This window comes from Pinus tabuliformis, chromosome Q (assembly GCF_031772625.1).
Source record: "Pinus tabuliformis cultivar Carrire ecotype Pingquan chromosome Q, CPIR1, whole genome shotgun sequence".
Lineage (NCBI taxonomy): Eukaryota > Viridiplantae > Streptophyta > Pinopsida > Pinales > Pinaceae > Pinus > Pinus tabuliformis.
This window is the reverse complement of record NC_142296.1, coordinates 343,552,559-343,624,647: the sequence shown is the minus strand read 5'-3', so window position 1 is coordinate 343,624,647 and position 72,089 is coordinate 343,552,559.

Here is a 72,089-nt window from a genome sequence, read left to right as displayed (position 1 = left end):
GGTTTAGGGTTTAGTTGTTTAGGGGATGGGGTGTAGGGTTTAGTGTTTATAGTTTATCATACTTTGGTAAATGCTTTTAATAAAAGCTTAAATAAATGTTACAAAAGGCTTTTTAAAATGTTATAAAATGCTTCACATTTAGGTTTTACAGTTTATGGTTTAGGTTTTGGGGTTTAGGGTTTAGGGTTTATGGTTTATAAGACTTTAGTAAATGATTTAATAAACAGTTAAATAAAATTTACGAAACACATTTTAAAATGATGTCAAATGATTAGGGTTTAGGGTTTTAGGTTTAGGGTTTACGTTTTAGGATTTAGGGTTTAAGGTTTAGGGTTTATAACACTTTAGTAAAATCTTTTAATAAACACTTAAATAAAGGTTACAAAACACTTTTTAAAATGTTATAAAATGCTTAGGATTTAGGGTTTAGAGTTTACGGTTTAGGATTAAGGGTTTATAACACTCTAGGAAATCCCTTCAATAAACACTTAAATAAAAGTTACAAAACTCTTTTTGAAATTTTATAAAATACTTATATTTTAGGGTTTAGGGTGTTGAATTTAGTGTTTAGGGTTTAAGTTTTACAACAATTTAGTGAATGCTTTCAATAAACACTTAAATAAAAGTTAGAAAACGCTTATTAAAATGATATAAAATACTTAGGGTTTAGGGTTTAGTGTTTGGGGCTTAGGGTTTATGGTTTATAATACTTTCGTAAATGCTTTTAATAAACACTTGAATATTTAAAGCTACCAAGTTCTTTTTAAAATGTTATAAAGTGATTAAGGTTTAGGGTTTAGGGTTTAGGGTTCGGGGTTTAGGGTTTCGGTTTTAGTGTTTAGGGTTTATAAAACTTTAGTAATTTATTTTAATAAACACTTAAAAAAAGGTTGCAAAACATTATTTAAAATTTTATAAAATTCTTAGGTTTTAGGGTTTAAGGTTTCAAGTTTAGGGTTTAGTGTTTAGGGTTTATATTAGTTTAGTATATTATTTTAATAAACAATTAAATAAAAGATACAAAACACATTTGAAATGTTATAAAATTATTAGGGTTTAGCGTTCAGGGTTTATAATACATTAGAAAATTATTTTAATAAATAATTAAACAAAAGTTAGAAAAATCTTATTAAAATGTTATTAAATGCTTAGTGTTTAGGGTTTAGAGTATAGGGTTTAGAGCTTAGGGTTTGGGTTTTAAGGTTTAGGGTTTACGGTTTAGGGTTTGGGGTTTGAGATTTATGGTTTAGGGTTTATAACACCTTATTAATTCTTTTAATAAACACTTAAATAAAAGTTACAAAATATTTTGTAAAATGTTATAAAATGCTTAGGGTTTAGTGTTTAGGGATTAAGGTTTGGGGTTTGGGGTTTAGGGTTTGGGATTTAGGGTTTAGGGTTTAGGGTTTACGGTTTAAGGTTTATAACACCTTAGTAAGTGTTTTTAATAAACACTTAAATAAAAGTTATAAAACACTTTTTAAAATGTTATAAAATTCTTAGGGTTTAGGGTCTTCGCTAAAGGGTTAAGGGTTTAGTGTGTATAATGTTTCAGTAAAAAAATTAATAAAAAATTAAATAAAAAGTTACAAAATGGTTTCTAAAATGATATAAAATGCTTAGTGTTTAGGGTTTAGGGTTTGGGGATTAGGGCTTAGGGTTTCAGGTTGAGGGTTTAAGGTTTGGGGATTAGGGTTTAGGGTTTTAGGTTTAGGGATTAGGGTTTGGGGATTAGGCCTTAGGGTTTAGGTTCAGGGTTTAGGGTTTGGGGATTAGGGCTTAGGGTTGAGGGTTTTAGGTTTAGGGTTTAGGGTTTATAAGACTTCAGTAAATTCTTGTAATAAACACTAAAATAAAATTTACAAAACACTTTTTAAAATGTTATAAAATGCTTAGGGTTTAGGGTTTATGGTTTAGGGCTTCTAAGACTTTATTGAATTGTTTTAATAGACAGTTAAAAATAGTTACATAACCCTTATTAAGGTGTTATAAAATGCTTAGGGTTTAGGGTTCGAGGTTTAATGTTTAAGGTTTAGTTTTTATAACAATTTAGTAAATTCTTTCAATAAACACCTAAATAAAAGTTACAGAACAATTTTTAAAATATTATAAAATGCGTAGGGTTTAGGGTTTAGGGTTTGGGGTTTAGAGTTTATGATTTAAGGTTTAGGGTTTAGGGTTTATAACAATTTAGTATAAGTTGTTAATAAACACTTAAATAAAAGTTACAAAACACTTTTTTAAATGTTATAAAATGCTTAGGGTTTAAGGCTTGTGGTTTAGGGTTTAGAGTTTAGGTTTTATGGTTTATAACACTTTAGTGAATCCTTTTAATAAACAATTAAATAAAAGTTACAAAATAGTTTTTAAAATGTTTTAAAATGCTTAGATTTTAGGGCTTAGACTATAGTGATGGGGCTCCTATGTGAGATGGAGTGAGCTCTGATTGGGTCTTCACACGAGGGAGACCCCCTAGCTGTTCTTATTACATTCCATATCGTCAAAAATATCTCATCTCCATCTCCTCAATAATTTATAACTTGGAACATCTTGACAAAAATTATAGAAAGAGTGCCAAACTGATTTTTTTGTAGATGATTTCACTACTGTTTAGTAACCCTAAATCCATAGGGCATATATGTGAAATTAGAGTGAACCAATGTCTTATAATTTCTACCATTAATTCCTAGGGATTTCTTATCTATCTCATGAATATTTCAAATGATGAGACATCTCATAATAAGCTAGATTTTATGAGCATTTAGGAACCTTAGCTTCCTTATAGAATATCTATGAAATTGCAATGAAGAAAGTTGTAAATATATTATCCCAAGTACATGAATATTTCCCATATATATCCTCTAAGTTTCATAGTATGAAAAATTACAAAAAAGAGGTTGTGAAATTCTCAAGCTTAACTTTTTATTGCACAAATCACATTTTTGTTACACCTTTAAGACCTTGAGAGTACTTCCCATATTTTGATGCACACCTTATATCTCTTCTTCAATGGAGGTTCTTAAAATGAAGTGATATATCCTTTATTTATAGTATTTCTATGTTTAATGATAGGGATGACTTGAAAACATCAATGAATACAAATAATACGAAGAGGGAATGGCAAGGGTTTCTGAGATCACACTCTTTGATGGTGCCACCTTGATCATCAATGAAGAGCGTAGGACTAACAACTCATGACTCCACCATAGGTATGAAGATTCATACAAGTTTTTTGAATGTCATTTTTTTGATGTAAACTACTATGTAGATCACGACCCCTATTTGTTCGAGTGACTGCCATTGTGCCCTTATCAAGCTTCACCTCCCATGATGTGAGGCTTTGTCCATAGATCGGGACTCTCATTCTCTAATCAAGAACCCCGTATTATAGATCTGCCCTTATTTTGGCCAGATATGGAAGCCCTCTCACTATATGGCATGACAATCCTTGTCAATGATGTCATAGAGGGAATGAGATCTGTTTTGAAGAACTAGGTAGCAGTGGTAGATTCTAGGTTTTCATGGAATTTCGTTATTTCTACAGCTTGATCTCCCTTTTGCTTAACGAACCTCTACCCTAAATATGATATGGATGGAGTATTGTGTGATATTCGCAAATGGAAACCAGATCGGGGCAATCGACATGAAACTAGCATGCTATACCTCAAACACCCACTCGAAGGAAGTTTTGGGGACAGATTGAAGGTGTGGGAAGGGAAGATCTATGGATAAAAAATACTCTTCTTGCTACAAAAGGAATAATAGTCGCAGTGAATACCAACACATCTGCATCATATACTTCAGATTTAAGATCTGCACCTACAAATGGGAAGCCCAAATCACATTGAAATCTGCTAATGGTGGCACCCTCAAATCAATCCAGGATATCTACAAATGGCACTATGCATTACACTCTGCATCAATTCTAGGATCATAATATTGGGGAAACGATATGTACACAATGTTACAGGGCAGAGAATTGTTCACTATAGCAGGAGTTTGGGACTATACATAGCTTTAGCTTGTGGGCACCACGAGACAGAGTACATCATCTCATTCCTTTTCCACTTGAGGGCTTCTTTGAGCAACAATTTGATAGGTTATCCTCCTCCCTTTTGTTTCTTTTCTTCTGCCATGGGAGGTTGTCATTGTTGGTGGAGACAGTCTTGTAAAGGCTCAACTAGTTCAAGCCCTAACTCCTTATACCCTGACGTCGTTGGGCACACGCACATAAAAAGAGAGAAAGATAAGACCACTTTTATACCATTAATATAGATTTATGAAGGAACTAAATGAAATACAAATACAAATAAAAACACAGATCTGCCTCAAAATAGATTTTCAATTCATTAATAAAAAAGTACTGAAAACTATTCATGAAGAATTGAAATTATCTAGCTTGGGTGATGGCAACTTATCTCTGAGAAGATATGTGGTGGCTATATTCCTTTTGAACTATGTTACAATGAGGGTCAAAAGCCTTTTTATTATTGAGCCTCATTTCCATTATTTCTCAATAATAAAAAGGCCTTTGAGCCTCATTGTAACATAGTTCAAAAGGAATATAGCCACCACATAACTTCTCAGAGATAAGTTACCATCACCCGAGATAGTTAATTTCAATTCTTCATGTAAATAGTTTTCACTACTTCGTTATTAATGAATTGAAGATCTATTTTGAAGTAGATCTCTGTTTTTTTTATATTTTTATTTCATTTAGATCCTTCATAAATCTAGATTAATGGTATCAAATTGGTCTTATCTTTCTCTCTTCTTACGTGCATTTTCCCAACAAGGTCGGGGTATAAGGATTTGGGGCTTGAACTAGTTGAGTCTTTACGAGACTGTCCCCATAAATGGGACTACGCATTACACTCTGCATCAATTCTGGAATCGTAATATCGGGGACCCTATGTTAGGTTTGGCGGACCCACCTATGGTTTTGTGCATGAATTTTGCAAATGTTTTTTGGACACGATGGTTTTCGGTCCATGGGATTGGACATGATGGTTTTTGGTCCATGGTATTGGACATGATGGTTTTCGGTCCATCGTATAGGATGCTTCGGCATGTATAAATATGTATTGTAACATTGAAAGGAACATAATGAAAAATTAAGCTGGTAGTCCTGGTTTTGGGATCTAGGGGAAAATCTCTATGTATATGTGTTTTATGTGTTATGCTCTCGCATTGTTTATTTTTTGTGTTTTAGAATTCGTATGCAAGTAATTTCTATACGGGGTTAAAACCTACATTTGGTATCAGAGTAGATTTGGCTTCAAGGGGACACCTTTGTTTCTGAGGGGTTTCGCTTGGGCCTATGGTAGACCCTGTTCAGTAGGAGATCTGCGAGATCGATTCTATGGTGAAAGAAGATGGCGAGCAGTGGAAAGATAGAGATCAAGAAATTTAATGGTCAAAGTTTTGAGCTATGGAAACTCAAGATGGAGGATCTGTTGGTGGATAAAGATGAGTGGATCGTAGTAGATCCAAGTACTAAACCAACGAGAGCGTCCGATGAAGAATGGAAGAAGTTGGATCGGAAGGCAAAGAGCACAATATGATTGTGTGCCTCAGATTCAGTATTATTGAATCTATCAGGGGAAGCTATGGTGAAGGCTTTGTGGGACAGGTTAGGGAGTTTGTACCGATCTAAGTCTCTGGTGAATAAATTGTTCCTGCGGAAAAAGCTGTATAACTTGAGGATGAAAGATGGAGACTCGGTGACAGAGCATCTGAATGCTTTTAATACTGGTTATTGCAATAGGTAGCAATCCAACTGCCTTGCAGTTTGATGAAATAGTGTCAGCATTACTGACGGAGGAGATGAGATGAAAAAATATGGAGAGCTAAAATGGTGATGCCTTGTCTGTACGAGGACGTTCCCAGAACATAAACAAAAAAAAGTAATCAAGTGGGAGATCTAAATCTAGAGGGAGATCTAAATATCCAGGAAAACCTGTGAAGGTGGTGTGCTGGAAATGCTGAAAGGAAGGCCACTTCAAAAGGGACTGTAAATCTAAAGCTCCTAACAAAGGAAAGGGATCTGATGAGGCTCCTTCTGTAGAGGCAAAAACCACCTCAGATGAAGGTGGGGATGTGTACTTGGCTTCTTCAAGTACACATGTAGATCATGAGGCATGGTTGATTGACTCAGGTGCATCCTTTCACTTCACTCCGCATAGAGAGTGGCTCTGCGAGTACGAGAAATATGATGGTGGTGATGTCTTCTTGGAGGATGATAGGAAGGCTAGAATCATTGGTTGCAAAAAAGTAAAGTTGAAGTTGCAAGGTGGAAGTGTTAGAATGCTTCTAGGTGTTCTACATATTCCTGCATTAGCTAGAAATCTAATTTCTGTAAGCAAGCTTGATGATGCATATATAAAAACAGTGTTCGAGAAGGATACCTACAAAATGGCTCAGGGAGCACTGGTATTGATGCGAGGAGTTAGGATTGGAACTCTGTACAAGCTTCAAGGTAGCACTGTTATTGATGAGTGCAATAGTTCTATGGCTCCTGAAAGTGGATCAGAAAATCTAGTGGTCTCTGGAGAGAAGACCATGCTATGGCATCAAAGGCTTGGACATATTGGAGTGAACGACCTTTGAATACTTCATGGTAAAGGTATGGTAGAAGATATGAGTAATAGCTCTCTAGATTTTGACTTCTTTGAAAATTGTGTATATGGGAAGCAGAATCGGGTGAGTTTCCCCTCTGGTGGTAAGAGAACGAAACATATATTAGAGCTTGTGCACAGTGATGTGTTTGGACCTATGAAGGCTCCATCACTAGGTAAGTATGTGTACTATGTATCATTTATAGATGACTTCTCAAGGAATACATGGATATATTTCCTTAAGAAGAAATTTGAAGTCTTTGATAGGTTTAAAGAATTTAAGGCTCTAGTGGAAAACTAGACAGTGAAGAAGATAAAGGTGCTGAGGATAGATAATGGTGGAGAGTTTTGCAGTAAGGAATTTGAAGAATTTTGCAAGAAGTATGGTATAGCACGACAAAAGACTACTCCATATACACCTCAGCAAAATGGAGTTGCAAAAAGAATGAACAAGAAGTAGATGGAAAGGGCAAGAAGCATGCTCAGTGGTGCCAGGTTAGGAAAGGAATTCTGGGCAGAGGCGGTGGATACTGTATGTTACCTAGTCAACAGGTCACCTTCATCAGCGTTGGAGGATAAGACTCCACAAGAGGTATGGACTGGTAAGAAACCCTCTCTTTCACATCTGAGGGTATTTGGATGTGATGCATATGTAAATGTTCCAAAGGAGAAATGAACCAAGTTGGGTAGTAAATCTCAAAAGTGCATCTTTATTGGGTATAAGGATGGTTTAAAGGGTTATAAGATTTGGAACCCAGTCACATAGAAGGTTGTGTACAACTGAGATGTGGTCTTCAGATAGGTAAAAGATGTTACTAAACATGAAGTCCAACCAAAGGAACCTGAGAAGATAGAGTTTGAGCTAAAGGAGGAAGAATTAGACTCTACAGCAGAGGAGGAAGCAAAAGATGAAGGGCCACAAACTCCGGCTGTGAGAGGATTAGTTCAAGAAAGAAGGTAGCCAGATAGGTATAGTCTATCAGCGTTCTATTAAAATTTTGCTTTGTTTTTTACTGATGATGATCCTAGAATTGTGAAGGAAGCAGTGGATTCAGAGGATGGAAAACTCTAGAAAGAGGCCATGGTTGATGAAATGGCATATTTTCACAAAAATGAGGCTTGGGATTTGGTGGAGTTGCCGGCTGGAAGGAAACCCATTGGTAGAAAATGGGTGTTCAAAAATAAGACAAATGTAGAAGGAAAAGTGGAGAAATACAAAGCTTGGTTGGTAGCAAAAGGTTATTCCCAGGTGCCGGGAATTGGTTTTGGTGATATTTTTTCTCCTGATGCCACGGTAACTTCTATTAGATTACTTTTATCTGTTGATGTTGCTTTTGATTTTGAGGTAGAACAGATGGATGTGAAGACAACATTTCTTCATGGGGATCTGGAAGAGGAGATCTACATGAAGCAACCTGAAGGCTTTACGGTGAAGGGTAAGAAAGAACTGGTGTGTAAGTTAAAGAAGTCTTTGTATAGGTTAAAATAGTCACCATGGATGTGGTATCAGAAATTTGAAACATTTATACGGGGACTTGGCTTCACCAGAAGCAAAGCAGATCATTGTGTATATTTTAAATTAATTGGTGATTGTGTTATTTATGTGGTCTTGTATGTGGATGATATGTTGCTGGCTGGAAATGACAAAGAAATTATCCAAGATTTGAAGACCCAATTTTCCTCCAAATTCGACATGAAAGATATTGGTGCTGCAAACTATATTTTGGGCATGGAAATTAAAAGAGATCGGGCAAAGAGGAAGCTCTGGTTAAACCAGAGGAAGTATGTCGAGACAATATTGCAGAGGTTTAATATTCAGGATAGTAAACTAGTGAAGGTTCCTATTCCTGTAGGTTTGAGGTTATCTGCTGAACAATGTCCCAAGACACAAGATGAGGAAGAGGACATGTCCCATGTTCCATATGCAAGTGCAATCGGTAGCCTGATGTATGCAATGGTTTGAACTAGACCAGACATTGCACATGTAGTGGGAGTATTGAGGAGGTTTATGTCAAAACTAGGAAAGGAGCATTGGACAACAGTGAAGCAGGTTTTCAGGTATTTGCGTGGCACTAGTGATTAGAGCCTATGCTACCAAGGAAGACCAGGATTGGACAAAATGTTGGATATTCGTGGCTTTTTTGATGCAGATTGGGCTGGAGATCTAGATCAGAGAAGATCTACAAGTTGGTATGTGTTTAACCTATTTGGAGGTGCAGTTAGTTGGATGAGTAAGAAACAATCTGTAGTGGCACTATTAACTACATAGGCAGAATACATGGTAGGTACTCATGCAACCAAGGAAACAGTTTGGTTGTAGAAATTGTGTTCAAGTATGGGGCTAGTACAAGAAGCTATAAGGATAGATTGTGACAGCCAAAGTGCAATTTTCTTGGCAAAGAACCCTGCATATCATTCAAAGACAAATCACATTGATGTCCAGTATCACTTTGTGAGGGATATGATAGAAGACAAAAAGGTGTTGTTGGTAAAGGTAGACACATTAAAGAATATTGCAGATGCATTAAAAAAATCTATGAGCTCTGAGAAGTTCTCTTGGTGTAGAGAGACAATGGGCATTTCAAGGCTCGGAAAATGACTAAACTCTCTTGTGGCCCCCCGTGGAAAGAAAAGAACAAGTGGGAGAATGTTGGGTTGTGTTATATTCTTTCCATGTAGTTAATAGGGGGTTTGAAGGGCACCCGTAACCCCACTTTATGGGGTCTGGGGTAGCGCCCTAGAAAATTTTGGTTTTAGACCCTATGTTAGGTTGGGTGGACCCACCCATGGTTTTTTGCATGATTTTCACACATATTCTTTGGACGTGTTGGTTTTTGGTCCATGTGATTGGACGCGATGGTTTTCGATCCATGGTATTGGACACGATGGTTTTCGGTCCATGGTGTTGGATGCTTCGGCATGCATAAATATGTATTGTAACATTGAAAGGAACATAATGAAAAATCAAGATGGTAGTCCCAGTTTTGGGATCCAGGGGAAATCTCTGTGCATAGGTGTTTTATGTGTTATGCTTTCACATTGTTTATTTTTTATGTTTTAGAATTCATATGCAAATAATTTCTGTACGGGGTTAAAACCTACAGGGAAAATATGATCCAGGTCAAGTAACAAAGAAAAATATCGAGTCAGATGTGATAGAATACATACTATGTGAGCCTCACGGTATGCAAGCTCAAAGAATTGAGGGCCTACAAGCCTTGGAAAATTGCAGAGCTTATCATAAAGGAATATAAATAAACAAGCCTTTTTCGATCATATCGAGCCACATAACAAATACATCGAGCGTTATAGATAAGTGATCAAGCTATTATATTGTGTGCCACTGTATTCGATGATACTAAGAGAGTAATATAGATCTCAGAGGATACAATCCATAACGTAAGACCCATACCATAGTCATAGCTCATGCTAGTGATACTAGTCATACATTACGTTGTAATGCTGTCAAGTCACACATCATTGTTTGCAATATTGTAATAATTGGATCTTAATTATAGACAGACTTCAGTAACAGTTCGCATCGGATTAGTGAACCTCTCATAGAATTCAAAAGAAGATGATGAGTAGAAGTTGGTGGTAAATTCAGATGTTTTCTACAGGAGATCAAGAACAGAACTTATATGCCTTCATATCTCAGGAAATTTGCACATATTACAGCTAATAGAAGTGATCTTCATGCCATTTTCTTCAAACTTTAGCTCTGATCCTATGTTGAGAAATCAATAGGTAAGTAAATATCACCACTTTTTTTAATTGATAATTACTTGTGAAATTTTTGTTGGCTTATTATTATTATCTTGTGTTTTCATCATGTAATTATTAAAATGAAAAAAAAATAAGATCTAAGCCATGGAAAAAACCCAAAAAAATATCCTCTTCTTAGAGAACGAGATCAAAGTGAAAAATCCAACACCCAAAGCCAACCTCCAAAAAAATAATATCAAGCCCTCCAAAACCAGATTATAGCACTTTCATTATCTCAGATTATCTTCCACAAGCAGCCAACATTATCTCAAGTATATAATCCAGGAAGTTCACATTATATTGCAAACATATCACTTTAGGAAAGTGTCATTCCTTCACAACAGAGCATCTACTAAGATTAACATTTTTTTCTTCCTCATAACTTATCACACAAAAGTACTAAACTGCTTTTCATTTGGTGAAGGATGCATGCCAATGTATAGTTGTTCTCATTTGCTAAAATAAACATCATTTCAGTGAGTAGAATTGGCTTCTTGAAGTAATTTTATCCAAATTACATTCTCAAAATTTCTTTTTCATTTTTATTTACGAGTGGTCCAAATAGGCCTTTGACTGTTTCACTCAAAAAATATTAGAAGCATGAAGAAGATTCTTAACTAATGAATAATTTTATTTTTTTTCTCTTTTTCCTCCTGTTGTATAAAATGTATAAGTACAATGATAATTATGAAAGCCCAATCTAGTAAAATTTTCCAACATACATGACCTATTCTAGACACCATTCATAAAGGATTTTTTGGAGAATGTTAGAGGAAAAAAGCCTTACTCCTCCTTATACACTTTCTCACTATACCACCACAACTAGATTAACATTACCAAGGAGGAATGTGATAAGACAATGTTAGCTATGGGACAATTCTAGCATAATTTCACGCCTTTTGGAAAAAAGGAATGTAGGACAACTTTTTCTGAAGTTGTGATGGCTGAATTTAAAGAGTTTGTAAACAGTGTTTTGGAAGCTTATTTGGAGGATTGGACCATCTTCATCCCATTAAGGAAGCACATAGAGGTACTATTACTCATGTTCTACATAAGTAGGAAGTTACAAATTTCCTCGAATATAAAGAAATGTATTTTTTTGGCCAATAAATTTTTTGTTGTGACATGTTTGCAAATAGGCCTTGCTAATGGATGTAGCAAAGGTCTGTGTGATTGTGAACCTTCCACCTCCATCTTTAGTGTGAAAATTGTGCACAAATTTGGGGCATATTGGTTATTAAATGAAGTTTATGCATGGATATGCATAGATTAGTGAATTTTTGGAATGATTACTAAAGAAGGACATTAGGTTTGACTCGAATAAAGAGTACAAACACACACTAGATACATGAAAGGAAAAATTATTATTGGCACTAATCCTATTGTTTACTGACTCCAGTAAAGAGTTTCATGTTCATGTGGATGCTACCTCTAATACTACTAGTTGTACTAGCATAACTAACAGAGGATGAGATGGAGCACACAATTACTTTTTTTACTAGGAAGCTATCTTGGGAAACTTGAAACTACACCAAAATAGAGCATGACGGATTGTCCATGGTGTACTCTCTATAGAAATTTAATTTGAGGAATACTAGCTTGGATGACATTGTAATTTGTATACTACCATTATCGATTAATATACCAAGTCAAAAAGCTAGTGTTTCGGGAGAGGATATAGTGATAGGATATGCAAGTGGGTTTAAATATTTTAGGATTACAACTCCAAGGTGAAGGCTGTGTTGGTTAAACATAATGGTAGACCATTGATACAATACACTTTCTAGTGAATATGTAGGAAAATGTGAATGATGGCTTTAGTGATGCACAATTTTTAAGTGTGGAGATGGTAAATGATAGTTTTGTAAAGATCTTCCATTACCTTGGTAAGGGGATAACAACTTAGGATTGCATGGTTCCACAAAAGAAGTAGCTGATAGTTAAGGTTGTAGACTATGAGTTGATCACAAGTTGTCTATACAAGTTGGGCATGGATGGAATACCGTTTCCTAGCATATTATGACATGAAAGACTATCCATTTTGATGGGGTGCATGGAAGGGTGGCTCGAGATTACTTTTAAATAAAAATGACTACACAAAATATTTTGTAGGTAAGTATATAAAGACTTAGGGTTTAGGGTTTATAACGATTTAGTATATTCTTTTAATAAACACTTAAATAAAAGTTACTAAAGAGTTTTTAAAATGTTGTCAAATGCTTAGGGTTTAATGTTTAGGGTTTGGGGTTTAGGGTTTAGGATTAAGGTTTATAACACTTTAGTAAAAGTTGTTAATAAACACGTAAATAAAAGTTACAAAACACTTTCAAAATGTTATAAAATGCTTAGTGTTTAGCTTTTAGGGTTTAGGGTTTAGAGTTTATGCTTTAAAGTTTATAACACTTTAGAAAATGCTTTTAATAAACAACTAAATAAAAGTTACCAAATAGTTTTTAGAATGTTATAAAATTATTAGGTTTTAGGGCTTAGACTTTAGGCTTTAGGCTTTACGCTTTAGGGTTTGGGGTTTAGGTTTTAGGTTTTAGGGTTTATAACACTTTGGTATATGATTTTAATAAACACTTAAATATAAGTTAGAGAACTCTTTTAACATGTTATAAAATTCTTAGTGTTTAGGGTTTAGAGTTTAGGGTTTGGGGTTTAGGTTTTAGGGTTTATAACACTTTATGCAATGTTTAGGGTTTATAACACTTTATGAAATGTTTAACGTTTATAACACTTTATAAAATATCTAGTGTTTAGGGTTTAGGATTTACAACATTTAATACGCACTGAAGAAAAGTTACAAAATGCTTGTTAAAATGTTATAAAATGCTTAGGGTTTAGGGTTTAGAGTTGATAACATTTTAGTAAATTCTTTTAACAAAAACTTAAAAAAATAGTAACAAAACGCTTCTTAAAATATTATAAAATGCTTAGGGTTTTGGGTTTAAAATGTTATAAAATGTTTAGTGTTTATGGTTGAGGGTATAAGGTTTAGGGTTTATAGCACTTTAGTAAATACTTTTAATAAACACTTCAAAAAAAGTTACAAAACACTTTTTAAAATGTTATAAAATGCTTAGGGTTTAGGTTTTAGTGTTTAGGGTTTATAACACTTTAATAAATGATTTTAATAAACACTTAAAAAATAGTTCTTAAAATTTTATAAAATACTTAGGGTTTAGGGTTTAGGGTTTAGGTTTTATAACATTTTAGGAAATGATTTTAATAAAGACTTAAATAAAAGTTACAAAATGTTTTTTAAAATGTTATAAAATGCTTAGGGTGTACGGTTTGGGGTTTGGGGTTTATAACAAATTAGTAATTGATTTTAATAAATACTTAGTGAATGTTATAAAATACTGAGGATTTAGGACTTAGGGTTTAGGGTTTATGTTTTTGGGTTTTGGTTTCACGGTTTATAAGCCTCTAGTAAATCCTTTTAATAAACACTTAAATAAAAGTTAGAATTTTTTTTTTTTAAATGTTATAAAATGTTTAGGGTTTAGGGTTTAGCGATCAAGGTTTAGGTTTGGGAAGTAGGGTTTAGAGATTAGGGTTTAGCGTTTAAGGTTTATAACACATTAGTAAATGCTTTTAATAAACACTTAAATAAAAGTTACAAAACACTTTTTAAAATGTTATAAAATTCTTAGGGTTTAGGGTTTAGGGTATTGGGTATATGGTTAAGGGTTTAGGGTTTAGGGTTTATAACACTTTATTAAATGTTTTTAATAAACAATTAAATGCAACTTACAAAATTCTTTCGAAAATGTTATAAAATGTTTAGGGTTTAGGGTTTATGGTTTAGGGTTTATGGTTTATAACACTTTAGTATATGCTTTTAATAAAAATTAAAATAAAAGTTACAATACACTTTTTAATATTTTATAAGGTGCTTAGGGTTCATGGTTTAGGGTTCTAGGTTTAGGGTTTAAGGTTTAGGGTTTAGGGTTTAGCGTTGAGGGTTTATAACACTTTAGTAAATGCTTTTAATAAACACTTAAATAAAAGTTACAAAACACTTTTTAAATGTTATAAAATGCTTAGGGTTTAGGGTTTACGGTTTGGGGTTTAAGGTTTGGGCTTTAGGGTTTAAGGTTTAGGGTTTAGGGTTTATAACACTCTATTAAATGCTTTTAATAAACACTTAAAAGACTTTTACAAAACCCTTTCTAAAATGTTATAAAATCCTTAGGGTTTAGGGTTTAGGGTTTATAACACTTTATTAAATGCTTTTGACAAATACTTAAAATAAAGTTACAAAACACTTGTTAAATTGTTATAAACTTCTTAGGGTTTAAAACACTTTAGTAAATGCATTTAATAAACACTTAAAAACAATTACAAAACGCTTGTTAAAATGTTATAAAATGCTTAGGGTTTATGGCTTATATCACTTTAGTAAATCCTTTTAATAAAAACTTAAAAAAAGGTTACAAAACACTTTTTAAAATGTTATAAAATTCTTTGTATTTAGGGTTTATGGTTTAGGGTTTGGGGTTTGGAGTTTAGGGTTTAAGGTTTGGTGTTTGGGGTTTAGGGTTTAGGGTTTATGGTTTAGGTTTTATGGTTTATAACACTTTAGTAAATTCTTTTGATAAACACTTGAATAAAAGTTACAAAACACTTTTAAAAATGTTATAAAATGCTTATGGTTTATGGTATAGGGTTTAGGTTTTGGGGTTTAGGGTTTAGGGTTTATAAGACTTTAGTAAATTATTTAAAAAATGCTTAAATAAAAGTTACAAAATAAATTTTAAAATGTTATAAAATGATTAGGGTTTAGTGTTTGGGTTTTAGGGTTTAGTGTTTATAACATTATAGTAAATTCTTTGAAGAAACATTTAAATAGAAGTTACAAAACTCTTTTTAAAATGTTATAAAATGATTAGGGTTTGGGGTTTGGGGTCTGGGATTTAGGGTTTATGGATTATAACACGTTAGAAATGCTTATAATAAACTCTTAAATAAACGTTAGAGAACGATTTTTAAAATGTTATAAAATGATTAGGGTTTAGGGTTTAGGATTGAGGGTTTTGGGTTTAGGGTTTAGGCTTAATAACACTTTAGCAAATTCTTCTAATAAACACTTAAATAAAAGTTACAAAATGCTTTTTAAGATGTTATAAAATGCTTAGGCTTTATGGTTTATAACACTCTAGTAAATGATTTTAATAAATATGTAAAAAAATTCACAACACACTTTTTAAAATGTTATAAAATGGTTAGGGTTTATAGTTTAGGCTTTGGGGTTTAGGGTTTATAACACTTTAGTAAATGATTTTAATAAAAACTTAAATAAAAACAAAACACTTTTTAAAATGTTATTAAATGCTTCAGGTTTAGGGTTTAAGGTTTAGGTTTATAATAGTTTAGTAAATGCTTTTAATAAACACTTAAATAAAAGTCACAAAATTTTTGTTAAAATGTTATAAAATTCTTAGCATTTGGGGCTTGATGTTTAGGGTTTAAGGTTTATAACAATTTAGTAAATTATCTTAATAACCACTTTTATAAAATTCTTAGTGTTTAGGGTTTAGAGTTTATAACACTTTAGTAAATTCTTTTAATAAACACTTAAATAAAAGTTACAAAACGGTTTTTAAAATGTTAAAATATTTTGAGCGTTTAGTGTTTGGGCCTTGGGATTTAGTGTTAGGGCTTAGGGTTTATAACACTTTAGTAAATGCATTTAATAACCACTTAAAAAAAGCTAAAAAAACACTTTTTAAAATGTTATAAAATGCTTAGGGTCTTGGGTTTAGGGTTTGGGTTTTAGGTTTTAGGGTTTAGGGTTTATAAGAGTTAAGTAAATGATTTTAATAAACAATTAAATAAAAGTTACAAAATGTTTTTTGAAATGTTATAAAATGCTTAGGGTTTAGGTTTGAGAGTTTAGGATTTGGGGTTTAAGGTTTAGGGTTTAGGGTTTATAAGACTCTAGTAAATGCTTTTAATAAACACTTAAATAAAAAGTAAAAAAACACTTTTTAAAATGTTACAAAATGTTTATGGTTTAGCATTTTGTTGTTTAGGGGATGGGGTGTAGGGTTTAGGGTTTAGGATTTATAATACTTTAGTAAATTCTTTTAATAAACACTTAATAGAATTTTACAAAACACTTTTTAAAATGTTATAAAATGCTTCACCTTTAGGCCTTGTGGATTATAGTTTAGGGTTTCGGCTTTATGGTTTATAGTTTATGGTTTATAAGACTTTAGTAAATTATTTTAATATATACTTAAATAAAAGTTACAAAAACCTTTTATAATGTTGTAATATTCTTAGGGTTTGAGGTTTAGGGTTTAGGGTTTAGGGTTTGGCATTTAGGGTTTAGAGTTTAGGATTTAGGATTTAGGGATTATAATACTTTAGTAAAGGCTTTCAATAAACACTTAAATGAAAGTTACATGATGCTTTTTGAATTTTTTAAAATACTTAGGTTTTAGGGTTTAAGGTTTTGGGTTTTGGGCTTAGGGTTTAGGGGTTATAATACTTTAGTGAATGTTTTCAATAAACACTTAAATAAAAGTTACAAAACTCTTATTAAAATGCTATAAAATACTTAGGGTTTACGGTTTATGGTTTAGTCTTTTGGGCTTAGGGTTTATAAAACTTTAGTAAATGATTTTAATGAACATTTGAGAAAAAGCTACAAAATGATTTTTAAAATGTTATAAAATGCTTAAGGTTTAGGTTTTAATGTTTAGGGTTTATAACAATTTAGTAAATTCTTTTAATAAACACTTAAATAAAAGTTATAAAATGCTTTCCAAAATGTTATAAAATACTTAGGGTTTAGGGTTTGGGGTTTAAATTTTAGGACTTAGGTTTTATAACACTTTAGTAAATGCTTTAAATAAACACTTAAATAAAAAGTAAACAAACTCTTTTTGAAATGTTATAAAATGCTTAGGGTTTAGGGTTTAGTTGTTTAGGGGACAAGGTGTAGGGTTTAGTGTTTAGGGTTTATGAGAGTTTAGTAAATTCTTCTAATAAAAACTTAGATAAATGTTACAAAAGGCTTTTAAAAATGTTATGAAATGCTTCATGTTTAGGTTTTAGGTTTTATGGTTAGGTTTTGGGGTTTACGGTTTAGGGTTTACGGTTTATATGACTTTAGTAAATGTTTTAATAAATACTTAAATAAAAGTTACAAATCACTTTTTAAAATGTTGTAAAATGATTAGGGTTTAGGGTTTGCATTTTAGGGTTTAGGGTTTCTAACACTTTAGAAATTTCTTTTAATAAACACTTAAATAAATGTTACAAAACACTTTTTAAAATGTTATAAAATGATTAGGATTTCAGGTTTGGGGTTTAGGGTTTAGAGTTTACGATTTAGGATTTATGGTTTATAAACATTTTTTGAAATTTTATAGAATACTTAGGTTCTAGGGTTTAGGGTTTAAGGTGTTTGGTTTAGTGTTTAGGGTTCAGGGTTTAATTTTTATAACACTTTAGTGAATGCTTTCAATAAACAATTAAATAAAAGTTACAAAACACTTATTAAAATGATATAAAATACTTAGGGTTTAGGGTTTATGGTTTAGGGTTTAGTGTTTGGGGCTTAGGGTTTATGGTTTATAAGACTTTAGTAAACGATTTTAATAAACACTTGAATAAAAGCTACCAAATGATTTTCAAAATTTTATAAAGTGCTTCATGTTTAGGGTTTAGGGTTTAGGGTTTGGGTTTAGGGTTTAGGTTTTAGTGTTTAGGGTTTATAACACCTTAGTAAGTTCTTTGAATAAACACTTAGATAAAAGTTGCAAAAGACTTTTTAAAATGCTATAAAATTCTTAGGGTTTAGGGTTTAAGGTTTCGAGTTTAGGGTTTATTGTTTATAGTTTATAATAGTTTAATAAATTATTTTAATAAACAATTAAATAAAAGTTACAAAACACTTTTTAAATATTATAAAATTCTTAGGGTTTAGGGTCTCGAGTTTATGGTTTATGGTTTATAATACATTACAAAATTCTTTTAATAAAAAATTGAAGAAAATTTAAAAATTCTTTTTAAAATGCTATAAAATGCTTAGAGTTTAAGGTTTAGAGTATAGGGTTTAGGGTTTAGGGTTTGGGATTTAAGGTTTAGGGTTTGGGGTTTAGGTATTAATTTTTAGGGTTTAGGGTTTATAACACCTTATTAAATTATTTTAATAAACACTTAAATAAAAGTTACAAAATAATTTGTAAAATGTTATAAAATGGTTAGGGTTTAGGGATTACGGTTTAGGGTTTGGGGTTTAGGGCTTGGGATTTAGGGTTTAGGGTTTAAGGTCTAAGGTTTATAGCTCTTTAGTAAATGTTTTTAATAAACACTTAAATAAAAGTGACAAAACAATTTCTAAAATGTTATAAAATGGTTAGGGTTTAGGGTTTTGGGTAAAGGGTAAAGGGTTTAGGGTTTAATGTGTATAACACCTTAGTAAATTTTTTTAATAAATGATAAATAAAAGTTACAATATGGTTTTTGAAATGATATAAAATGCTTGGGGTTTAGGGTTTAGGATTTGGGGATTAGGGTTTAGGGTTTATAAGACTTTAGTAAATTCTTGTAATAAACACTAAAATAACATTTACAAAACACTTTTTAAAATGTTATACAATGATTAGGGTTTATGGTTTAGGGTTTAGTGCTAGGGGCTTAGGGTCTAGGGTTTAGGGTTTAGGGTTTTGGGTTTAGGGTTTAGGGTTTACGTTTTAGGCTTTAGGGTTTATGGTTTAGATTATATAATACTTTATTAAGTTCTTTTAATAAACACTTGAATAAAAGTTACAATTTTTTTTGTTAAATGTTATAAAATGCTTAGGGTTTAGGGTTTTTAACACTTTAATAAATGCTTTTAATAAACACTTAAAAATAGTTACAAACCCTTGCTAAAATGTTATAAAATGCTTAGGGTTTAGGGTTTTGGGTTTAATTTTTAGGGTTTATGGATTAGGGTTTATAACACTTTAGTAAAAGCTATTAATAAACACTTAAATAAAAGTTACACAACACTTTTTGAAATGTTATAAAATGCTTAGGGTTTAGGGTTTGGGGTTCAGGGTTTAGAGTTTACGTTTTAGGGTTTATAAAACTTTAGTAAATACTTTTAATACATACTTAGATAAAAGTTACAAAATGGTTTTTAAAATGTTATAAAATACTTAGGTTTTAGGGCTTAGACTATAGTGATGGGGCTCTTATGGTAGATGGAATGAGGTCTCATTGGGTCTTCACACGAAGAAGACCCCCTAGCTTTTGTTAGTACATTCCATATCGTCAACAATATCTCATCTCCATCTCCTCAATATTTTATAATTTGAAACATCTCAATAAAAATTATAGAAAGAGTGTAAAACTCATTTTTTTGTAGGTGATTTCACTACTATTTAGTAACCCTAAATCCATAGCACATATATGTGAAATTAGAGTGAACCAATGTCTTATAATTTCTACAATTAATGCGTAGGGATTTCTTACCTATCTCGTGAATATTTCAAATGATGAAACATCTCATAATAAGCTAGATTTTATGAGCATTTAGGAACCTTAACTTCCTTAGAGAATATCTATGAAATTACAATGAAGAAAGTTGTAAATGTATTATCCCAAGTACATGAATATTTCCCATATATATCCTCTAAGTTTCATGGTATGAAAAATTACAAAAAAAGTTGTGAAATTCTCAAGCTTAGCTTTTTGTTGCACAAATCACATTTTTGTTACACCTTTAAGACCTCGAGAATACTCCTGATATTTTGATGCACACCTTATATCTATTCTTCAATGGAGGTTCTGAAATACCATTTTTTGCACCACAAAGTATTAGCACACATTGGAAATGCTCATGGTAAATTCTTAAAAGTAGATGGAGATTGACTAACCAAGGATATCCTCATCTTTTCCAGAATTTGTGTGGAGGTAAACCTTATTCAAGGATTACTAGATTGAATGCTATTATATCATAACAACCAGTAATGGTCCCAGTCCCTCGAATATGAGAATACAACCTTTAGATGCCACATATGTCCACAAGTTGGTCATATACAAAGTGTGTGTTAACAAAACAAAAAACACAGGAAGAAAGATAACCGCCAAAGCCAAAAGGATGGAAATTTTCGGATACACTAGCATTTGATCCAGAAGAGGAAGAACCTACAGAAAACACCTCCAACACCAAATCTCAAGAAGAAGTTCTCCATGGAAACTCCACAGAAATCAAGGAAAAAACCAACTAGAACAATTCATAGAAGGACGAGATCGAGAACTGCATTGCTTCAATCCCAAGGTCATCCAGCCCATAGTAGAAAAGTGAACAAGACATGCCTGCGAAAGAAGTTAGTGGAAGAAAAATAACACATGGATTAGAAGGCTTTTATTTTCACAAAGAACTCCCATCAATTTCCAAACAGACACAAATGTGTATTGTTACATCCACACCCAACAATGGTAGTTGGCAAAAAGTGGAAAAAATAAAGGTAGAAAAGAATAAATTAGTCTTCTGGATTATCTATAGATCCTGAGAAGTCAGGACATGGTTATTATGCATATGCTTATTAGCATATACAACATGTAATTTTTCTCATTATGAATAAAATTGTGATTTTTCCCTTGGGAAAAATAATAAGGATGACTTGTTAAACTGAATGATCAACCTATACTTTCTATTTGGTGAACTTGATAGAACGTTTTATATCTCCTCATTCCTATGGAGTTACAGGGACTTCCATATTACATTGAAAATATATTAGAATAATATTATTGACAATATACCTTATGCTCACATTTGAGATAAACATGTAGGGTAAAAATTCCTTCACATATATGGTATCCAAAGTGGCCTTCCACCAAAAATGAGGTATCCAAATAATATTTCCAATAATATTCAAATTACAATATTTCTCTTCACGACTTGTAGTCTCCCTCTATCTTTGACATTAATGGCAATAATATTTCCAACAACCTAGTCGTAAATCTGACATTCTTTGTCCCTCTCAAATTTTGACATCAATGATGACACAATATTCAATAATCTCCACTGCTATCATTGATCCCAAACTTAAACATTTTGTGCATTTCTATTGTATAGACTCCTTATCTACAATCTGTTCCCCTTTAACATTAATGGAAAAGTGATACTTCCCTTGGGATTGTCCTTTCCTTTACTCATGATTTGGGATATATAGGAATCATTTATTTTGTTTGACATATTCAAATGTTTCTCTAGAAAGAGGTTTAGTAAATATGTCTACAACATATTCCTTGGTAGCAACGTATTCTAGCTGAAATTTTTCTCACCTAAATTTTCTCATGAGTATTGATTGATTGGAACATATCTTATATTTGAATGCATCATATATTATAAAGGTTGATTATTCTTGTATTATCATAGATGATTGATATTGGCTAATGCAATTCCTCCATGATATCCTTTAGAGTCACTTCATCCAAGTAAATTGAGTACAATGTGTTTCTACTGCAACATATATTAACATTAGCTCCGGAAAGAGAGATTGGTGTTTGTTTCTTTCTAAACCATGACACTAGACATTTTTGAAGAAACAATGATCCTCCACTAGTAATTTTCTTGTCATAGAGACCTCCTGTCAAATCCACATCTATATATGTTGTTGAATTAGAGTTGTTTCTTATACAATATAGTAAATTGTTAATCATTTACATGTACACAATTTGATTTTCATAAGGGGATTCATCATCTTTGCTCAACTTACATCAAGTGGCCATGGATGGCCTAGAAATAATCACTATTCAAATTCTCATTTTCATTTTTTTATAGCTAGCATCCTCATGGTTGTTTAAGAGTTACCTCTTTTTCTAAATTTTATTTACAAAAACTTGGCCTGAAATCCATTTGATAAAATTTGATGGATCCCAGTTGGGATTTGAAGCGTTGACATAAAAATGGTTCAGACTGTGGGTTCCCTGATAACTAAATCAAAAGATACAAACCACAGATCTCTTAAATCCCTAAAATTTGAAGTTTTAAGCATGAAAATTCCAAGAACATTCCCTCAACATTAACATATCCTTTACACACCAATATAGCCTTATTTCTTACCTTATCATCTGTCATCATTAAACCTTTTACTAAGACCCATTTGATGTCAAGCATATTCTTGTCTTTATGGTGTCGGCTGAAATGAATTATATTATTCAAATTAGAAATTCTAATTTATGACAACTTTAAATATATGTAGGAAATATGGATATTGGGATACCAATAATAGTTATACTTCCATCCATTAAAAATCCATGATATGCTAAGGAGTTGTCTAACTATTAGTTTTTTTTTGTGTCAATAAACTGAAATTGTTTTGGTCAAATTTTGATCTATGTTGTTTAAAATGGATTTTTGAGAGAATATATGGATTAACCACCCTAAAAAACACTGATGCACTAGATTTGTGGAGATTTAACAAATTAATGTTGTGATTCCAACAAATCCCTCTTGAATTTTGGACAAATTCTATCAGAAAATATGCTAATAAAAGGAGACAAATCCAGATATCAAGTTACTTTATAAATTCCAATCTACCTTTGAAAAGTGGCATTTTTTCTAAAAACTCCATTAGTTCAAGGTAAGGGTCAAAGTATTTCTAAAATAAGCTGATTTTGAAGTGCCATTTAAGAAAACGAGACTCATTCAAATTCACATGAACAATATTTTTAAAATTTTATGTTTTTTCAAAATAAATTTATCTATAAAAAAAATTCTTAATAAAAAATATCACTCTATGCATGATATGGTAAACCTCTGTCTAACAATTATATACTTTGAATTTTTGGCATGACCAACTTTTTATCTGGTAAGACTTAATCTATGTTGTTTAAAATAGACTTTTGAGAGCATATATGGATTGAGTGTGTCTTGGTTCACTTGAGTTGTGAAAAATTAGCAACTAAAACTTGTCACTCAAACAAATCCCTCCTCTACTTTGGATGGATTACAAGGGAAAATAGGCCCAAAAATCTGTATAAAACATATAACGAGTAGACTATGACATATGCAATTAAATGTGGACAACTAGATATATCAATTACGGTCAACCATCATCAGCCATGGTCAAGCATGGTTAATCATTGTCAACCACAATCAACTATGGTCCAACATCACATTGTAACAAAGATTGTCTCAATTTGAAAATCAACCTTGGTGAGCCATTTTCAAGCATGGTTAATGAGTCGCCATTTTGTTACCGGGAAAAGTGTCTATTTAGAACTGCTCTATCCCACTAAGGTGTGACAGCTGCCTTAGAAACAAACAGAGAAAAACTACTTTTTTATTTCCTTTATGAACTATAGACAGAGAGGAATAGAAAGAACTAACCTGTGTCTTGCGCTAATCCTTTGATCCAATCCCTCCCTTCTTTGACACTCTCTAGCTACTTGCTCCCTTACTTGCCCAGGTTCACCAAGTACCTGTAAGATCATAGAAGAAGAAAACTATACAAAGACATGGATCTATATTCATAAACAACTTAGGATCAGATTTAAGTTAACCATACAAATGTAACAAACATCAATGATACAAAAGCATGGAGGAAAAACTCAAATAGTTTTTATTGATAAACAAGAAGATCCAGGAGGAGTTACAACCGATGGTTCCTGACCCAGCATCAACCTCCCAGCAAAGAAGCCCCTCTTCACCTCCAACAAAGGATAGATCACCCAATACTCTGATGTTTGTCTCAAAACCAACAACAATTCCTTACAATGTGCAAAATTCCAGCCTCTGGATCTCTGGGATGAGGGATCCATATATAGATGTGTGCAAGGAGGATGAGTCAGCTTGTGATTTGATTAGTGTCTTCTCTCTGTTAGTTCTTGCTTCCACTTGGAGACTGAAGGCCTCTTACTCATCCTTGGTCGAATTCAGTGAGGCAAGTGTCATAGGAGAAGATTCTGGAAGCTTCCTTTGTCTCTCCACCTCACGGAATGACACTGCCATTTGTCACTTCTCGCCCAACGGACCCTTACAGTGCATTTAGGTGCATTTCAACGCACCTAGCTAGTGTGTTTAGGTGCTATGCAACACACCTAGCCAGTGGAGCAGCTGAAATGATCCTGTTTTGACTTATTCTGAGCAGTTTCTGGCGGAGAACTTCTGGGAGAAGCTGTAATTTGTTGACCTTGTTCCTTTAGGGGTTAGAACAACACTTTTAGGGACTTAGGAGCCCCTGGTTTATGGACATTTCATGCTTGGAGCTGTAAGGCACAAAAATGTCTATAACAGTTGCCCCCTAAAGTATGAGGCCGTTAACATTTTGGTGTCCGGTGAAATGCTTTATTATGGGGATCCGAAGTTCTTTCAATGCTGGGAGGAGACCTGTAATAAGATACAATACAATACATTATCTTCATACTGTTTTTCATGATCTAGTTGAGGCGGGCATTCCCATGCTCAGCTTTATAAATTCATTTTCATGTACATAGGACAGACAATCGTCTGATTGTAGACTGATGATTCTGATAGAGCCACCATCCTTTTGGTAGGATGATTATCTGTGCTGTAATGCTGTACATTTAATGTCTTTATTTCCCTGAACATATATCGCAGCCCGGATGGATGAAACTAGATCCGGGGTGTTCAATCTCGTCCGATCTTCACTCGAAGTACAAGTCGATCCTTGTGAGAAATGTTCTGAAGTCGAACATGGAAAGACATCGCTTGATTACCAGTCAATGATGTAAATTGTTAACAAGCGCGAGAGGAATCACTGATAATGATAATGACCCTCAAGGTACTACAGTACAATTCACGTGGTGTGAATAAAGGACTTGGCGTCGAACACCACGCAAAATATTTCGGTCGAAGGCTATTGATGTAAACCTGTCGCCGGAAGTGAGAAACTTGCCATTAAGGCATGCAAGCTTCAAAGTACTGAATGGGGTGTTCCTAGACCAACTTCTTGGATAATGAGCTGATGTCGACAAGAAGTGATCTGTCATAGGAGGGCCTTAATGAATCCCACATCAATGACATGGAATGGAGCAAATGATTTTGATGGAGGTGAAAACGATCTGATGATATACGGTTCAGGGTGGCGGTCATGAAAAAATGGAGTATAATGTATGGTAGTGGGTGGGACACAGGTGGCTTCTCTGGATGACTTCTCTTGAACATGTCGGCGACACTGATGTGATGGATTGGTAGCATTAACCCCAAATGTGGATGGTATGGTGTGACCATGGCGATGTGACCGTTGAATGAAACAACCCAACCCGACTCGGACACGGAGTGGAAGTGTCATGTTCAAGAGCGACTTGCTACCAATAAAGATTCTTTGAGTTTTCTTCATAATTTTTCCCCAGTCATTGCTAACCAGTACCTCTTTATTTTTGTCAAGCTTGAGGAGGATAACATATGCTTGTTCTATAATTTTCCCTTCGGGCAAACCCATCGCTATGTTTTAATGAGCCTAGCGATAGTGAAACTCGTTCTCGTCTAAAGACAAGTTTGTCGCTATTAATCTTTTTAACGAGTTTAACGACAAAGATAACTCGGTCCTTTTCATTTTTAGAGAGTCTGAAAAGGTACGTAAAGGTAACTCCAAAATTCCTTTTTCGTCATCTAATCCCTTAAGTCTGTAAAAGTATAAAACAATACAGAAGGGATGAATTTTCGATAGTTTTAACGAGCCGAACAAAACAAGTGCTCGATCTTTTTGTGCAATAATCCATCAGGTCCAAAAAGATTAAAATCTAGAGGAGGGATAGCACTTCCTGTCCCTTTAACGAGCTGGAAGGCCAAGGACTCGGAAATATTTTCATATTTTATGAGTCAGTTGAAAAGAGCTTAAAGAAGACTCGTCTTTTGAGGAACGAGTGATAAAACGGGTAGCAGCTGATTCCAGGTAAGGTTTGGAATTTTACAATCACGGCAGTGTCACAAGGATGGCTAGTGAAATCACTCTTCGTAGCTATTCCTCAAAATGGGTAAACAATAAAGTGGTGGTGAATGATCGGCCAATGAAAAAGTGGAGGTGACGGTGAAAACACGACCAAGGCTTTAATGGCTGAAATACTATATTCACGGTGGTTATTTATCGGGGAATAGTTCATTTTTTAACGAGCTTAAACGCGGGTGGAAACATTTGCTCGGTGCCGGTTTATTTTTTAACGAGCTTGAACCTTACGGTAACACTGCTCGATGTAGGTTTATTTTTTAACGAGCTTGAACCTTGCGGTAACACTGCTCGATTGGATGGTCTTGTTTTGATTTTACCATAAATAGCTTTGTCCTTTCAAAGATCGTATTGTATTTTCAACTGCTTCATCAAACTAGTCAGAAATGAACAATATTTGCTTGAAAATGAGTTAAAATGCTAATATTTTAATTTGAACTACGTAAAATTAATGAAAAAGTGTTTTTTACCTCTCATTTTACCATCTCATTTGAACTTGGTTTGTTGGAGCTTTGGAGGTGCTTTTCCCCCTCGATTTTCATCAGTTGATTTCGGGAGATTCTGCGGACGATTCTCAGCGCCGTCTGGACCAGGTAGGAGCTAAACCTGAGCTCTAAGATGACCATTACATGGTGAGAACGTGAGCATGAAGAAGAGGACATGCTTGCCCTACATGATCCAGTTACAGTGAACGCGCTGCGGAATTGTGGCTTGCTGAAGTTCTTCCGCATTTCTAGCATGAGACAGCAGATCAACTTACTGCAGTATTTGCTCGATGCTTGGGATCCTACCAATCAGGTTTTCCAGATCAGGGGCAAATCTATCCCCTTGACTGCAGTAGACATCTATTTCTTGACCGGCTTGTCGAGGCGGGGTGCCCCCATCTCTTTGTCAGGTTCGGCTCGAGGAGGCGATTCTGTGAGAGATTATGTCCGCCGGTACTGCAGAGAAGGATCTCAGCCGAGTAAAGACGGCAAGATCATCATCCGTGATGTCACCGACAGGTCCCTTAGGGCTATTCTGTTTACTTTTGGTAGGATGGCCAGTAGTGCGTCTCTTCATGTAGCCAATTGATCTTATATGCAGCATGCCTTGGAATGCCTCCAACCAAAGGTGTTCAACTGGTGCGACGTAGTACTTCTTGTGATGAAAGAACAGCTGAATAAGATAAAGAGCGGGAGGTTGAAGAACTTTGGGTATGGTTCTATTTTGACCGCCTTTGCCTTAGAGAAGATACCACTGATGCAGCTGCAGTACATTGCACTCGATTTACCTTCTCCTACTGAACCACGTATGCAGAGATGGGTTGACCATATGTCTAGGCATGCTGGCGAGTCTCAGATTTCATTTTCTGATACATTCTTCAGGTGGTTTGATCGTCAGGAGATGGTTTATTTTGAGTATCCATACGCTGGCATGGACTTCCGGGGTGATCCAGATTTGGTACTGCCAGATGGCGAGCAGTGGGGCGCCATTGGTAAAATCTTTGACCATATTGCTGTTTATCATTTTTTGTTTATAATATCCTTGTGCTTTATTCTATCAAGACTTTAATCAAACTCATGTGTACATGCAGATGTTGGTCCCATTCGTCCAGTAGTTCGCCTGAGAGTACCAGCTGCTGCCCCAGCAGGAGAGGCCATCGGAAGGGCTATTCTTCGTGACCTCGATGTGGCCGAGACTCTCACAACTTTGCAGGAGCAGGTTGAGGGTCTCACTCTCGGTATTCCAGATGTGAGGACCGATGAGCTACCTTTGCGGTTACAACGACATACTACTGGTGTGCCCAGACGATGGACTCGTCTCCTACGCATGATCGCACAGGCTGTGACTTACTATCACGAGCATCATTAGACTAGGGTGCCCCCTAGCATTTTGAGTTTTTGGGTCGTTTGACCGATTTTGTCTTGGTTACAGAACATTATGTGTAAACCATAAACAATTATATATATTTTTGATTTTCGGAGTTTTATTTTGGTTGAGCTACATGATCCACATGCAAAACATTGATGATGTGTTTCTTTTATAAATGTTGCAAATGTCTATCTAACACATAGTTTTCTAATGAGTCAGTTAATGTGTTTAAGTTTCTGGAAATATGTTGATATTGAATAAGATCAAATTGTCTTTCCAAAATCTTAACCCTTAGGAACATGCGATAAATAGCTGGGTTTCGGACGGAATATATACCATTGAGTTGTAGTATTACGAGTTGTGAGTCTAGCCTGAAAATTAGTCGGCATATACCATGAGTGATGGCATCAGAGAGAAGCTCTATCAACGCGCTATACTCAGCGATGTTATTCGTTGATCGACCAATACATACACCTCTGAAACTTACTAACTCGCTGCTTGGATAAAAAATGGCCCAGGCTGCGGAGGACAGGTTCCGCGAACTATGACTCGCTCCGTCGACATATCCAATACATGGCTCCAATAGGTTTGAAATCTGCAATAAATGTAAAAAGTGGATTACTTGACCAAAACAAACACTTTAGCGAAAACAAAAACATAACAAAAGCATACTGGTTACCATTACGCATAGTAACACTTGAGGTACAACCCATTACGGGGTTGCGCCAGTGGAACTCCGTCATAATCCATTAACTCGTAGGCTCCCTTTGCTAACACTCATTTAACAATATAGGGGCCCATCCATAAAGACTTAAATTTACCTGCTCCCAATTTATCGGATTCTTGGTCGTAAAGCAAGACCAAGTCACCTTCTGAGAAGACACGGGGTTTGACATTTTTGTCGAACTGTGCCTTGACTCGTTTCTTATGGGCTTCGTTAGCCAAAGCGGCGTCATGACGAGTTTCATCCAATTGGATCAATTCCAAGAAACGAGCCTCTTCTTCTGAAGTTCCGGGGAGGAGATCAGTTGCAAGTTTGAGAGACGAGATTTCACACTGGACTGGTAAGACTGCTTCCAGGCCATATACCAGTTGGAAGGGTGTGAACCCGGTTGCATTCCTTACCGATGTTCGGTAAGCCCACAAAGCTGAGTACAGGATTAGGTGCCACCTTCTTTTGTGAACTCTGATCATCCTTTGCAGCATGCGTTTCAGGACCTTGTTGATCGCTTCAACTTGTCCGTTGGCTTGCGGATAATATGGAGTAGAGCTGTCGTGAGACAACCCTAGTTTGGCAGCTAATTCAATCATCATGTGATTACGAAAATGCAATCCATGATCTATGACTATAGCCTGTGGTACGCCGAATCTGGCGACTACATGATTGAAAAAGAAGAGGGCAGCTGTTTCACCAGTATTATCTAATGTAGGCATCGCCTCGGCCCATTTGGTAAAATAGTCAACTGCGACTATGATATACCCATGCCCCCCGGTCGAGGTGGGGTTACATGTCATGAAATCGATGGCCCATTTGGTGAATGGCCCGATAGCAACTATTGGCTGTAGAGGTGCGGGTGGTCTTCTGGTTTTGCTATCAAAAATTTGACAAGCATGGCAACTTCTGACTGCGGTTATGCAATCTTTGAACATTGTTGGCCAGAAGTATCCTGCTCGTAATTTTTTTTGTGCTGTAGCATATCCAGATTGATGCCCCCCACACGTGCCTGAATGACACTCATTCAGGACTTTTTCGGCTTCCTCATGGGTGAGGCACCTTCTCAGAACTGTATCGATACCACGACGGTAAAGTGTATCACCGACGATCATGTAGTCTTTTGCTTGGTATCGAATACGTTTTTGTTCAGAGTGGGAGGTGTTTGGCCTAAATTTTGGGTTTGGAGATAAATGATTATATCTCCATACCACTCATTTCTTGTAGATATCAGAAACAAACTCTCATCCATGATTGATTCTTCGGATGTTTCATCATTGGACGACGATGGGAGATCGCACAATAATTCTGCGAAAACTAGAGCTTTCTTTGACTTGGATTTTACAAATTCCAGGTCAAACTCTTGTAGGATTGCTATCCATTTTGAGTATTTGCCCCCCAGTAACTGTCGTGACAATATATAAGTCATGGGGTTGCAATCTAACAGAATGGTAGTTTTCCGAAAGAGGACATAGTGTCGAAATCTTTGTATCGCTTGAACAGCTGCAAGCGCTAGTTTTTCAACGTAAGAATATTTGCTTTCTGTATCATTTAGGTTTTTACTTAAATAATATATAGGATTCTCAATTCCATCGACTTCTTGAACTAAAACCATTGCGATGGTCATATCTGCTGCAGCCAGATACAGGTTAAAATCTCTTTGATGATCAGGGGCGTACATTAATGATGCTTTCATCAGGGAATCTTTTAAAGCAGCAAAGGTAGCTTGCGCAACCTGATCCCAGACAAAGGGTACCTCCTTTTTCAAAAGACGTGTATAACCTTTAGCAAGTTCAGCGTAATTTGGAATGAACCTCCTCAGAAAGTTTGCTTTCCCTTGGAGTTTCGGAATCTGAAGCAAATTCGAAGGTGGAGGCAAATTTATGATTGCCTAGACCTTACATGGGTCGAGACGAATCCCATCTTTGGAGACTGCAAAGCCAAGTAAACGACCAGAACTAACGCAAAATACACATTTGTGCGGATTGAGTCGTATCTTGTAGTGTCGGAAACGTAGAAATATCACTCTTAAATGCTGCGGATGATCAGTCCGCTTTCGCGAATGAGCCAGAAGGTCGTCGAGGTATGGTTGAACGATGTTTTTGATGTCATGGAAGGCATAATTCATTGCCCTCTGAAACGTCGCCCCTGCGTTCTTTAAACCAAAGGGTAATTTTCGATATGCGAATGTGCCCCACGGACAAATAAATGCAGTCTTTGACTGGTCCTGTGGGTGGATATTTATTTGATTATACCCGGAGAATCCATCCATGAATGAAAAGATTTCGCATCCGGCGCATTCATCAATTATCTGGTCAATGAAGGGTGTAGGGTAGTTGTCTTTTGGACAAGCTTGATTTACATCCCTATAATCGACGCACACTTTAATTGTCCCTTGTTTTTTCATAACAGGGACAATATTCGATACCCAATCGGTTAGAGGAACCGAGTAGATGAAACCAGCATGGAGAAGTTTTTCAACTTTTGCCTTAATGGCAACGACTTTCTTGGGGTGCACTTGCCTTAGCCATTGTCGTACTGGTTTGACATGTGGATACATCTTAATTTCATGTTCAACGATACTCGAGTCAATGCCTGGCATTTCACTATATGACCAAGCAAAGACATCTCTGAATTCGCGAAAAAGAGAGTTAAATATTTCCAGTTCTGATGGAGAACAACATTTGCCAACATAAATATTCTCTACAACATCTGTTTTGGTCGAGATATTTATGGCTATAGTCTCTTCAATGTTGGATAAGTTTCGCTCAGAATCCACCGTATTTATAGTATTTGACAGAAAATCAAATACTGAAGGATGATAAAGGTCATTTTGAGTATCTTCTCCACAATCCGGAAGAAGAGAACGATGGTGGGAATCATTCCATGGTGCTCCTTCAACTACCATTGATTGGACAATTCCTTCGTCGGTGACATGCACTCGCGACCAAGGATCTGAAGGAGTACCAAATTCTCTAGACCTATCTATCCAAATGCTTGATGAGCGTTGATTTGGGTTTGCCTCCCATGCTAGGAACATTGATTGCTATAATATTTATGTTGGGCTTGGGGGAAAAACCACTGCATGATCCATGTAAATATCTTTTTCTGAGATATTTGTACAAGATATCATGTTGCAGGTTCCTATAGTCGCTACTTCCGCCAGACTGGTTGGAGGTGGAAGAGCGAAAGTTCCCATTAGTATAGGATCTTTTAGTAGGCCTACTCCGATATTCTGAAGCGAATGGGGGCTTCCATGGATCATGGGAATGCTTCCAGTAACTTGAGAACCATTGGGGAGGAAGTTTTGATGATCAACGATTGTAATCCCTCCTTGAAAGGGAAATGCAATCTTTCTAAAATAGGTCGACACAACAACGACCATGGCATATATCCATGGTCTTCCTAGTAGGATGTTGTAATCAAGATTCCCATCGATGACTTCAACATCTATTTCTACCATTTTCCCTCCTAGTTCAACTTTCAAGTTATTTAGGATACCATATGGGGTATATGTCCTTCCGCCGAATGCTTTTAATGTCGTCGAAGATCGCGACAAGGTTGGAGATCCTAAAGTTTTCTAGAAACTCATCGACATAATGCATGTAGATGCCCCCTCATCAATAATTTTTCGATGAAAAATTTTGTTGAGGGCTTTCACTTGAACAAGGAAAGCTAGTTGAGCTGGTAACTGAGGATCGTATCCTTTATGATCGAAGGATACAAGATTGGAATCCTTTGGGTCAATCCCACCAATGGCTGATAATAAAGCCTGCCTTTGGGATGGGCAATTTTGTAGTACTTCAAGAGTCGACATAGCGGATGGTGAAAACTCGAAGAATCTTTATTGGTAAGAAAACTCGAAGAATCTTTATTGGTAGCAAGTCGCTCTTGAACATGACACTTCCACTCCGTGTCTGAGTCGGGTTGGGTTGTTTCATTCACCAGTCACATCGCCATGGTCACATCATTCCATCCACATTTGGGGTTAATGCTACCAATCCATCACATCAGTGTCGCCGACATGTTCAAGAGAAGTCATCCAGAGAAGCCACCTGTGTCCCACCCACTACCATACATTATACTCCATTCTTTCATGACCGCCACCCTGAACCGTATATCATCAGACCGTTTTCACCTCCATCAAAATCATTTGCTGCATTCCGTGTCATTGATGTGGGATTCATTAAGGCCCTCCTTTGACGGATCACTTCTTGTCGACATCAGCTCATTATCCAAGAAGTTGGTCTAGGAACACACCATTCAGTACTTTGAAGCTTGCATGCCTTAATGGCAAGTTTCTCACTTCCGGCGACAGGTTTACATCAATGGCCTTCGACCGAAAGATTTTGCGTGGTGTTCGACGCCAAGTCCTTTATTCACACCACGTGAATTGTACTGTAGTACCTTGAGGGTCATTATCATTATCGGTGATTCCTCTCGCGCTTTTTAACAGTTTACATCATTGACTGGTAATCAAGCAATGTCTTTCCATGTTCGACTTCAAAACATTTCTCACATGGATCGACTTGTACTTCGAGTGAAGATCGGACGAGATTAAAGACCCCGGATCTAGTTTCATCCATCCGGGCTGCGATATATATTCAGGGAAATAAAGACATTAAATGTACAACATTGCAGCACAGATAATCATCCTACCAAAAGGATGGTGGCTCTATCAGAATCATCAGTCTACAATCAGACGATTGTTTGTCCTATGTACATGAAAATGAATTTATAAAGCTGAGCATGGGAATGCCCGCCTCAGCTAGATCATGAAAAATAGTATGAAGGTAATGTATTGTCTTGTATCTTATTACAGGTCTCCTCCCAGCATTGAAAGAACTTCGGATCCTCATAATAAAGCATTTCACCCGACACAAAAAGGTTAACGGCTTCATAATTTAGGGGGCAACTGTTATAGACATTTTTGTGCCTTACAGCTCCAAGCATGAAATGTCCATAAACCAAGGGCTCCTAAGTCCCTAAATTTTTTTTTTCTAACCCCTAAAGGAACAAGGTCAACAAATTACAGCTTCTCCTAGAAGTTCTCCACCAGAAACTGCTCAGAATAAGCCAAAACAGGATCATTTCAGCTGCTCCACTGGCTAGGTGCGTTTCATAGCACCTAAACACACTAGCTAGGTGTGTTGCAACGCACCTAAATGCACTATGAGGGTGCGTTGGGCGAGAAATGACAAATGGCAGTGTCATTCTGCGAGGTGGAGAGACAATGGAAGCTTCCAGAATCTTCTCCTATGACACTTGCCTCACTGAATTCGACCAAGGATGAGTAAGAGTCCTTCAGTCTCCAAGTGGAAGCAAGAACTGACAGAGAGAAGACACTAATCAAATCACAAGCTGACTCATCCTCCTTGCACACATCTATATATGGATCCCTCATCCCAGAGATCCAGAGGCTGGAATTTTGCACATTGTAAGGAGTTGCTGTTGGTTTTGAGACAAACTTCAGAGTATTGGGTGATCTATGCTTTGTTGGAGGTGAAGAGGGGCTTCTTTGCTGGGAGGTTGATGCTGGGTCAGGAACCATAGGTTGTAACTCCTCTTGGATCTTCTTATTTATCAATAAAAACTATTTTAGTTTTTCCTCCATGCTTTTGTATCATTGATGCTTGTTACATTTGTATGGTTAACTTAAATCTGATCCTAAGTTGTTTATGAATATAGATCCATGTCTTTGTATAGTTTTCTTCTTCTGTGATCTTACAGGTGCTTGGTGAAGCTGGGCAAGTAAGGGAGCAAGTAGCTGGAAGCTGTCAAATAAGAGAGGGATTGGATCAAAGGATTAGCGCAAGACACATGTTGATTCTTTCTATTCCTCTCTGTCTATAGTTCATGAAGGAAATACAAAAGTAGTTTTTCTCTGTTTGTTTCTAAGGCAGCTGTCACACCTTAGTGGGATAGAGCAGTTCTAAATAGACACTTTTCCCAGTAAAAAAATGGTGACTCCGCTGGGGAAGTCTAATTAGTTTGTTTGTGTATCATTCTTTGTTGTTTGTTTCATAAACTTATAAGTAGCATTCGAACTGCATTTGCCATAACAAATGCAAAGTAGACATCTGCTGCTGCATTTGCCATAACAAATGCAAAGTAGACATCTTGTGTGTTTGTTGAGTCGTTTACGGTTTTCCATTGCAAAAGTATAATAATCGTACTATCGTCCTTTGATTTAGATCTGTCGCAAGTGTCAATTTCGATCATAGGAGAAAGTTTGATTACTGTTGGTGGTCGATTATACTTTTACTATTGCCTTTGGTCTGAATTAGTGATTTTCTAGTGTCATGTTGAGGGCCCCGATATCGGGTCAACAACAAGGGGGATACCCACCTGGTCGGGAACCTGGTTGGCGGCTCCGTGCCCGTTTGGTGTAGCGGGTCCGACTGGGGATAATGGGACCAGCTTCCCAATCTAAAGGATGTGTGTGTGTGTGTGTGTGTGTAGATTTTGACGATGCTAATCTAAAGGTAATTTTAAGCTAATTTAATTCTAGACTCTAAACTGACTCTATGCTACTGTAATCTAACAAAAAACAGCACATCTAATCTATACTAACCTGGGGTAAAATTCTTTCATTATGTGATCTAAAAAGATTTCATATAACAACTGGTAATAAAGATCATTCAGCTATCATAAGAATATAAATCAATTAAGATAAACCATTCTGCATAAGAAGTTAGGAAAAACAGTTGTGAACAACATATTGCATAATCAATTATTCATATGTGAAGCACAAACAAATGACTCCACCGTACAAAAGTGCCAAATGGTAACCCACACATTCATACATTAACATATAAACAACTCAGCTGTATATCACTCTAAGAATATGAGTAGAAATTAATCAAGAGGTAAAAGTACCATTTATGACTGATTTCACTCACAAACTTCAAGCAATAACGATTTATCTCTACTTACTTCTAACATCTACTAAGAGTACAGAAGTGCAACATCAATAGCATACATTAAAATGCAAACATAAATAAATCTCGATCCATCCATTCATCAAAAACCCCCTCCGAGGGTGCAAAAGTGCATGTTCTGAGGACAAGTTTTTTGACAAATTTTCGGACCCTTCTCCAAATGCCGTGAGAAGGGTTAAATACTACTAACTAACTAATCTTAATTACACAAATTTAGGAAACGGCTTCAAATGACCGCCCTTTTACTAAAACAAATTTATTTCTAAAAATTGAATCTAATTTCTAACCGTTTCTGTATCTGCTCCTTAGTGCTGTAAGCAATGCAAGGTTCGCCTAGAAAGAGTCGGCTGGTTGTCTTTTTCCTTTGCTCGAGCGATAAAAGTAGAAATAAAAAAAGCTGGCACCTCTTTCTGACAAACTAGAAGATATTTTTGAGAATCTTCCTCTGGCTGGGTGTGTTTGCTGTGTGTATACTTAGTATAACCCAGATTTATTTCAAACTGATTGTGCTGTTGCTATTTCGGTTTCCAGCCGTGCGAATGACTCAATGAGTTATGGATTTCGTTGCCTGGACAATCTTTTGTTTTGAAAATTGCTTCCGTTCTTTGTTCTAGGCTTTTCTGGAGCATCCTCCCTCTTCAGCGTTTTTCTTTTTGCTTTATCCAATCTGAGCTCCAGGATCTTTTGCAAACATGCTGCTTTTGTGTGCCTTTGACTCTGAGTCTTGGATAGTCTATTTTCATCAGTGTCTGTTGAGTGATACTCTGGAATCCGCGGCCCTGCTGCATGCGGCATCCATTTGCAAAGGCATCTCCTCTCTGTTCTTCTAGTATTGGCACTTTCCCCTTTTCCTTAGATGTTTCCTGCATATAGATTTATATTAGTTGCTGCCTTATAGTTCACACAAAGGAAAAGAGAATTGACAAAAAGATTGACATGAAAGCTTTAAGTTCTAATGAATGCATAATCATGACACTCATAATGACTTGACTTCTTCGAAAAACGCAACACGATCATCTTTGGATACTCAGGCGTGCAATCATTAATTTCCCTTAAGGTGCGCGCTCCATTTTGGGTTTACATATCATGCCGAAGAAACTTTGCGATGAGTGGTTCCTGCGATTTGCATCGCAACAATTGATAGTCTCTTTCATCGCAGATCGCAAATCACAAAATCGCAGATTGTAGGATCGCAGATCGCAATATCGCATTTTTCATTTGATTACTGTGCGCTGCTTATGCCACGTTGCGATATGCGACGTCGCATATCGGCCATCGACGATTCCTTAGATTTTATTTTAAAGACGCTTTCAAAAATATGCGATGCGATGAATGTCGCATCGCTTCTTTGTAGCTTATTTCTGCGCATAGGAAACGCTTCACTCTCTCTTTGCGATGCGATATAGCTTTAAGGGAGTTAAATACAAAAATTTTAATAAAAATATTTTTGGGATTTTTTGTTAAGGGTCCCCCTTTGCTTGATGTTATAGCTAATACCAAACAAAGAGGGGGGTTGTTGGTGACCACAACAATGGCGATTCACTGTGAAGTACCAATTATCTCTGCTTTTCTATTGACATTTCCACTTCCGAAACAGAAAAATTTTTCATATGTCTAAATTTTGTTATGGACAGATAGAGTAGATTACCCCTTATCCCGTCAATGATACTTTGTCTCAACCTTTCTTTTATTCCAATTGTCTGCTTCCTTAAGCTTATTTCTTGCATTCATACTAGACATTACTCGGTCCTTTTTAAAGATAAAATAAGGTCTTCTCTGCGTACTGGCTTTAAAATATGCTCATTTGTCGTAGGTAGAGCCTCTGCTGCCCGCAAGCGTCCATAGCCTCGACAGGGTTACCATGTTATCGAGCAATGATCCTTTTTCCTGCTTGAGGTCATTTACAACATTTCAGAGAAAAATCCTTTTTGACACTTTTTCCTTTTTTACTCTCTAAAGAACAATGTCTTGGTTTGGTGGCCAAATTATGACACAGTCATTCACTTGATTTACACTTTTGCTGAACAAGCTGGCTCGTGATGAGACCCCTTGTCTTTTGATTGCAACAATCTTGAGTCGTTGCCCTATTTTGATAGACAGTATTGGCAAAGTCAGCAAGTTATAATATCTGTGATCATGATAAGCCGACTCGTGATGAGACCTCTTATTCTTTGAGATATAGTGTTTTCTTGGATTGTTTCTCTGAATACTGCGGTTTCCTTTAGCAGGGAGGAAGTCATTGTTTTTCCTTAAGAAAGCTCTGGACGACAATAATAGAGTTTGAAAACAACAGCTTTACAGAGAATATTTATTTTATTATTGATGATACCTTTCATTGTGCTGGCATAAAACAATTTTTTACCAAAGGTTGCTTTCATCAAAGTTTTTTGAGAGGTTGAAACTAATATCAAATCCAGGTTAAAGTTAAATCTATTTGTCAATAATAAAAGTCAGATTTTTCAAAAAGTTTTGCTATTTGTACAAGTGAAATCAAAATCTGATAGAGAGTTGGTGTGCTCTTTCATGAATCTTTTTCAATGATCATTTACAACCGGTTTTATTTATAAGAAAGAGAAAAACAAAATAAAAGAAACTAAAACTATCCTACAAAAATAGAAGAATGATCTTCTATGGAAAATACATTTTAAGAATCTGTCCATTCACAGGCAAAGAATCTCTTCTACCTGCCAAATCCTGCAACACAAACGTCAATGGGCCTATGACTTCTACAATCTGAAAAGGACCAAGCCACAGCTTCTGAAATTTCGTATGTTTTACCTTTTCTTCATGAGCCTTATCCCATTTCAAAACTAAATCTCCCATCTGAAAGCTCTTTCTGGTTATGATGCTTGAGTCAAAAGAGGATTTTATTAGCGCTTGGTGATGAGCATGGGTTTTCTTAGCTTGTTCTCGGCATTCTTCTAGTTTGATTATCTCCATTTGTCTTAGTTGTAAAGAGGAAGTGGATACTTCATCGATGTGTTGTACTAAAGACAAAGAGGGAATGACTAAGTGAGTTGGAAGAACTAATTCTTTCCCATAAACTAAATTAAAGGGAGAAGTGCCGATTGAAGCTTTCTTTGTGATTCTATCTGCCCATAAAGCATTTACCAGCGCTTTGTGCCAATTATTTTGGTTTTGGTCGACTGTTCTTTTAATAATCCTGATTAGGTTTTTGTTTGTTGATTCAGCCAACCCATTACCTTGCGGATAGTAATTGGCAGAATATTTCAGTTTGAACCCTCTTTTTAGTGCAAACTCAGTCATTGCATTTCCAGAAAAGTATGATGCATTATCAAACATTAAGGCCGTTGGCAATCCAAACCTAGTGATGATAAATTGATCTATGAATTCAATAATGTTTTCAGAATTAACTGTCTTGAGAGGAACTGCTTCTACCCATTTAGTAAAATAATCTGTTGTCGTGAGGATATACCTATGCTGCTTATAAGAGTGAGGAAGGATCTCACCTATTATGTCCAAGCCCCATTGGCTGAATGGTTGCTCGATGTTAACCGGCTGTAGTGGCATGGACGATTTCCTTTGTTTCCCTGCAGCAGTCTGGTAGATTTGGCATTTCCTTACGTAATTGTATGAGTCCTTGAACAGCGTGGGCCAATAATATCCTGCACGTAATATCTTATGCGCAGTAGCTTCTCTAGCATAGTGTCCACCTGCTGGTCCATCGGAGTTCCTGCAAAACCTTTTCGGCTTCAGTTTTCTCAAGACACCTGAGAAGTACAGAATCGTAATTCCTTTTAAACAGAACATCATTTATGAGCTGGTATTGTTTAGCTTTCAACCTCAGAGCTCTTTTCTTGGTGTGATCCAGGTGTGATGGAGCATACCCGTTCTTAAGATAATAAATGGTGTCCGCATATAATGATTCTGTGTCGTTTAGGCTTACCTCATATGTGTGTACCTCTTCAGATGAGTTCTCAGGAATTTGCGACGCTCCAGCTAACATCTTGCAGAAGCCTTGACCTCTTACGATGTTTGCTGGTTTGATCTCAAGATCATATTCTTGTAAAGCGGTAATCCAATTTGCTCTCTTTTCGCCCACGTCCTTTTGTACCAAAAGGTTTCTTACCGCTGGAAACGGTACGACGACTTTGGTATGGGCTTTAAGTAAGAAAGGTCTGAAATATTTGATCGCTTTGAAAACATCATATGCCTGTTTCTCCACGTCTGAATAATTGAGTTCAACACCTTGTAAGTTCGAGCTGAAGAATGCGATTGGAGCTTCCGCCTTCTCTTGATTTATTTGAGTTAAAATCGCAGCATAAGATTTCTCTGAGGCAAAAGTGTATAAGATGAAAGATTCTGAAAAATTTGGGGTAGCTAAAGATGGAGTGTTGATGATAGCTTGTTTGATCAAGTTTAATGCTTCGTGCTCATCTTGACCCCATTTAAAATTTGAATTCTTTTTTATCATATTTTGTAAAGGAGAAATAATACGTGAAAAATCCGGGACAAACCTTTTCACAAAATTGATCTGTCCAAGGAAAGATTGCATTGCCTTCTTGTTATGGGGTATGGATATTTCGGAAATTTCTTTGATTCTGTCAGGTTCAATGTGAATACCAGATTTCGACACTATGAATCCAAGCAATTTCCCTTCACTTAATGCGAAAAAAGATTTCTTTGGGTTAAGTGAAATTCCATACCTTAAGCATCTTTGAAAGATTTGTTTCAAATCTTTGAGATGGTCACTTCGCTTCTTGGAGTACACTGTTATATTATCCAGGTAAATCACTACCGATTTATTGACTAAACCTTTAAACGTGATGTCCATGGCTCTCTGAAATGTAGCACCGGCATTGATCAGACCAAATGGCATCTTCCGATATGCGTATGTGCCCCATTTGCTTCGGAATGTGGTTTTCAACTGATCATCGGGATGTACCAGCACTTGATTGTATCCTGAAAATCCATCCAGGAAAGACATTAATTCTGAGCCCACTACTGCTGTAGTATTTGCTCCATAGGTGGGAGGGGAAAATTATCTTTCTGACAGGCTTTGTTGAGGTTCTGAAAATCAATACAGATTCTAATATCTCCGTTTTTCTTTCTAACGGGTACCATATTGGATACCCATTTGGAGTGTCTGACGGGGAAAATTATTTTGGTGTGCACACCAACTAGAAAATGTAGGTTGGTGTGCACACCAACTAGAAAAGAATGATATTAGTCAGGAAAACTGTCTACTACACTAATATCACTGAAAAAACAACTGTGTTTTCTTCTCTTGACCTATCTAAAATAATAATATTAAGTTCCTCCAACAATAAAAGCCATATAATAAAACAACTGTGTTTTCTTTTCTTGACCTATCTAAAATAATAATATTAAGTTCCTCCAACAATAAAAGCCATATAATAATCCCATCATTAGTGATTGATTTGTTCATCGGATATCTAATAACATAATAATATATGAGATAATCATTACCACAGATGTTTTGTTATTGTCAAAGCATCGGCCAGATATGATCCACGTCGAGTCACAAAGAAAAAGATCGAGTCATATGTGATAGAATACGATGCATGGCGATATGAATGAGAACCATAGAAATTTATGCGATTCATTGCTGGATAAATACTAGTCACGGCACAAAGTATGTGAACCAATGGTGTGAGCCTCACGGTACGCAAGCTCAAAGAATTGAGGGCCTGCGAGCCTTGGAAAATTGCAGACCTTATCATAAAGAAATGCAATCCCTTACTTGGAGAAACGCAGACCATACCATAGCAGAGTGCGGGTTATACTTGTCACTCAGTTTATATGCCTATTCTCTAGTCACAAGGATACGAGTTACATAGATGCCGTACGATATTCCATACGATCTAATCAATCTGAGCTACAGAGATGCCATACGAGCTATAGAACCACATAAATCCAGCCTTTGAGAATATTTCTAGCTACAACGAATCATATAAAGAGCTACGAATATATATATATATATATATACAAGCCACAATGAGCCTTTGTCGATCATATGGAGCCACATAACAAATACATCGAGCCTTATAGATAAAGTGATCAAGCCATTATATTGCGTGCCACTGTATTCGATGCTACTGAGAGAGTAATATAGATCTCGTAGAATACGATCCATGACGTAAGAGCCATACCATAGTCATACCTCATGCTAGTGATACTAGTCATACAGTACACTGTAATGTTGTGAAGCCACACATCATTGTTTGCAATATTGTAATCTTTGGATCTTAATTATGGACAGACTTCAGTAACAGTTCGCTTCGGATCACTGAACTTCTGATAGCATTCCAAAGAAGACGACGAATAGAAGTTGGATGGTAAATTGAGATGTTTTCCACAGGAGATCAAGAACAGAACTTATATGCCTTCATATTTCAGGAAATTCTCACATATTACAGCCAATAGAAGTGATCTTCATGCCATTTCCTTCGAAATTTAGCTCTGATTCCATGTTGAGAAATCAAGTGGGTAAATATCAAGGCTTTTTTAATTGATAATTACTTGTGAAATTTTTGTTGGCTTATTATTATTATTTTGTGTTTTCATCAAGAAATTACTAAAATGAAAAAAAAAATATAAAATCTAAGCCATGGCAAAAACCCACAAAAATTTATTATTTTGTGTTTTCATCAAGAAATTACTAAAATGAAAAAAAAATATAAAATCTAAGCCATGCCAAAAACCCACAAAAATTTCCTCTTTTAGAAAATCTGATCGAAGTGACAAATCCAACCCCCAAAGCTAACCTCAAAAATAACAATGGCAAGCCCTTCAAAATCAGATTATAGCACTTGCATTATGTCAGATTATCTTCCACAAGCAACCAACATTATCTCAAGTATATAATCCAGGAAGTTCACATTATATTGCAAACATATCACTTCAGGAAAGTTTCATTCCTTCACAACAGAGCATCTACTGAGATTAACTTTTTTTTCTTCGTCATAACATATCACACCGAAGAACTAAACTGCTTGTCATTGGCGTGTATAGTTCTTCTCATTTGCTAAAAGAAACTTCAGTGAGTAGAATTGGATTCTTGAAGTAATTTTGTCAAAATTACATTTTCAAAATTTCTTTTTCATTTTTTTTACAAAAGGTCCAAATACACCTGACTTTTTCACTCAACAAATCTTAGAAGCATAAAAAACATGTTTAAATAATTAAATAAAAAATATTTTTCCTTTTCTCCTCTCCTTTTATAAAATGTATAAGTACAATGATAATTATGAAAACCCAATCTAATAACATTTTCCAACATACATGACCTATTCTAGACAGTATTCATGAATGACTTTTTGGAGAATGTTAGAGGAAAAGAGGCTTACTCCTTCATATACACTTTCTCACTATAAAGCCACCACCATATTAACATTACCAAGGAGGAATGTGATAAGACAACGTTAGCTATGGGACAATTCTAGCCTAATTTCATGCCTTTTGGATAAAGGAATGTAGGACAACTTTTTATGAACGGGTGATGGCTGAATTCAAGAGTTTGTACATAATGTTTGGAAGTTATTTTTGGAGGATTGGACCATCTTCATCCTATTATAGAAGCACATAGAGGTACTATGACTCATGTTATACATAAGTAGGAAGTTACAATTTTCCTTGAATCTAAAGAAATTCAATTTTTTTGGCTAATAAGAATTATGTTGGGACATGTTTGCAAATATGCATTGCTAATGGATCTAACAAAGGTTTGTGTGATTGTGAACCTTCCACCTCCATCTTTAGTGTGAAAATTGTGCACAAATTTGGGGCATATTGGGTATGAAATGAAGTTTAGGCATGGATATGCATAGATTACTGCATTGTTGGAGTGATTACTAGAGAAGGGATCTAGGTTTGAGTGGACTAAAGAGTGAAAACAAGCACTAGATACATTAAAGGAAAAATTAGTATTGGCACTATTCTCAGCTTTTAGTCACTAGAGTAAAGAGTTTCATGTTCATGTGGATGCTACCTCTAATAATACTAGTTGTACTAGCATGACTAAGAGAGGATGAGATCGACCACCCAAGCTATCTTAGGCAACTTGAAAATACACCAAAATAGAGCATGAATGGTTGTCCATGGTGTACTCTCTATAGAAATTTAATTTAAGGACTACTAGCTTGGATCACATTGTAAGTTGTATACTACCATTATGCATTAAGATGGTCAAAAAGCTAGTGTTTTGGGAGAGGATATGGTGATAGGATATGCTAGTGAATATTAATTTTTGAGGATTACAAATTCAAGGCATATCAAGGTAGTGTTGGTTAAACATAGTGCTAGACCATTTATAAATACACTTTCTATAGAAGATGTAGGAAAATGTGAATTATGGCTTTAGTGATGCACAATTATTTAGTGTAGAGATGGTAAATGATCCTTTTGTAAAGATCTTCCATTACCTTAGTACGGGGATGACTCCATAGGATTGCATGGTTCCACAAAAGAAGTAGCTCGTAGTTAAGGTTGTAGACTATGAGTTGATTAGAGGTTGTATATACAAGTTGGCCATGGATGGAATACTTTTTCCGAGCATATTATGACATGAAAGACTATCCATTTTGATGGGGTGCATGAAAGGGTGGCTCGAGATGACTTTTCCATAAAAATGGCTACACAAAATATTTTGTAGGTAAGTATATAAAAGGCTTAGGGTTTAGGGTTTGGAGTTTTGGGTTTTGGGTTTATAACTCTTTAGTAAATTCTTTTAATAAACACTTAAATAAAAGTTACAAAAATGTTTTTAAAATGTTGCAAAATGCTTAGGGTTTAGAGTTTAGGGTTTCGGTTTTAGGGTTTATGGTTTATAACACTTTAGTAAAAAAATTAATAAACACGTAAATAAAAGTTACAAAACACTTTTTAAAATGCTATAAAATGCTTAATGTTTAGTGTTTAGGGTTTAGGGTTTGGACTTTATGCATTAAAGTTTATATCACCTTAGTAAATGCTTTTAGTAAAGAGTTAAGTAAAAGTTATGAAATAGTTTTTAAAATGTTATAAAATAATTATGTTTTAGGTCTTAGAATTTAGGATTTAGGGTTCGGGGTTTAGGTTTTAGGTTTTAGGGTTCATAACACTTTAGTATATTATTTTAATAAACAATTAAATATAAGTTAGAGAAAGCTTTCTAAAATATTATAAAATTCTTAGTGTTTAGGGATTGAGAGTTTAGGTTTTACGGTTTATAACACATGAAATGTTTAGGGTTTATAACACTTTATGAAATGTTTATGGTTTATAGCAGTGTATAAAATGTCTAGGGTTTAGGGTTTACAACACTTAATACACACTTAAAAGAAGTTACAAAACGATTTTTAAAATGTTATAAAATGCTTAGGGTTTAGTGTTTAGATTTTATAACACTTTAGTAAAGTATTTTAACAAAAACCTAAAATATAGTTACAAAACACTTGTTAAAATTTATAAAATTCTTAGGGTTTTGGGTTTAAAATGTTTAATGTTTAGGGTTGAGGGTATAGGGTTTATGGTTTATACCACTTTAGTAAATACTTTTAATAATCACTTCAAAAAAAATTACAAAACACTTTTTAAAATGTTATTAATTCTTAGGGTTTAGGTTTTAGTGTTTAGGGTTTATAACGCTTTAATAAATGATTTTAATAAACACTTAAAAAATAGTTACAAAATAGTTTTCAAAATTTTATAAAATACTTAGGGTTTAGGGTTTATAACATTTTAGGAAATGCTTTTAATAAAAACTTAAATAAAAGTTACAAAATGTTATAAAATTCTTAGGGTGTAGTGTTTAGGGTTTGGGGTTTATAACAAATTAGTAAATGATTTTAATAAATAATTAGTAAATGTTATTAAATACTTAGGATTTAAAATTTAGGGTTTTAGTTTTAGGGTTTTGGTTTTAAGTTTTATGAGACTCTAGTAAATGCTTTTAATATACACTAAAATGAAAGTTAGAAAATTCTTTTGAAAATGTTATAAAATGTTTAGGATTTAGGGTTTGCAATGTAAGGTTTAGAGTTTAGAGTTTAGTGTTTAAGGGTTATAACACTTTAGTAAATGCTTTTAATAAACACTTAATTAAATGTTACAAAACGCTTTTTAAAATGTAACAAAATTCTTAGGGCTTAGGGTTCATGGTACAGGGTTAAGGGTTTAGGGTTTATAAGACTTTATTAAATGTTTTTAATAAACAATTAAATAAAACTTACAAAAATCTTTCTAAAATGTTATAAAGTGTTTAGGGTTTAGGGTTTTGGGTTTGGGGTTTAGGTTTTAGGGCTTATAACACTTTAGTAAATGCTTTTAGCAAAAAATAAAAAAAGTTACGAAACAATTTTTAAAATGTTATAAAATGCTTAGTGCTTAGGGTATAGGGTTTGCACTTTAGGGTTTAGGGTTTATAACACTTTATTAAATGCTTTTAATAAATACTTAAAAAAAGTTACAAACCACTTGTTAAATTGTTATAAACTTCTTAGGGTTTAAAACACTTTAGTAAATTTGTTTAATAAACACTTAGAAAAGTTAGAAAAGGCTTGTTAAATGTTATAAAATTCTTAGGGTTTATGGCTTATAACACTTTAGTAAATGATTTTAATAAAAACTTAAAAAAAGGTTACAAAACGCTTTTTAAAATGTTATAAAATGCTTTGTGTTTAGGGTTTAGGGTTTAGGGTTTAGAGTTTAGGGTTTAAGGTTTGGGATTTGGGGTTTAGGGTTTAGGGTTTATGGTTTAGGTTTTAGGGTTTATGGTTTAGGTTTTAAGATTTATAACACTTTAGTAAATCCTTTTGATAAAGACTTGAATAAAAGTTACAAAACGCTTTTTAAAATGTTATAAAATTCTCAGGGTTTAGGGTTTAGGTTTTGGGAGTGTAGGCATTAGGCATTAAGGTTTACAACACTTTAGTAAATTATTTTAATAAAAATTTAAGTAAAAGTTACAAAACTCTTTTTAAAATGTTATAAAATGTTTAGGGTTTCAGGTTTAGGGTTTGGGGTCTAGTGTTTAGGGTTTATGGATTATAACACTTTAGTAAATGATTTTAATAAACACTTAAATAAAATTTACAAAGCAATTTTCAAAATGTTATAAAATGCTTAGGGTTTAGCATTTAGGGTTTATAACACTTTAGTAAATTCTTTTAATAAACATTTAAGTAAAAGTTACAAAACTCTTTTTAAAATGTTATAAAATGTTTAAGGTTTCGGGTTTAGGGTTTGGGGTCTAGTGTTTAGGGTTTATGGATTATAACACTTTAGTAAATGATTTTAATAAACACTTAAATAAAATTTACAAAGAAATTTTCAAAATGTTATAAAATGCTTAGTGTTTAGGGTTTAGGGTTCATGTTTAATAACACTTTAGCAAATGGTTCCAATAAACACATAAATAAAAGTTACAAAAGAGTTTTTAAGATGTTATAAAATGCGTAGAGTTTAGGGTTTATAACACTTTAGTAAATGATTTTAATAAATACATAAAAAAAAAAATCACAAAACACTTTTTTAAATGTTATAACATTCTTAGGGTTTAGAGTTTAGGCTTTGGAGTTTAGCGTTTAGGGTTTAGGGTTTTTAACACTTTAGTAAATTCTTTTAATAAACATTGAAATAAAAGTTACAAAACACTTTTTAAATTGTTATTAAATGCTTAGGATTTAGGGTTTATGGTTTAGGGTTTAAGGTTTAGGTTTATAATAGTTTAGAAAATGTTTTTAATAAAAACTTAAATAGAAGTTACACAATGTTTTTTAAAATTTTATAAAATGCTTAGCGTTTAGGGTTTGGTGTCTACGGTTTAGGGTTTATAACAATTTAGTAAATTCTCTTAATTATCACTTAAATGAAAGTTACAAAACACTTTTTAAGATATTATAAAAATTATAGTGTTCAGGGTTTATAACACTTTAGTAAATTATTTTAATAAACACTTAAATAAAAGTTACAAAATGATTTTTAAAATGTTAAAAAATTCTTAGGGTTTAGGGTTTGGGTCTAGGGATTTAGTGTTAGGGCTTAGGGTTTATAACACATTAGTAAATGATTTTAATCAACAGTTAAAAAGAGTTAAAAAGCACTTTTTAAAATGTTATAAAATGCTTAGGGTCTTCGGTTTAGGGTTTAGGGTTTATAAGAGTTAAGTAAATGCTTTCAATAAACACTTAAATAAAAGTTACATTTTTTTTTTAAATGTTATAAAATGCTTAGGTTTAGGGTTCACGGATTAGGATTTTGGGTATAGGGTTTGGGGTTTAAGCTTTAGGGTTTAGGGTTTATAACACATTAGTAAATTATTTTTATAAACACTAAAACAAAAAGTTAAAAAACGATTTTTAAAATGTTATAAATTGTTTATGGTTTAGCGTTTAGTTGTTTAGGGGATGGGTGTAGGGTTTATGGTATAGGGTTTATAAGACTTTATTTAATTCTTTTAATAAACACTTAAATAAATTTTACAAAACGGTTTTTAAAATGTTATAAATTACTTGAGGTTTAGGGCTTATGGTTTATATTTTAGGGTTTGGGATTTACGGTTTGCACTTTATAATATTTTAGTAAATGCTTTTAATAAACACTTAAATAAAAGTTACAAAACAATTTTTAAAATGTTGTAAAATGCTTAGGGTTTATGGTTTAGGGTTTGAGGTTTATGGTTTAGTGTTTATGGTTTGGGGCTTGGGGTTTAGAGTTTAGGGTTTAGGATTTATGGATTATAACACTTTAGTAAACACTTTCAAAAAACACTTAAATGAAAGTTACAAAATGCTTTGTGATTTTTTTTTAAATACTTAGGTTTTAGGGTTTAAGGTTTTGGTTTTTGGGCTTAGGGTTCAGGGTTTAGGGTTTATAACACTTTAGTGAATGTTTTCAATAAACACTTAAATAAAAGTTATAAAACACTTATTAAAATGTTATTAAGTACTTAGGGTTTACGGTTTATGGTTTAGGGTATATAAAAGTTTAGTAGATTCTTTTAATGAACATTTGAGTAAAAGCTACAAAATGATTTTTAAAATGTTATAAAATGCTTAAGGTTTAGGGTTTCGGGTTTAGGGTTTAGGTTTTAGTGTTTAGGGTTTATAACAATTTAGAAAATATTTTTAATAAACACTTAAATTAAAGTTACAAAACGCTTTTTAAATGGTTATAAAATGTTTAGGGTTTAGGGTTTATAACACTTGAGTAAATGCTTTAAATAAACACTTAAATAAAAAGTAAACAAACTCTTTTTGAAATGTTATAATTTTCTTAGGGTTTAGGGTTTAGTTGTTTAGGGGATGGGGTGTAGGGTTTAGTGTTTATGGTTTATCATACTTTGGTAAATGATTTTAATAAAAGCTTAAATAAATGTTGCAAAAGGCTTTTTAAAATGTTATAAAATGCTTCACATTTAGGTTTTACAGTTTATGGTTTAGGTTTTGGGGTTTAGGGTTTATGGTTTATAAGACTTTAGTAAATGATTTAATAAATAGTTAAATAAAATTTACGAAACACATTTTAAAATGTTATAAAATGCTTAGGGTTTAGGGTTAAGTTTTAGGATTTAGGGTTTATAACAATTTAGTAAATTCTTTTAATAAACACTTAAATAAAAATTACAAAACACTTTTTAAAATGTTATAAAATGCTTAGGGTTTAGGGTTTAGAGTTTACAGTTTAGGATTTAGGGTTTATAACACTCTAGGAAATCCCTTCAATAATCACTTAAATAAAAGTTACAAAACGCTTTTTGAAATTTTATAAAATACTTATATTTTAGGGTTTAGGGTGTTGAATTTAGTGTTTAGGGTTTAGGGTTTAAGTTTTACAACAATTTAGTGAATGCGTTCAATAAACACTTAAATAAAAGTTAGAAAACACTTATTAAAATGATATAAAATACTTAGGGTTTAGGGTTTAGTGTTTGGGGCTTAGGGTTTATGGTTTATAAGACTTTCGTAAATGCTTTTAATAAACACTTGAATAAAAGCTACCAAATTCTTTTTAAAATGTTATAAAGTGATTAAGGTTTAGGGTTTAGGGTTTAGGGTTCGGGGTTTAGGGTTTCGGTTTTAGTGTTTAGGGTTTATAAAACTTTAGTAATTTATTTTAATAAACAATTAAAAAAAGGTTGCAAAACATTATTTAAAATGTTATAAAATTCTTAGGGTTTAGGGTTTAAGGTTTCAAATTTAGGGTTTATATCACTTTAGTATATTATTTTAATAAACAATTAAATAAAAGATACAAAACACATTTGAAATGTTATAAAATTATTAGGGTTTAGCGTTTAGGGTTTATAATACATTAGAAAATTATTTTAATAAATAATTAAACAAAAGTTAGAAAAATCTTATTAAAATGTTATTAAATGCTTAGTGTTTAGGGTTTAGTGTATAGGGTTTAGAGCTTAGGGTTTGGGGTTTAAGGTTCAGGGTTTACAGTTTAGGGTTTGGGGTTTCAGATTTATGGTTTAGGGTTTATAACACCTTATTAAATTCTTTTAATAAAAACTTAAATAAAAGTTACAAAATATTTTGTAAAATGTTATAAAATGCTTAGGGTTTAGTGTTTAGGGATTAAGGTTTGGGGTTTGGGGTTTAGGGTTTGGGATTTAGGGTTTAGGGTTTAAGGTTTATAACACCTTAGTAAGTGTTTTTAATAAACACTTAAATAAAAGTTATAAAACACTTTTTAAAATGTTATAAAATTCTTAGGGTTTAGGGTCTTCGCTAAATGATTGAGGGTTTAGTGTGTATAATGTTTCAGTAAAAAAATTAATAAAAACTTAAATAAAAAGTTACAAAATGGTTTCTAAAATGATATGAAATGCTTAGTGTTTAGGGTTTAGGGTTTGGGGATTAGGGCTTAGGGTTTCAGGTTGAGGGTTTAAGGTTTGGGGATTAGGGTTTAGGGTTTTAGGTTTACGATTTAGGGTTTGGGGATTAGGGCTTAGGGTTCAGGGTTTTAGGTTTAGGGATTAGGGTTTGGGGATTAGGCATTAGGGTTTAGGGTTTTAGGTTCAGGGTTTAGGGTTTTAGGATTAGGGCTTAGGGTTCAGGGTTTTAGGTTTAGGGTTTAGGGTTTATAAGACTTCAGTAAATTTTTGTAATAAACACTAAAATAAAAGTTACAAAACACTTTTTAAAATGTTATAAAATGCTTAGGGTTTAGGGTTTATGGTTTAGGGCTTCTAAGACTTTATTAAATGTTTTAATAGACACTTAAAAATAGTTACATAACCCTTGTTAAGATGTTATAAAATGCTTAGGGTTTAGGGTTCGGGGTTTAATGTTTAGGGTTTAGTTTTTATAACAATTTAGTAAATTATTTCAATAAACACCTAAATAAAAGTTACAAAACACTTTTTAAAATATTATAAAATGCGTAGGGTTTAGGGTTTAGGGTTTGGGGTTTAGAGTTTATGATTTAAGGTTTAGAGTTTAGGGTTTATAACAATTTAGTATAAGTTGTTAATAAACACTTAAATAAAAGTTATAAAACACTTTTTTAAATGTTATAAAATGCTTAGGGTTTAGGGCTTGTGGTTTAGGGTTTAGAGTTTAGGTTTTATGGTTTATAACACTTTAGTGAATCCTTTTAATAAACAATTAAATAAAATTTACAAAATGGTTTTTAAAATGTTTTAAAATGCTTAGATTTTAGGGCTTAGACTATAGTGATGGGGCTCCTATGTGAGATGGAGTGAGCTCTGATTGGGTCTTCACACGAGGGAGACCCCCTAGCTGTTCTTAGTACATTCCATATCGTCAAAAATATCTCATCTCCATCTCCTCAATAATTTATAATTTGGAACATCTCGACAAAAATTATAGAAAGAGTGCCAAATTGATTTTTTTGTAGATGATTTCACTACTGTTTAGTAACCCTAAATCCATAGGGCATATATGTGAAATTAGAGTGAACCAATGTATTATAATTTCTACCATTAATTCCTAGGGATTTCTTATCTATCTCATGAATATTTCAAATGATGGGACATCTCATAATAAGCTAGATTTAATGAGCATTTAGGAACCTTACCTTCCTTATAGAATATCTATGAAATTGCAATGAAGAAAGTTGTAAATATATTATCCCAAGTACATGAATATTTCCCATATATATCCTCTAAGTTTCATAGTATGAAAAATTACAAAAAAGAGGTTGTGAAATTCTCAAGCTTAACTTTTTATTGCACAAATCACATTTTCGTTACACCTTTAAGACCTTGAGAGTACTTCCCATATTTTGATGCACACCTTATATCTCTTCTTCAATGTAGGTTCTTAAAATGAAGTGATATATCCTTTATTTATAGTATTTCTATGTTTAATGATAGGGATGACTTGAAAACATCAATGAATACAAATAATACGAAGAGGGAATGGAAAGTGTTTCTAAGATCACACTCTTTGATGGTGCCGTCTTGATCATCAATGAAGAGCGTAGGACTAACAACTCATGACTCCACCATAGGTATGAAGATTCATAAAAGTTTTTTGAATGTCATTTTTCCGATGCAAACTACTATGTAGATCACGATCCTTATTTTTTCGAGTGACCGCCATTCTGCCCTTATCAAGCTTCACCTCCCATGATGTGAGGCTTTGTCCATAGATCGGGACGCTGATTCTCTAATCAAGAACCCCGTATTATAGATCAACCCTTATTTTGGCCAGATATGGAAGCCCTCTCACTATATGGCATGACAATCCTTGTCAATGATGTCATAGAGGGAATGAGATCTGTTTTGAAGAACTAGGTAGCAGTGGTAGATTCTAGGTGTTATTGGCATTTCGTTATTTCTATAGCTTGATCTCCATTTTTCTTAACGAACCTCTACCCTAAATATGATATGGATGGAGTATTGTGTGATATTCGTAAATGGAAACCAGATCAGGGCAATCGAAATGAACCTGGCATGCTATGCCTCAAACACCCACTCGAAGGAAGTTTTGGGGACAGACTGAAGGTGTGGGATGGGAAGATCTATGGATAAAAAAATACTCTTCTTGCTACAAAAGGAATAATAGTCGCAGTGAATACCAACACATCTGCATCATATACTTCAGATTTAAGATCTGCACCTACAAATGGGAAGCCCAAATCACATTCAAATCTGCTAATGGTGGCACCTTCAAATCAATTCAGGATATCTACAAATATGCATTACACTCTGCATCAATTCTAGGATCGTAATATTGGGAAAACGATATGTACACAATTTTACAGGGAAGAGAATTATTCACTATACCAGGAGTTTGGGACTATACATAGCTTTAGCTTGTGGGCACCACGAGACAGAGTACATCATTTCATTTCTTTTCCACTTGAGGGCTTCTTTGAGCAACAATTTGATAGGTTATCCTCCTCCCTTTTCTTTCTTTTCTTCTGCCATGGGAGGTTGTCATTGTTGGTGGGGACATTCTTGTAAAGACTCAACTAGTTCAAGCCCTAACTCCTTATACCCTGACGTCGTTGGGCACACGCACATAAAAAGAGAGAAAGATAAGACCACTTTTATACCATTAATATAGATTTATGAAGGAACTAAATGAAATACAAATAAAAATAAAAACACAGATCTACCTCAAAATAGATTTTCAATTCATTAATAAAAAAGTATTGAAAACTATTCATGAAGAATTGAAATTATCTAGCTCGAGTGATGGCAAATTATCTTTGAGAAGATATGTTTTTGTTATATTCCTTTTGAACTATGTTACAATGAGGGTCAAAAGCCTTTTTATTATTGAGCATCATTTCCATTATTTCTCAATAATAAAAAGGCCTTTGAGCCTCATTGTAACATAGTTCAAAAGGAATATAACCACCACATAACTTCTCAGAGATAAGTTACCATCACCCGAGCTAGTTAATTTCAATTCTTCATGTAAATAGTTTTCACTACTTCCTTATTAATGAATTGAAGATCTATTTTGAAGTAGATCTATGTTTTTTTTAATATTTTTATTTCATTTAGTTCCTTCATAAATCTAGATTAATGGTATCAAATTGGTCTTATATTTCTCTCTTCTTACGTGCATTTTCCCAACAAGGTCGGGGTATAAGGATTTGGGGCTTGAACTAGTTGAGTCTTTACAAGACTGTCCCCATATATGGGACTACGCATTACACTCTGCATCAATTCTGGGATCGTAATATCGGGGACCCTATGTTAGGTTTGGCAGACCCACCTATGGTTTTGTGCATGATTTTTGCAAATTTTTTTTGGGCACGATGGTTTTCGGTCCATGGGATTGGATGTGATGGTTTTCGGTCCATGGTATTGGACATGATGGTTTTCGGTCCATCGTATAGGATGCTTCGGCATGTATAAATATGTATTGTAACATTGAAAGGAACGTAATGAAAAATTAAGCTGGTAGTCCCGGTTTTGGGATCTAGGGGAAAATCTATGTGTATATGTGTTTTATGTGTTATGCTCTCGCATTGTTTATTTTCTGTGTTTTAGAATTTGTATGCAGGTAATTTCTATATGGGGTTAAAACCTACATTTGGTATCACAGTAGATTTTCCTTCAAGGGGACACCTTTGTTTCTGAGGGGTTTCGGTTGGGCCTATGGTAGACCCTGTTCAGTGGGAGATCTGTGAGATCGATTTATGGTGAAAGAAGATGGCGAGCAGTGGAAAGATAGAGATCGAGAAATTTAATGGTCAGAGTTTTGAGCTGTGGAAACTCAAGATGGAGGATTTGTTGGTGGATAAAGATCAATGGATCGCAGTAGATCCAGGTACTGAACCAACGGGAGCGTCCGATGAAGAATGGAAGAAGTTGGATCGAAAGCCAAAGAGCACAATATGATTGTGTGCCTCAGATTCAGTATTATTGAATCTATCACGGGAAGCTATGGTGAAGGCTTTGTGGGACAGGTTAAGGAGTTTGCACCAATCTAAGTCTCTGGTGAATAAATTGTTCCTACGGAAAAAGCTGTATAACTTGAGGATGAAAGATGGAGACTCGGTGACAGAGCATCTGAATGATTTTAATACTGTGGTAAGTCAGTTAGCATCTGTTGATATTAAAATTTCAGATCAAGATAAGTGCATCAGTTTGTTGTGTTCTCTACCAGATTCATGAGATAGTCTGGTTATTGCAATAGGTAGCAATGCAACTGCCTTGTAGTTTGATGAAATAGTGTCAGCATTACTAACGAAGGAGATGAGATGAAAAAATATGGAGAGGTAAAATGGTGATGCCTTGTCTGTACGAGGACGGTCCCAGAACAGAAACAAAAATAAGTAATCAAGTGGGAGATCTAAATCTAGAGGGAGATCTAAATATCCAGGAAAACCTGTGAGGGTGGTGTGCTGGAAATGCTGAAAGGAAGGCCACTTCAAAAGGGACTGTAAATCTAAAGCTCCTAACAAAGGAAAGGGATCTGATGAGGCTCCTTCGGTAGAGGCGAAAACCACCTCAGACGAAGGTGGGGATGTGTACTTGGCTTCTTCAAGTACAAATGTAGATCATGAGGCATGGTTGATTGACTCAAGTGCATCTTTTCACTTCACTCCGCATAGAGAGTGGCTCTGCGGGTATGAGAAATATGATGGTGGTGATGTCTTCTTGGAGGATGGTAGGAAGGCTAGAATCATTGGTTACAGAAAAGTAAAGTTGAAGTTTCAAGGTGGAAGTGTTAGAATGCTTCTAGGTGTTCTACATATTCCTGCATTAGCCAGAAATCTAATTTCTGTAAGCAAGCTTGATGATGCATATGTAAAAACAGTATTCGAGAAGGATACCTACAAAATGGTTCAGGGAGCACTGGTATTGATGCGAGGAGTTCGGATTGGAACTCTGTACAAGCTGCAAGGTAGCACTGTTATTAATGAGTGCAATAGTTCTATGGCTCCTGAAAGTGGATCAGAAAATCTAGTGGTCTCTGGAGAGAATACCATGCTATGGCATCAAAGGCTTGGACATATTGGAGTGAAGGGCCTTTGAATACTTCATGGTAAAGGTATGGTAGAAGATATGAGTAATAACTCTTTGGATTTTGATTTCTTTGAAAATTGTGTATATGGGAAGCAGAATCGGGTGAGTTTCCCCTCTGGTGGTAAGAGAATGAAACATATATTAGAGCTTGTGCACAGTGATGTGTTTGGACCTATGAAGGCTCCATCACTAGGTAAGTCTGTGTACTATGTATCATTTATAGATGACTTCTCAAGGAATACATGGATATATTTCCTTAAGAAGAAATCTGAAGTCTTTGATAGGTTTAAAGAATTTAAGGCTCTAGTGGAAAACTAGACAGTGAAGAAGATAAAGGTGCTGAGGATAGATAATGGTGGAGAGTTTTGCAGTAAGGAATTTGAAGAATTCTGCAAGAAGTATGGTATAGGACGACAAAAGACTACTCCATATACACCTCAGCAAAATGGAGTTGCAAAAAGAATGAACAAGAAGTAGATGGAAAGGGCAAGAAGCATGCTCAGTGGTGCTAGGTTAGGAAAGGAATTCTGGGCAGAGGCAGTGGATACTGTATGTTACCTAGTCAACAGGTCACCTTCATCAGCGTTGGAGGATAAGACTCCACAAGAGGTATGGACTCGTAAGAAGCCCTCTCTTTCACATCTGAGGGTATTTGGATGTGATGCATATGTACATGTTCCAAAGGAGAAATGAACCAAGTTGGGTAGTAAATCTGAAAAGTGCATCTTTATTGGGTATAAGGATGGTTTAAAGGGTTATAAGATTTGGAACCCAGTCACACAGAAGGTTGTGTACAACTGAGATGTGGTCTTCAGATAGGTAAAAGATGTTATTAAACATGAAGTCCAACCAAAGGAACCTGAGAAGATCGAGTTTGAGCTAAAGGAGGAAGAATTAGAATCTACAACAGAGGAGGAAGCAAAAGATGAAGGGCCACAAACTTTGGCTGTGAGAGGATTAGTTCAAGAAAGAAGGTAGCGAGAAAGGTATAGTCTATCAGTGTTCTATTCAATTTTTGCTTTGTTTGTTACTGATGATGATCCTAGAATTGTGAAGGAAGCAGTGGATTCAGAGGATGGAAAACTCTAGAAAGAGGCCATGGTTGATGAAATGGCATCTTTGCACAAAAATGAGGCTTGGGATCTGGTGGAGTTGCCGGCTGGAAGGAAACCCATTGGCAGCAAATGGGTGTTCAAAAAGAAGACAAATGTAGAAGGAAAAGTGGAGAAATACAAAGCTTGGTTGGTAGCAAAAGGTTATTCCCAAGTGCCGGGAATTGGTTTTGGTGATATTTTTTCTCCTGATGCCACGGTAACTTCTATTAGATTACTTTTATCTGTTAATGTTGCTTTTGATTCTGAGGTAGAACAGATGGATGTGAAGACAACATTTCTTCATGGGGATCTGGAAGAGGAGATCTACATGAAGCAACCTGAAGGCTTTACGGTGAAGGGTAAGAAAGAACTGGTGTGTAAGTTAAAGAAGTCTTTGTATGGGTTAAAACAGTCACCATGGATGTGGTATCAGAAATTTGAAACATTTATACGGGGACTTGGCTTCACCAGAAGCAAAGCAGATCATTGTGTATATTTTAAATTAATTGGTGACCGTGTTATTTATGTGGTCTTGTATGTGGATGATATGTTGCTGGCTGGAAATGACAAAGAAATTATCGAGGATTTGAAGACCAAATTGTCCTCCAAATTCGACATGAAAGATATTGGTGCTGCAAACTATTTTTTGGGCACGGAAATTAAAAGAGATAGGGCAAAGAGGAAGCTCTGGTTAAACCAGAGGAAGTATGTTGAGACAATATTGCAGAGGTTTAATATGTAGGATAGTAAACTAGTGAAGGTTCCTATTCCTGTAGGTTTGAGGTTATCTGCTGAACAATGTCCCAAGACACAAGATGAGGAAGAGGACATGTCCCGTGTTCCATATGCAAGTGCAATCGGTAGCCTGATGTATGCAATGGATTGTACTAGACCAGACATTGCACATGTAATGCGAGTATTGAGCAGGTTTATGTCAAAACTAGGAAGGGAGCATTGGACAATAGTGAAGCAGGTTTTCAGGTATTTGTGTGGCACTAGCGATTAGAGCCTATGCTACTAAGGAAGACCAGGATTGGACAAACTGTTGGATATTCGTGGCTTTTTTGATGCAGACTGGGCTGGAGATCTGGATAAGAGAAGATCTACAAGTTGGTATGTGTTTAACCTATTTGGAGGTGCAGTTATTTGGATGAGTAAGAAACAATCTGTAGTGGCACTATCAACTACATAGGCAGAATACATGGTAGGAACTCATGCAACCAAGGAAACAGTTTGGTTGCAGAAATTGTGTTCAAGTATGGGGCTAGTACAAGAAGCTATAAGGATAGATTGTGACAGCCAAAGTGCACTTTTCTTGGCAAAGAACCTTGCATATCATTCAAAGACAAATCACATTGATGTCCAGTATCACTTTGTGAGGGATATGATAGAAGACAAAAAGGTGTTGTTGGTAAAGGTGGACACATTAAAGAATATTGCAGATGCATTAACAAAATCTATGAGCTCTGAGAAGTTCTCTTGGTGTAGAGAGGCAATGGGCATTTCAAGGCTGGGAAAATGACTAAACTCTCTTGTGGCCCCCTGTGGAAAGAAGAAAACAAGTGGGAGAATGTTGGGTTGTGTTATATTCTTTCCATGTAGTTAACAGGGGGTTTGAAGGGCACCCGTAACCCCACTTTATGGTTTCTGGGGCAGCACACTAGAAAATTTTGGTTTTAGACCCTATGTTAGGTTGGGTGGACCCACCCAGGGTTTTTTGCATGATTTTCACACATATTTTTTGGACGCGATGGTTTTTGGTCCATGTGATTGGACACGATGGTTTTCGATCTATGGTATTAGACGTGATGGTTTTCGGTCCATGGTATTGGATGCTTCGGCATGCATAAATATGTATTGTAACATTGAAAGGAACATAATGAAAAATCAAGATGGTAGTCCCAGTTTTGGGATCCAGGGGAAATCTCTGTGCATAGGTGTTTTATGTGTTATGCTCTCGCATTGTTTATTTTTTATGTTTTAGAATTCATATGCAGATAATTTCTGTACGGGGTTAAAACCTACAGGGAAAATATGATCCACGTCAAGTCACAAAGAAAAATATCGAGTCATATGTGATAGAATACATAGTATGTGAGCCTCACGGTATGCAAGCTCAAAGAATTGAGGGCCTACAAGCCTTGGAAAATTGTAGAGCTTATCATAAAGGAATGCAATCCCTTGCTTGGAGAAATGTAAACAATACCATGCCATAGTAGAGTGCGGGTAATACTTATCACTCAATTATATGCCTATTCTCTAGTCACAAGGATACGAGTTACATAGATGTCATACGATCTTCCATACGATCTAATCAACCTGAGCTACAGAGATGCCATACAAGCTATAGAACCACATAGATATAGCCTTTGAGAGTATTTCTAGCTACAACGAATCATATAAAGAGCTATTGATATATATGTATACATATATATATATATATATATATATATATATATATATATATATATATCTCTCTCTCTCTCTCTCTCTCTCTCTCTCTCTCTCTCCCTATATATATATATATATATATATATATATATATATATATATATATATATATATATATATATATAAACAAGCCACAATGAGCCTTTGTCGATCATATCGAGCCACATAACAAATACATCGAGCATTATAGATAAGTGATCAAGCCATTATATTGTGTGCCACTGTATTCGATGATACTAAGAGAGTAATATAGATCTCAGAGGATATGATCCATAACATAAGAGCCGTACCATAGTCATGGCTCATGCTAGTGATACTAGTCATACATTACGCTGTAATGCTATCAAGTCGCACATCATTGTTTGCAATATTGTAATAATTGGATCTTAATTATAGACAGACTTCAGTAACAGTTCGCATCGGATCACTGAACCTCTCATAGAATTCAAAAGAAGATGATGAGTAGAAGTTGGTGGTAAATTCATATGTTTTCTACAGGAGATCAAGAACAGAACTTATATGCCTTCATATCTCAGGAAATTTGCACATATTACAACTAATAGAAGTGATCTTCATGCCATTTTCTTCAAACTTTAGCTCTGATCCTATGTTGAGAAATCAATAGGTAAGTAAATATCACCACTTTTTTTAATTGATAATTACTTGTGAAATTTTTGTTGGCTTATTATTATTATCTTGTGTTTTCATGATGTAGTTATTAAAATGAAAAAAAAATATAAGATCTAAGCCATGGAAAAAACCCAAAAAAATCTCCTCTTCTTAGAGAACGAGATCAAAGTGAAAAATCCAACACCCAAAGCCAACCTCCAAAAAAATAATGGCAAGCCCTCCAAAACCAGATTATAGCACTTTCATTATCTCTGATTATCTTCCATAAGCAGCCAACGTTATCTCAAGTATATAATCCAGGAAGTTCACATTATATTGCAAACATATCACTTCAAGAAAGTGTCATTCCTTCACAACAGAGCATCTACTAAGATTAACATTTTTTTCTTCCTCATAAATTATCACACAAAAGTACTAAACTGCTTTTGATTTGGTGAAGGATGCATGCCAATGTATAGTTGTTCTCATTTGCTAAAATAAACATCATTTCAGTGAGTAGAATTGGCTTCTTGAAGTAATTTTATCCAAATTACATTCTCAAAATTTCTTTTTCATTTTTCTTTACAAGAGGTCCAAATAGGCCTTTGACTCTTTCACTCAACAAATCTTAGAAGCATGAAGAAGATTCTTAACTAATGAATAATTTTATTTTTTTTCTCTTTTTCCTCCTGTTGTATAAAATGTATAAGTACAATGATAATTATGAAAGCCCAATCTAGTAAAAATTTCCAACATACATGACCTATTCTAGACGCTATTCATAAAGGATTTTTTGGAGAATGTTAGAGGAAAAGAGGCTTACTCCTCCTTATACACTTTCTCACTATACCACCACAACGAGATTAACATTACCAAGGAGGAATGTGATAAGACAATGTTAGCTATGGGACAATTCTAGCATAATTTCATGCCTTTTGGATAAAAGGAATGTAGGACAACTTTTTCTGAAGTTGTGATGGCTGAATTTAAAGAGTTTGTACACAATGTTTTGGAAGCTTATTTGGAGGATTGGACCATCTTCATCCCATTAAGGAAGCACATAGAGGTACTATTACTCATGTTCTACATAAGTAGGAAGTTACAAATTTCCTCGAATATAAAGAAATGCATTTTTTTGGCCAATAAAATTTTTGTTGGGACATGTTTGTAAATAGGCCTTGCTAATGGATGTAGCAAAGGTTTGTGTGATTGTGAACCTTCCACCTCCATCTTTAGTGTGAACATTGTGCACAAATTTGGGGCATATTGGTTATTAAATGAAGTTTATGCATGGATATGCATAGATTAGTGCATTTTTGGAATGATTACTAAAGAAGGACATTAGGTTTGACTCGAATAAAGAGTACAAACACACACTAGATACATGAAAGGAAAAATTATTATTAGCACTAATCCTATTGTTTACTCACTCCAGTAAAGAGTTTCATGTTCATGTGGATGCTACCTCTAATACTACTAGTTGTACTAGCATAACTAACAGAGGATGAGATGGAGCACCCAATCACTCTTTTTACTAGGAAGCTATCTTGGGAAACTTGAAACTACACCAAAATAGAGCATGAAGGATTGTCCATGGTGTACTCTCTATAGAAATTTAATTTGAGGACTACTAGCTTGGATGACATTGTAATTTGTATACTACCATTATGGATTAATCTACCAAGTCAAAAAGCTAGTGTTTGGGGAGAGGATATAGTGATAGGATATGCAAGTGGGTATTAATATTTTAGGATTACAACTCCAAGGTGAAGGTCGTGTTGGTTAAACATAATGGTAGACCATTGATACAATACACTTTCTAGTGAATATGTAGGAAAATGTGAATGATGGCTTTAGTGATGCACAATTTTTTAGTGTGGAGATGGTAAATGATAGTTTTGTAAAGATCTTCCATTACCTTAGTAAGGGGATAAAAACTTAGGATTGCATGGTTCCACAAAAGAAGTAGCTGATAGTTAAGGTTGTAGAATATGAGTTGATCACAGGTTGTCTATACAAGTTGGGCATGGATGGAATACCGTTTCCTAGCATATTATGACATGAAAGACTATCCATTTTGATGGGGTGCATGGAAGGGTGGCTCGAGATTACTTTTCCATAAAAATGACTACACAAAATATTTTGTAGGTAAGTATATAAAGACTTAGGGTTTAGGGTTTATAACGATTTAGTATATTCTTTTAATAAACAGTTAAATAAAAGTTAGTAAAGAGTTTTTAAAATGTTGTCAAATGCTTAGGGTTTAATGTTTAGGGTTTGGGGTTTAGGGTTTAGGATTAAGGTTTATAACACTTTAGTAAAATTTGTTAATAAACGCGTAAAAAAAGTTACAAAACACTTTCATAATGTTATAAAATTCTTAGTGTTTAGCGTTTAGGGTTTAGAGTTTATGCTTTAAAGTTTATAACACTTTAGAAAATGCTTTTAATAAACAACTAAATAAAAGTTACCAAATAGTTTTTAGAATGTTATAAAATTATTAGGTTTTAGGGCTTAGACTTTAGGCTTTAGGCTTTACGCTTTAGGGTTTGGGGTTTAGGTTTTAGGTTTTAGGGTTTATAACACTTTGGCATATGATTTTAATAAACACTTAAATATAAGTTAGAGAACTCCTTTTAACATGTTATAAAATTCTTAGTGTTTAGGGTTTGGGGTTTAGGTTTTAGGGTTTAGGGTTTATAACACTTTATGAAATGTTTAACGTTTATAACACTTTATAAAATGTCTAGCATTTAGGGTTTAGGGTTTACAACATTTAATACGCATTGAAGAAAAGTTACAAAATGCTTGTTAAAATGTTATAAAATGCTTAGGGTTTAGGGTTTAGAGTTTATAACATTTTAGTAAATTCTTTTAACAAAAACTTAAAAAAAATAGTAACAAAACGCTTCTTCAAATATTATAAAATGCTTAGGGTTTTGGGTTTAAAATGTTATAAAATGTTTAGTGTTTATGATTGAGGGTATAAGGTTTAGGGTTTATAACGCTTTAGTAAATACTTTTAATAAACACTTCAAAAAAAGTTACAAAACACTTTTTAAAATGTTATAAAATGTTTAGGGTTTAGGTTTTAGTGTTTAGGGTTTATAGCACTTTAATAAATGATTTTAATAAACACTTAAAAAATAGTTACAAAATAGTTCTTAAAATTTTATAAAATACTTAGGGTTTAGGGTTTAGGTTTTATAACATTTTAGGAAATGATTTTAATAAAGACTTAAATAAAAGTTACAAAATGTTTTTTAAAATGTTATAAAATGCTTAGGCTGTAGGGTTTGGGGTTTGGGGTTTATAACAAATTAGTAATTGATTTTAATAAGTACTTAGTGAATGTTATAAAATACTGAGGATTTAGGACTTAGGGTTTAGGGTTTATGTTTTTGGGTTTTGGTTTCATGGTTTATAAGCCTCTAGTAAATCCTTTTAATAAACACTTAAATAAAAGTTAGAAAAATCTTTTTAAAATGTTATAAATTTTTTAGGGTTTAGGGTTTAGGGATCAAGGTTTAGGTTTGGGAAGTAGGGTTTAGAGATTAGGGTTTAGCGTTTAAGGTTTATAACACATTAGCAAATGCTTTTAATGAACACTAAAATAAAAGTTACAAAACACTTTTTAAAATGTTATAAAATTCTTAGGGTTTAGGGTTTAGGGTATTGGGTATATGGTTAAGGGTTTAGGGTTTTGGGTTTATGGTTTAGGGTTTATAACACTTTATTAAAAGTTTTTAATAAACAATTAAATGTAACCTACAAAATTCTTTCTAAAATGTTATAAAATGTTTAGGGTTTAGGGTTTATGGTTTGTGGTTTAGGGTTTATGGTTTATAACACTTTAGTATATGCTTTTAATAAAAATTAAAATAAAAGTTACAATACACTTTTTAATATTTTATAAGGTGCTTAGGGTTCATGGTTTAGGGTTCTAGGTTTAGGGTTTAAGGTTTAGGGTTTAGGGTTTAGGGTTTAGCGTTTAGGGTTTATAACACTTTAGTAAATGATTTTAATAAGCACTTAAATAAAAGTTACAAAACACTTTTTAAATGTTATAAAATGCTTAGGGTTTAGGGTTTACGGTTTGGGGTTTAAGGTTTGGGCTTTAGGGTTTAAGGTTTAGGGTTTAGGGTTTATAACACTCTATTAAATGCTTTTAATAAACACTTAAAAAACTTTTACAAAGCCCTCTCTAAAATGTTATAAAATCCTTAGGGTTTAGGGTTTAGGGTTTATAACACTTTAGTAAATGCTTTTGACAAATACTTAAAATAAAGATACAAAACACTTGTTAAATTGTTATAAACTTCTTAGGGTTTAAAACGCTTTAGTAAATGCATTTAATAAACACTTAAAAAAAAATTACAAAACGCTTGTTAAAATGTTATAAAATGCTTAGGGTTTATGGCTTATATCACTTTAGTAAATCCTTTTAATAAAAACTTTAAAAAAGGTTACAAAACGCTTTTTAAAATGTTATAAAATTCTTTGTATTTAGGGTTTATGGTTTAGGGTTTGGGATTTTGAGTTTAGAGTTTAAGTTTTGGTGTTTGGGGTTTAGGGTTTAGGGTTTATGGTTTAGGGTTTAGGGTTTATAACACTTTAGTAAATTCTTTTGATAAACACTTAAATAAAAGTTACAAAACACTTTTTAAAATGTTATAAAATGCTTATGGTTTAGGGTTTAGGGTTTAGGTTTTCGGGTCTAGGGTTTAGTGTTTATAAGACCTTAGTAAATGTTTTTTTATAAAAGCTTAAATAAAAGTTCCAAAACATTTTTTAAACTGTTATAAAATCTTAGGGTTTAGGTTTTAGGGTTCATAACACTTTGGTAAATTCTTTGAAGAAACATTTAAATAAAAGTTACAAAGCTCTTTTTTAAATGTTATAAAATGCTTAAGGTTTAGGGTTTAGGGTTTGGGTTTTAGGGTTTATGGAATATAACACGTTAGTAATGCTTATAATAAAATCTTAAATAAAAGTTACAGAACGATTTTTAAAATGTTATAAAATGATTAGGGTTTAGGGTTTAGGATTGAGGGTTTTGGGTTTAGGGTTTAGACTTAATAACACTTTAGCAAATTCTTCTAATAAACACTTAAATAAAATTTACAAAACACTTTTTAAGATGTTATAAACTACTTAGGCTTTATGGTTTACAACACTCTAGTAAATGATTTTAATAAATATGTAAGAAAATTCACAACACACTTTTTAAAATGTTATAAAATGCTTAGGGTTTATAGTTTAGGCTTTGGGGTTTAGGGTTTAGGGTTTATAACACTTTAGTAAATGATTTTAATAAACACTTAAATGAAAACAAAACACTTTTTAAAATGTTATTAAATGCTTCGGGTTTAGGGTTTAAGGTTTAGGTTTATAATAGTTTAGTAAATGCTTTTAATAAACACTTAAATAAAAGTTACAAATTTTTTGTTAAAATGTTATAAAATTCTTAGCATTTGGGGCTTGATGTTTAGGGTTTAAGGTTTATAATAATTTAGTAAATTATCTTAATAACCACTTTTATAAAATTCTTAGTGTTTAGGGTTTAGTGTTTATAACACTTTAGCAAATTCTTTTAATAAACACTTAAATAAAAGTTACAAAACGGTTTTTAAAATGTTAAAATTTTTTGAGGGTTTAGTGTTTGGGCCTTGGGATTTAGTGTTAGGGCTTAGGGTTTATAACACTTTAGTAAATGCATTTAATAACCACTTAAAAAAAGCTAAAAAAACACTTTTTAAAATGTTATAAAATGCTTAGGGTCTTGGGTTTAGGGTTTGGGTTTTAGGTTTTAGGGTTTAGGGTGTATAAGAGTTAAGTAAATGATTTTAATAAACAATTAAATAAAAGTTACAAAATGTTTTTTGAAATGTTATAAAATGCTCAGGGCTTAGGGTTGAGAGTTTAGGATTTGGGCTTTAAGGTTTAGGGTTTAGGGTTTATAAGACTCTAGTAAATGCTTTTAATAAACACTTAAATAAAAAGTAAAAAAACACTTTTTAAAATGTTACAAAATGTTTATGGTTTAGCATTTTGTTGTTTAGGGGATGGGGTGTAGTGTTTAGGGTTTAGGATTTATAATACTTTAGTAAATTATTTTAATAAACACTTAATAGAATTTTACAAAACATTTTTTAAAATGTTATAAAATGCTTCACCTTTAGGCCTTGTGGATTATAGTTTAGGGTTTCGGCTTTATGGTTTATAGTTTATGGTTTATAGTTTATGGTTTATAAGACTTTAGTAAATTCTTTTAATAAACATTTAAATAAAAGTTACAAAAACATTTTATAATGTTGTAAGATTCTTAGGGTTTGAGGTTTTGGGTTTGGGGTTTAGGGTTTGGGGTTTAGGGTTTAGGGTTTGGCGTTTAGGGTTTAGAGTTTAGGATTTAGGATTTAGGGATTATAATACTTTAGTAAAGGCTTTCAATAAACACTTAAATGAAAGTAACAAGATGCTTTTTGAATTTTTTTAAAATACTTAGGTTTTAGGGTTTAAGGTTTTGGTTTTTGGGCTTAGGGTTTAGTGGTTATAATACTTTAGTGAATGTTTTCAATAAACACTTAAATAAAAGTTAGAAAACTCTTATTAAAATGCTATAAAATACTTAGAGTTTACGGTTTATGGTGTAGTGTTTTGGGCTTAGGGTTTATAAAACTTTGGTAAATGATTTTAATGAACATTTGAGAAAAAGCTACAAAATGATTTTAAAAATGTTATAAAATGCTTAAGGTTTAGGTTTTAATGTTTAGGGTTTATAACAATTTAGTAAATTCTTTTAATAAACACTTAAATAAAAGTTACAAAATGCTTTCCAAAATGTTATAAAATGCTTAGGGTTTAGGGTTTGGGGTTTAAATTTTAGGACTTAGGTTTTATAACACTTTAGTAAATGCTTTAAATAAACACTTAAATAAAAATTAAACGAACTCTTTTTGAAATGTTATAAAATTCTTAGGGTTTAGGGTTTAGTTGTTTAGGGGACAAGGTGTAGGGTTTAGTGTTTAGGGTTTATGACAATTTAGTAAATTCTTCTAATAAAAACTTAGATAAATGTTACAAAAGGCTTTTTAAAATGTTATGAAATGCTTCACGTTTAGGTTTTAAGTTTTATGGTTAGGTTTTGGGGTTTACAGTTTATATGACTTTAGTAAATGTTTTAATAAACACTTAAATAAAAGTTACGAAACACTTTTTAAAATGTTGTAAAATGATTAGGGTTTAGGGTTTGCATTTTAGGGTTTAGGGTTTCTAACACTTTAGAAAATTCTTTTAATAAACACTTAAATAATGTTACAAAACACTTTTTAAAATGTTATAAAATGATTAGGATTTCGGGTTTGGGGTTTAGGGTTTAGAGTTTACGATTTACGATTTATGGTTTATAACACTTTAGTAAATGCTTTCAATAAACACTTAAATAAAGGTTACAAAACATTTTTTGAAATTTTATAGAATACTTAGTTTTTAGGGTTTAGGGTTTAAGGTGTTTGGTTTAGTGTTTAGGGTTCAGGGTTTAATTTTTATAACACTTTAGTGAATGCTTTCAATAAACAATTAAATAAAAGTTACAAAACCCTTATTAAAATGATATAAAATACTTAGGGTTTAGGGTTTATGGTTTAGGGTTTAGTGTTTGGGGCTTAGGGTTTATGGTTTATAAAACTTTAGTAAACGCTTTTAATAAACACTTGAATAAAAGCTACCAAATGATTTTCAAAATGTTATAAAGTGCTTCATGTTTAGGGTTTAGGGTTTGGGTTTAGGGTTTAGGTTTTAGTGTTTAGGGTTTATAACACTTTAGTAAGTTCTTTTAATAAACACTTAGATAAAAGTTGCAAAAGACTTTTTAAAATGTTATAAAATTCTTAGGGTTTAGGGTCTCGAGTTTATGGTTTATGGTTTATAATACAATAGAAAATTCTTTTAATAAAAAATTGAAGAAAAGTTAGAGAATTCTTTTTAAAATGCTATAAAATGCTTAGAGTTTAAGGTTTAGAGTATAGCGTTTATGGTTTAGGGTTTGGGGTTTAGGTATTAATTTTTAGGGTTTAGGGTTTATAACACCTTATTAAATTATTTTAATAAACACTTAAATAAAAGTTACAAAATAATTTGTAAAATGTTATAAAATGGTTAGGGTTTAGGGTTTAGGGATTACGGTTTAGGGTTTGGGGTTTAGGGCTTGGGATTCAGGGTTTAGGGTTTAGGTTTTAGGGTTTAAGGTCTAAGGTTTATAGCTCTTTAGTAAATGTTTTTAATAAACACTTAAATAAAAGTGGCAAAACAATTTCTAAAATGTTATAAAATGGTTAGGGTTTAGGGTTTTGGGTTTTGGGTAAAGTGTTTAAGGTTTAATGTGTATAACACCTTAGTAAATTTTTTTAATAAATGCTAAATAAATGTTACAATATGGTTTTTGAAATGATATAAAATGCTTGGGGTTTAGGGTTTAGGATTTGGGGATTAGGGTTTAGGGTTTCAAGTTTAGGGTTTATAAGACTTTAGTAAATTCTTGTAATAAACACTAAAATAACATTTACAAAACACTTTTTAAAATGTTATACAATGATTAGGGTTTATGGTTTAGGGTTTAGTGCTAGGGGCTTAGGGTCTAGGGTTTAGGGTTTGGGGTTTAGGGTTTAGGGTTTACGTTTTAGGCTTTAGGGTTTATGGTTTAGATTATATAATACTTTATTAAGTTCTTTTAATAAACACTTAAATAAAAGTTACAAAAAAATTTTTAAAATGTTATAAAATGCTTAGGGTTTAGGGTTTTTAACACTTTAATAAATGCTTTTAATAAACACTTAAAAATAGTTACAAAACCCTTGTTAAAATGTTATAAAATTCTTAGGGTTTAGGGTTTTGGGTTTAATTTTTAGGGTTTATGGATTAGGGTTTATAACACTTTTGTAAAAGCTATTAATAAACACTTAAATAAAAGTTACACAACACTTTTTGAGGATCATTGGGTCTTCACACGAAGAAGATCCCCTAGCTTTTGTTAGTACATTCCATATCGTCAACAATATCTCATCTCCATCTCCTCAATATTTTATAATTTGAAACATCTCAATAAAAATTATAGAAAGAGTGTAAAACTCATTTTTTTGTAGGTGATTTCACTACTATTTAGTAACCCTAAATCCATAGCACATATATGTGAAATTAGAGTGAACCAATGTCTTATAATTTCTACAATTAATACGTAGGGATTTCTTACCTATCTCGTGAATATTTCAAATGATGAAACATCTCATAATAAGCTAGATTTTATGAGCATTTAGGAACCTTACCTTCCTTAGAGAATATCTATGAAATTACAATGAAGAAAGTTGTAAATGTATTATCCCAAGTACATGAATATTTCCCATATATATCCTCTAAGTTTCATGGTGTGAAAAATTACAAAAAAAGTTGTGAAATTCTCAAGCTTAGCTTTTTGTTGCACAAATCACATTTTTTTTACACCTTTAAGACCTCGAGAATACTCCCGATATTTTGATGCACACCTTATATCTATTCTTCAATGGAGGTTCTTAAAAATGAAGCGATCTATCCTTTATTTATAGTATTCATATGTTTAATATTAGGGTTGACTTGACAACATTAGCGAATGCGAATAATACGGGGAGAGAATGGTGAGGGTTTATGAGATCGTTCTCTTTGATGGTGCTGTCTTGATCATAAATGAAGAGTGTAGGACCGACAACTGATGACTCCACATAGGTATGAAGATGCATACAAGTTTTTTGCATGTCATTTTTTTGATTCAAACTACTATGGTCCAGATCATGACTCCGATTTGTTCGAGTGACCACCACTGTGCCCTGATTGAGGTTCACCTCCCGTGATGTGATGTATTTTCCATAGATCGGGACTCTGGTTTTCTGATCGAGATCCCCGTATTGTAGATTGGCCCTTATTGTGGCCAGATCTGGAAGCCCTGCCACTCTATGGCATGACCATCCTTCTCAATGGTGTCATTGTATGGCATTGTGTGAAGTTCGCAAATGGAAACCAGATCGGGGCAATCGATGTGAACCTATCATGCTATGCCTCAAACACCCACTCAAAGGAAGTTTTGGGGATGCATTGAAGGTGTGCGGAGGGAAGATCTACAGATATACTCTTCTTTGTAAAAAATAATAATAGTTGCAGTGAATACCAACACATATGCATTATATACTTCACATTTGAGATCTTTAGCTACAAATGGAAAGCCCAAATCACATTCAATTCTCCTAATGGTAGCACCTCCACATCAATGGAGGATATCTACAAATGAGACTGTGTATTACACTTTGCATCAATTCTGGGATCGCAATATTGGGAAGCAATATGTACACAATGCTATGTGGCAGAGAATCATTCACTACAGTAGGCGTTTGGGACTGTACATAGCTTTAGCTTGTGGGCACCATGAGACAGAGTACACAAGGACTCATATCACAAGCAAGCACAAAGGGATGGGTGAAAATGCTTCCCTACAGTCAACAATCTTTGACTAGATCTTGAAGACCCCTCAGTAGAACCACATGAACTTAAACAAAGAAATATCTTTATCAGAACCATCAAAAGGAAAACTGTTTGTATAAATATCAGTTGTTGGGAAGAGATAAAAACTATTAAACTTAGGATACATGAAAGGATGGGTATACTAGCTGGATTGCAACTCCTCATCCGTGTAGGGAAATAACTGCAGGAGTAAGTCAAGATACAAAATTATAACATCGGTTGTGACTCAACCATCTTCCTCACTACAAGACTTCTAGGAGGATGTCGTGGGACAAGATCTAAAGGATGAGCCACCTTCAAAGTGGTGATCTCTAGATTTAATGGATTCTGGCCCAAACCAAAATCCCTAAGGCAATGGATTTTCTCCATATGGATATAAAACTGTGACACACACTTATGCTCAAAAGGTTTCTTCATTTTAAGTTTGACACAACTAAAGGCAAGGAATATGGACTGCGGAAAGGACCATGGTTTTGGGGTAATGTGGTTCTCTCCATAACACCATGGCTTTTAGATTTTGACGCAAATACCATGGTGGTTTCTGAAATACCATTTTTTGCACCACAAAGTATTAGCACACATTGGAAATGCTCATGGTAAATTCTTAAAAGTAGATGGAGATCGACTAACCAAGGATATCCTCATCCTTTCCAGAATTTGTGTGGAGGTAGACCTTAGTCAAGGATTACTAGATTGAATGCTATTATATCATAACAATCAGTAATGGTCCCAGTCCCTTGAATATGAGAATACAACCTTCAGATGCCACATATGTCCACAAGTTGGTCATCTACAAAGTGTGTGTTAAGAAAACAAAAAACACAGGAAGAAAAACAACCACCAAAGCCAAAAGGATGGCAATTTTCGGATACACTAGCATTTGATCCAGAAGAGGAAGAACCTACAGAAAACACCTCCAACACCAAATCTCAAGAAGAAGTTCTCCATGGAAACTCCACAGAAATCAAGGAACAAACCAACTAGAACAATTCATATAAGGACGAGATCGAGAACTGCATTGCTTCAATCCCATGGAGTAGAAAAATGAACAAGACATGCTTGAGAAAGCAGTTGGTGGAAGAAAAATAACACATGGATTAGAAGGCTTTTATTTTCACAAAGAACTCCCATCAATTTCCAAACAGACACAAATGTGTATTGTTACATCCACACCCAACAATGGTAGTTGGCGAAAAGTGGAAAAAATAAAGGTAGAAAAGAATAAATTAGTCTTTTGGATTATCTATAGATCCTGAGAAGTCAGGACATGGTTATTATGCATATGCTTATTAGCATATACAACATGTAATTTTTCTTATTATGAATAAAATTGTGATTTTTCCCTTGGGAAAAATAATAAGGGTGACTTGTTAAACTGAATGACCAACCTATACTTTCTATTTGGTGAACTTGATAGAACGTTTTATATCTCCTCATTCCTATGGAGTTACAGGGAATTCCATATAACATTGAAAATGTATTAGAATAATATTATTGACAATATATCTTATGCTCACATTTGAGATAAACATGTAGGGTAAAAATTCCTTCACATATATGGTATCCAAAGTGGCCTTCCACCAAAAATGAGGTATCCAAATAATATTTCCAATAATATTCAAATTACAATATTTATCTTCACGACTTGTAG